We start from the raw sequence: 72089 nt of genomic DNA on the forward strand, positions 1-72089 counted from the left end.
TACATTAAAAAAATTATAATTCGTTTAGGAAAAAAACAATTGACAAATTTTTAGATCTAATGTTTGTGAACACGCTTGCAAAATAAACAATCAATTTCCATGAGCGATAAGTGTGGTATTCATTACGTAAGGCATGTCAACAAAATCCAATATGTCCGCCGTATCCATGGAAACGAAACTTTTTTCTCAAATTTGATTGCAGATTTTAAGACTCCTTATTATGCTTGTTATATGTGTGAAATTTGGTAAAATTCGGTCCAGTAATAGGCGAGATAGCCTTCAGGCGTAACCCCCCCCCCCCCCCCCCCCCCTTAAACAAAACTGTCTAAAGACATAGGCCTAGCGGTGAACAAGCAGGGAGACTGAATGTAGTCAGGCACCTACACTCCGTTTACTTGTGTTTCTAATCATAATCTTTGTTATTATGTACCTGCACAATGTATAACTGATTTTAAATAAAGATCTGTTATCAACAGCAATAATTAGGTTCATCACTTTCGATAGAATTTACCAATTTATTCCACACGTTGACGCTGAACATTTACAAGAACAATTTATAACGGTGTTTATGTACAAAAGGTCTACTATCAACAGCAATTTAAATTCATCGTTTTATCAATTCAGAACGACACCCACCTTTAGAAAGGGAGCACACAAAAGCGACAAATCATTAGCCAACAAGTTACAACGCAGTCAAACCTCGGACAGTTTTGTCGCACATGTACAAGCCAAGGACTACTATACTCAAGCGTATAACCTGTGGGGACGAAGTGAATCTCCAAATCTTCTTAATAAACTTAGACAGTTTGTCTTCATACTTCAGGCGGTAAGCGTCAAAATTTATGAATATTATTATTATTATTATTATTATTATTATTATTATTATTATTATTATTATTATTATTATTATCATCATTATTTTTTAAATTCTTATTATTATTACTATAATAATAATAATTATTATTATTATTATTATTAATATAATTAATGTAATTATTATGTTCATTATTGTCATATTATTTCCTACTTCCAGGGGTTAGTTATAAAGCAACAGGTGTATTATATCTTTTTCACAAGAATGTTTTGTCTGGCAATACATGTACTTTGCTTTATCTTAATTCGACAGGTGCCTATAATTCCCTTAATTTACAAGACAGTTTGGTCTTACTTCGATAGGCTCTACAATCTCCTTACGATCTCGTAACTCGTAAATTCCTACTCAAGACAGTTTAGTCCGCCTCAGCTTTGAACTCTGTAAAACCCACGCAAACAGTTCTGTATTGTCGTGGTAGTATGTAAGAGGGGGGAGGGGGGTAGGGGGGTGAGGAAGGGAGACAGACAGACAGACAGACAGACAGACAGACAGACAGACAGACAGACAGACAGACTTAGTAGCTCAACAGGTATCGTGTTCACCTGCCCGAGTCTGATCCCGGCCAGCGTCATATTTTTCTGCCTCCCCTGATCCCGTAGAATCGAGCACACAGTCTTCTCGGATCGGATAGGAACGAGCAATTATGGAACTTTTTCATACGAGTATGGGAAAGTTTCGCACGATTGAGGTCCAATTGAGGGTTCTAAAATCGAAAAGAGTAGGTAGAATGCGTGATGTCCGAGTTTTTCGTAGCAGGAAGTAGTGTTCCTTCATGAAAACGATGAGGCTGAGAACTTGTAGGAAAAATTCGTGATGTCTGATCTATTACATTCAAGGAATTATGAAGTAGCCGTCCACGAAAAATTCAATATTAGTTTCTAGTCAAAACTGAAGTAGGGCCTATATTCTTTGTAGGCCTACAATGTATTTCAAACACGAACATAACAAACTTTGTATACATAACGAAAAGATTTGTTTCACGCCGATTTCGATGTGCGAGCGAGACTGTGCATGTATATTATGACTACCCACTTCCAGTAACCCACCGAACTTTAGCAGTGGGTGCACAGAAGACGAAGTCATGGTAGTCATGGTAGACCAACTTTTCTTCTTCTTTTTTTTCTCTACGAGTCCAAGGTAGCGTCGACTAACACATAGCATTGCAACAACAAAAAGGTAGCCTACATGTACCTCACTGGGGTGACACAAGTTGGGCTGTATTTTTTTTGTGTGTGTGAAATGGTATAGGTGTAACGCTCCTATAACACTAGTAGAAGTACTAGTTACGCGACAGGGCTTCCGAGTTTAATACTATCCATCCCAAAAAAGATAGAGCCACTAGGATATTCGTGTAACATGCCATTTCCCAAGGACAACAAAGTCGGATCGAGCTGAAGCTGGAACCCCCGACCCCGCAATCGCACGACTGGAAGTCCAGTAACCTAGCCACTACTAGGCTACCGACGCCACAGGCTGCAGGCCTACAATGTATTATAATAGAGATGTCTTGCACACAAACCGAGTCTATTGCTATTTCCCTCGTTTTTCTATCCGCCTTTTAAAACGTCTCCAAAATGAGTCGTGTCAACACAATAGAGTCCAGAATCTGGCCAATGCAATATCGATGGTGACGAGCACAAGAGACTTCTTCAAAAATTTTCTAAAATCTGATTTTAACTTAACTTTGTTCTGGTGCCAAGTCAAAAACATAATCTAAATAAAAATAGAATTTCTGAGGACAGGCATTACCATACATATTGCAAGTTCCTTCCACAAGTAAAGAGTTGAATTTTTATCAAGCCCAGGACATGTTCCCAAATTAATGCTGGTGAGAGTTCAGGCCAGCAAGTAATTAAAAAGATGAATCTATTCCCCGTGAAGCAGTCTTAAACTCACCAAAAATAATTTTAAAAGACTGAAATATTTATTTCATTTTCCAGGAACAAAAACACAAAAATTCTGAACATTGGTGAGCATCCTCTTTATTCATAAACAGCAGTATTGTGAAAAGAAACTAAAGCATCAGACAAACATAGGTGCTCATCATTTTCTTTCTGAAACCAAAAAAAAAATTGGGTAAGTGTTGGTCCTGGTATCCTATCTATATCTATAGCATTAGATGAGCTATTAGAACGTCCATAGTTCTGGTGTGGCCTGCCTTGACACTGGACATAAACAGGACCAGCCCTCGAAAAAACTGACTTCCCAAAGTGGGAATCAAATCCAGGATTTTTTGCATACAAGTTCAAGCTGTGAAAGACTTTTATAGTAAACTGAATATTTGTCAAAATATTTATTCCAGTGCATGTTCATGGTTAAGTGTAAAGTATTGTTCTTAAACCATAATTTTTTGCTATACATTCTAATAGAATTTCTAAATATATAAAATGAAATGCCACCAATGGCGGAATATTTCAAAGGAACAGAACAGCATGCAAAATATCTCAATTATATTTATACATTATGCAATACAACGTTTCAGATTCTGGGAAGCATAGTAAAAATATAATGGCAATGTCTGAAGTATAATATGTACATGTTGATGCTCTCGGCATTACCAACACAATACAAATAAATGTAGTTTTGTTGTTTTTTTCTCGCCTTGGGTAACAATGATATGGTTGGTAGTTTTAGTAGAGGTTTTACGGCGCTCGCACCTGTATATGGTCATATGAGCGCCAGAAGATTAGAGGTGTTACAAGAGAGAAACAAACATAAAATGGGTAAAGAAATGAACACAACAAGCATCTCATAGAACATTCAGTCAAAACAAGTCTCAATGTGTACCAAAGGGTTATGGTGTCAATATCTTAGTGGCCAGCATGGGCTGTTGTATCGAAAATGTTAAACGTGGGTGGTTGACAATGAATTGAAGATGAACAAAGAGAAGACAAAATTATTTCATGTATTGTGTATGTAACACCAACAAGACGTTTGAACTCAGCAGCACTGTTAACATTAGGATAACAGGATAGGATTATTTGTTTTGGTAAGTGTTTTACGACGCTCGCAACTGCATTGGGTCATATGAGCGTGCGGGACACATTAAACATTTTCACTTGGAAAGAAATTTTGACTTTTGCGCGGGTGGCAGCAGAAGCCTACTCTTATCGATTTTAGACCACCAAAGGATCTTTAACAAGCGCAACTTGCACACAGGTCCTCCGAGATTTTTCGCCCTTGTTCGAGAAGGCTAGGTGTAGATCTTTCCTACCAGAAGATCAAGGGTGTGACTGAAAGACAGCAGTAAGAAGGAGCCAAGAAGTAGCAGTAGAAAGGCAACAGGAAAAGTCAGGAGCCCAGAGGAGGGGGTAAAAGATGTGAGGGGGTGGGGACAGAAAGTAGAGACATAAGCAAACGACAGAACTTTGCTAGAGAGCAGGATAGGAGGTGAAAGGAAGACAATTTTAGAGAAGAAAATTTTTCCATTGTTACGCGGATTCGAACCCAGTACCTTTGAATGAGAGGCAAACACCTTAACCTCTCGGCCACGAAAGCCTCCAGGATAGGTTTTGAAAATATTATTACTTTTAGTGAGAAGTCATAGTAGACCACCAAAAAATGGGTATTTACTTTGACCATAAACCGCATTGTGAATTAAGAACAATGGGTTAAATTTCTCATCTTTAGGATCAAAATTCTTTCCAAATTATCATTTCAACATTTCTTTTATCCAGACCTGAATTTGATGGCTGTAACTCATTTAAAGTCTGGAAATGACTGCAGAGTTATCAAAATAGAGCTGCGTTAATGTTCTTCTGAAAAATCAAAAAAAGAACTCATTGCACCGTATTAATAAAAAGCTATACTGGCTACCAGTTAATGTTAAAGCTAGAATTGATGGCAAAATTGCTCCCACAAGTGCATGTTTGTTTTTGTTTTGGTGAGCATTTTATTGCACATGCAACACAATTAGGTCATATAAGTGCCAAAGATTATAGGTGTTACAAGTGAGTAGTTAATGCAAACAAGGAGGAGAGATAAGGACAATCGACGTTTGATAGGAAAAAAGGAGCAAACCACATCAGAGCACCCGCCAACCACTCACCCATACAAGCGTATGAACAACAAAGCACCACACGACTCTTTATTTACAATAACCTTATTGGTACATCATCAAGACTAAGGCACAGTGGACAAGCAAGTTATATACATGAAAATACAAAGTCTTTCATAAAAATTTCATTTTAAAAAGCTGGAATATATGTTTTTCCCCAAGCAGGAAGCAGTTCCTGAAGACTGTCAGTTTGAGAATTAGTATGGCAGAATTCGTGATGTTTGATTTCTTCATAGCAGGAAGTAGTTCCAACCGTTAGTTTGAGAACTGGTAGGCAGAACTCGTGATGTTTGATCTATCAGATTTAGAGAAATATAACTTAATACTCTTTTTGATAACACATTTGAACACAACATGTCCCATAAACTCTATGTCCAGCACGTCTGTTTGGTAAAATGTTCAGTACGCTGGTTTCAGATCACAAAATCCTCCATTCTGTCAGCTGCTGTATTATTTTTTCAAGTGGTCAGTTGGGTGGGTGTGTCTGGGAAAGTTCCAGTGCCTGAGAGCTTTATTAAACAACAACTGCTACACTCAAGCATAAAATGTATTGCTTTGAAAACCCAGTGCCAGTGCAAAATCTGCTCCACAAAGACTAGTAAATGCCAAGTTAATACAACAATATTGGATGAATAACTGCACTGAAAAAATGCCAAGTGGAAAAGAAAGGCCAATCGCCTTTGCTTCGCAGACACTCACAAAGACAGAAACAAATTATGCCCAGATTGAAAAGGAGGCACTAGGAATCATGTTTGGAATCCACAAGTTTCACCAATACATGTTCCTCTACGGAAGATCCTTCACGCTGATCACTGATCATAGGCCTCTTCTAAAGATTTCTGGACCAAAGATAAACCTACCTGTTATGGCTGTTGCCAGGATCCAAATATGGTAATTGGAACTCACCAGTTACCAGTACGAAATCCAGTACAGGAGAAGTCAAGATCACTGCAATGCAGACATGCTGTCAAGACTGCCACAAAAGGGACAGAGTCAGAGAATTAAAAGGACAAATTAGTCTATTTTTCTTACATCATATGACATGCCTATCTCTGCAGCTGACATTGCAGAAGAAACCAGAAAAGATGCAGTATTGTCAAAGGAGCTGCAATATACACTGACTGGGTGGCCAAATTGCATGGAGGATGACAATCTCACGCCATTCTTTCAAAGAAGGGAGGATATTACCACAGAGGCAGGAGTTCTTCAGTGGGGCCTGAGAGTGGTCATACCTCAGAAGTTTCGAAATAGAATCCTATATGAACTACATGAAGGACATATCAGAATGAACAAGACCAAAGCAATGGCTCGTTCATATGTATATTGGCCAAAGATAGATCTGGACATTGAGAAGATGGTCAAGGACTGTCACAGATGTGCAGAAGGGAAGAACATGCCAGCGCCGCTCCGGTATTCACATGGACATTTCCGTCAAAACCATGGGAACGGGTTCTTGTGGATTTTGCGGAGCACGAGGGTCAGAAATATCTCGTGCTAATTGATCTTACTCAAAATGGCATGAAGTAGTACCGACGACAACAACGACAGCACAGAGAACAAATGATGTGCTCAGACAGATCTTTGCAATTCATGGATTGCCTGTCACATTTGTCAGTGATAATGGCCCACCATTTCCGTCAAATGAATTTGAAGAATTTCTTCAGAAAAATGGTCTCCAGCACATAACATCACAGCCTTACATGCCTTCAACAAACGGATCTGCAGAGAGACTTGTTCAATCATTTAAGAGACTCATAAAATCATCGAGTCCAGGACAAAGTGGACCGCAAAGATTGTCCAAAATCCTGTTAAAACTCAAAACAACGCCTCCCATGATGACTGGCAAAAGTCCAGCAGAACTCTTATTCAAGAGAAAGATAAGAATCCGGTTGGACCTGATGAAGCCTGATCTCGTGTCTAACATGCGCCACAAGCAAGAAGCTCAGGCCCAAGGCAAAATCCTCCATGAATTTCAGCCTGTTGACTCTGTCAAGGTCAGAAACCACCGGCCAGGTGTAAATAGATGGGCAAATGGAGTGGTCTTACAGAGACTGGGAACCCATAGTTACTCTGTTCATGTAGGTGGAACGGTGCGACACTGTCGTATCAACCAGCTGCAGTCTGCTCCAGACTCAACTGCAGATATCAACGAATTACAGTCTCCGCTACCTACCGTCCCAATGTTACCAATGGGTCAGGATGAAGAACCAATGACCATCAATTGTTAACCCTGACACAATCCAAGACACCACTCAAGGACAAGCGTCACCACAACGGTCACCACTAAGACGTTACCCAAAACGTGTCAGAAGACCAGCTCAAAGAAAGGACTTATAACTCTCTACACTAAAGTGAATGGACTGTTAAAATCAAAAACATTCTCAGTGAAAGAATGGACTTGTAACTCTCTACATAAAAGTGAATGGGCTGTGTTAAGGATAAACGTTCTCAGTGAATTAATTTCAGATGTGCTATTTAGTATTAGAGTTAGAGACATGAAACAAATTATACCGAGGGACTCAACTCTGAAGGGACTAATTGTGTTACAAGTTATAAGTGATTAATTCCCTTGCATCATAATGTGCACATAATATTACCGTACTATTGTTTTCAGTCAGTGAAACAAAGTTAAGTTTAGTAAAGCCTATCACAGATCTTAAGAAGTCAGTATTAATGGAATTGGAATGAAAAGTTTCCATCAACTAAGGTATTATTGTTACAGAACCAGTAAGGCTAGAATGACCAATTATGAATGTCCATGATAGGTTAAAGTGCATGTAACTGTTTTTGAAATGATTCAAAATTTTAAGAAAGGGAGGAATGTTGTAACGGAAAGTAATCGCGATGTAACATTATAAGTACCCACTTTCAGTGTTGCATAACGAGTTCTGTAATCATTAGTACCGGTATCGTAGAGAGCAAGGAAAAAGGAAAAAAAGGACACACAGAACAAAGAGATGTCAACGGCAACACAAGCCACAATCATGTTACGTTTTAAGTCTTATTAAACCCTGGAACACAAACCGAGAAGTTCCTTATTTATTAATGTTTAATGTTGTTGGTGTGCTTGACTGTTCTCAAGAAGAATATACAACAATGAGCATAAGACAGTATTAAAGATCTCCCACTCCTATATCAACAACTTCTATCTTTCAATATTGTGAGTCTTGTCTTTCATTTTCAAACATGCCAAAATCTCCCATGGCAGCCCAAGACCATACTGTGAAATGCAACAAGGTAAGAAAATCAGGTTAAGCCTTTCCCATAGCCAAACATGCCAAGCATAATCTGAATCAGGAAAAGACAGGATCGAATTACCCAGACTTGTTAACTTGAACTTTAAGCTCAAGTATATTCAGCTTCCTAAAATTATTTCTTTCTGTAATGGCCAGATCCTCAAATCCTAGTCATACCATCTCACACAGCCTTTAAAACACATCTTGAGAGAAAAACTGTATCCAGTTCAAAACAATAATCCTTGTACTTCAGCTGAAAATGGTGCTTTCAAGCTGCTGATCAAAAAAAAAAAAAATTTTAATGGAGAAGCTAGCATGACACAAAGATGAATTATTTCCTCTCATCAATATAATGTCAGCATTGAAATTACTCACTATTACAAAGACAACAAAATCTGTCACAAATTAAGCAGTGACCAATAATTGGGCTGTAGAGCAGACAAATTAGATCTACTCTGACATAAAATCCATCAAGGCAGTCTTCAAAGGAAAAAAAAGACAGAGCCAAGTCAGAGAGGAGGTGGGAAGAATGCAGTGGCAATGGATTGGACATACTATCAGGAAGTTAAGCAGCTGCATAACATGGAAAATGTTGGACTGGAATCCGCATTGTAAAAGATCAAGGGGATGACCACGTGGAACCTGGAGAAGAGTCACAGAAATTGACGGGAAAAAAAGTGGGAAGACATAGAATAACATGAAAAGGTTAGCCCAGGATAGGGAAAAGTGGAAAGAGTTTATTCATGGCCTTGACCCTGACCTAGAGTGAGAAAGGCAATGATGATGATGATTATGATGATGATGATGATGATATGAAACAAAAGTTAAACAGGAAAATATGCTGAGAGAAAGAGAGAAGTATAAGCCAGATAAACAAAATCATGGTGAGTGTAAGGAAAAACCCCACATAAGCCTACTAAAAAAACCCAACAAAGTTGGGAGAACAAAAGAAAAAGAAAAACCAATGAAAACATAAGAAAGGTGAAAGATTTTTCTTTTGACACAGCAAGAAAAATAAACCACCCTCAGAGCAGTTCACTAAAGTCTGATGTCAGCCCAAGAAATCACCAAAAACAAGAGAGAAATAATTCGAAGCCATGATCAATCAAATAATTTGAACAAGCCTAATCAGGCAAAAAATGAATTTAAGGTTGTTTTTTTACTGAACATTTGGGAAGGAAGGTAATACATTTTCTATGGAGACATGAAAAGTTTTTCGCTCCCGCGACAGTCAGCTACATACAGAGTACTCTAAAGGCTGACATGGGCGGACAAGTAACTATGGGTTCTGAACGAAAAACAAAGAAGAATGTTTATCAGAAGTAAAAGTCTCATCACCCTATTCAATAATGTATTTTTTGGTCTTATTTGGTAGCCACAGCATAGGGACATAAATGTCTTCCCTTGAACAGAAAAAAGCGAATTTAAAAAAAACTGCATTGCATTTTAAAATGGTATAGAAGGAAGACTCAACACTCCAATGGCAAAACAAGAAATGCAAACTACACTATAACCCGGATAGGTCGTACACGGATTACTTGAAATCACACATGCGTCGAACTGTGTTCCCTTTTTTTTTCTTCTTTATCTCTGTAAGAAAATTACGCGAAGCTCGAACACAAACACGGAATAGTCTAACTAATTTCGCCGGCGTAGGGGTCTAAAGTCAGTGTCCTTTGAGGTGCACTGATAATAATTTTTAAACAGGGAAAAAGGCAAGGTCGGTAAAATAACCATCTCCCTCCCACCTCCACAAAAGCAGCCAGTTGTGCTATTTTTAATGCGCTTACACGTGTGCCCTCTGCGAGTGCCTAAGTCCTAGGCTAGACGCTCAGAGTAAGAACGTTATGTATAGGTCGTAAGCCTAGCTAGGCTTGTGTGGAGAGGGCGAGAGGAGGGGTTGGGCATCACACAATCCGCTCACACTGACCCGCCCAATTAAACTGTCTTGGTACCAGTAGTAGTAGACTCATTACCGATCAAACACAAAAGCATTGCTTATCGTGTTTCTCATTCTCAATCTCTGTCAATTTCAGATTCTCTCAAATTTCAAATTCAAGTCAATAGGCATAGATAGATCTAACCTATCTGATCTAGGACAATGGCCGAAAAATGAACAATCTCTGCTCTGACCCAATAGTATCTTTGTGGCTTCCCTTGATTCTCTGACATAGCAGATGCCATAACACTGTCCATGTATCCCTTGAACTACTGAGACCAGTCCCGACGAATTCAAGCAATCCGTGTTATACTGTATATCTAAAATAATCACATGAACTATGAAAATAAGAAACAATGGAAGAAACGACAAACAAAATACAGCAAACAGAAAAATAGCTGTCACAATTTCCCACACACACACTCTCCTCCCAGACATAGTGTAGCTATTTTCATGAACTCTTGAATTTGTGCACATGAGTCCAGCTGTTTCCAAACAATTCCAGAAATAGACGGCAGGAACTTTCCTCATTCTGAGACAGTAACAGTCAGGTTGACACAAACCATTTCTTGTCTGTCTTGGTTCTGTACCTTTAAAACTGCGACGTATTCACCCTAATTAAAGAAAACAAAACTAGATATTAGAAATTATGTGCCAGACTGTATACATTACTCCCTTCCTCCCAGTGAAAAAAAATAGTCTTTCACCTTACACAAGTCTACATCATCAACAAATGGTTTCTACAAATAAAAAGTGACTGTTATGCAAACAACTAAAACACAACTTAAGTTCTGTTCTAGAAGCTGTTGAATATTTTAATCCCAGTAATAGTAAAAAAAAAATTCTGGAGGGAGCATACAATATTTGATGTGCTATGCAAATTTTATTCTTACTAAACTACATCATTTGGGGATTAAATTTTTTAGCAAGAGTTTTACAGCACTCGTAACTGCATAAGGTCATAAGACCGAATGAAACATGAGTTATACATTCACAACAGTTCACAGCACGGCTTGATTTTGGCCAATATTTCGATTAAAATGTTAAAAATTCATGGTAAAAAAATTCTTCATTTTAAAATAACATTTGAAATTTTAATAACATTATTCATAATCTATTGTAAAGCTTTACAAAATCTAGAATTCTGTTCGAACCAACGACAGAGAACAGATCTTGCAATTTTTGGCATATAAAACATTTCCTCCGGGTCTTTCCACAGACACAAAGGTCTTACTTTACCAACATACCAACTTTTAAGATGTGTCTAATGGTAAAATCTATGTTGCATCCAACACAGAACAGTTTTTCATCTCCCTGGAGGAGGTATTTAGGTGTCAGAGAGGTGTGTCCGATATGTAATCGAGCAAAAATGACTTCATCTCTTCTGGAGAGTCCCGACGTTTTTTGTGGACCCAGTTTGGGAATGATGGTGTGAAGTTTATTGTTAATTTTTTTCTCCCAATGTGTCTCCCCCAGACCGTGGGAGTAGTTTTTTACCTTATTTTTAAAGTGTCTGGGGAGAGTGTTTATCGTTTATCTAAATAGAAGAGACAAAGATTCCTTCGCCAGGAGACCCACCTGCTCGTTTCTTCGGATGCCCACATGGCTAGGCATCCACGCGAACACAATATTTTTCCTGGTTTCAGTCAAAGCGTGTATTGTATTTTTTGTTGCAAGCTAACTATTTTTGGTTGTATGAGTGTGTAGCTTGTACGTGAGGTGATGTAAGACAGAGAGTCATATAGGATATGAAAAGATGTGTTAGGGGAATTTTTTTCGGAGTCCAGCAGTGAACTCTGCAGAGAAAATGGAGGCTTCAGGATGGAGTCTCCTCTGTTGTGTATTGTTCGAAGATAGGGTGGCGTCTCCACAGTAGAGTCCGATTTAGAGCCATCTGTGAAGATTAGCTCCCTACCCGGGGTATTTTTTAATAAGTGTTTTGTATAATGCTTTAAACATTTTGGTGTTTGTGCTTGCTTTGTTGTGTGTGGTGAGCTCCAAGTCTATTTTTGCCTTGGTGACGTGCCAAGGAGGGAGGTCGGGGAAAGGAAATTGTTCAATGCCTTGTTTGGAGAAGTGTATGTTTTTGAGGTCCTCAAGGACTCTGAGGCCGAAAGGTTTGATGAGTTTGTCGTTGTTGTTCTTGAATCTGCTTATGAAGCCTAGGTGTGTTCCGAAAATGTAGCCATGTGCTGGGTGTAGAGCTCTGTCTGACTGCGTATTTTAGTGAGAGTTGTGTACGTTTGAGTGTTAGTGATGGTATGTTTGCCTCGGCCTGGAGGCTCTCCCACTGGAGAAGTGTGGAAAGCCCCCAGGGCTAGGCAGAGTCCTTGGTTTTGTACTGAGGACATGAGGTTTTGCCGATCCATAGACTTGACAGCCGTAGTCAAGCCTGAATCGGACAAAGGAACAGTAAAGGTGGAAAGTGTTGAGAGTTCCCGTCCCACTCTGGACACGATAAATTAAAAATCCACACGAATGTCTTTTATGTGTGGAATGAATGTAAATTTTTTGTCAAATATAATTCCGAGGAAACTGAAAAGCCTGGTCCTGGACGGGAATTCTTTCCCCGTAAAGTGTGAAATCCGGCTGAAGCACGCGTCTGCCTGATCGGCAGAAGTGTAATGCAACTGTCTTTGACGAGGAAAACATGAAACCTTTTTCATTTGCACACTTTTCAAGTTCATGCAGCTGCGTTTGCAACAGCCTTTCCACAGATCTTAGTAGAGGATTTTTGAAACGGTAGCAAATCAGGAAGTCGTCAACATATAACGAGCTGTCCATGCTATTTTGGAGGGTCTGAACGATGGAATCTATTTTGATTTCAAAGAGGAGAGGAGAAAGAATGCTTCCCTAGGGCACACCTTTCTCCTGTTGGTGGGGGTCTGAAAGGCAGGATCCGACACGAAACTGGAAGGAACGGTTCTTCTGGAAATTGCCAATGAGGGCAAGGAGATGACCGCGTAGGCGGATAGCGTGAAGGTCTCTAAGAACGCTGTACTTTCAGGCTTTCTCTGGGTCAAAAAAGATGGCGACCATGTGGCCTCTTTCGGCAAACGTCTCGAGTATAAAAGTCTCCAGGCGGACCAGGTGATCCAGACTGGATCGAGTTTTCCTGAATCGGCACTGGAGACTGTTCAGTGAGCCCGTCGTCTCTAGAACCCACATGAGTCACCTGTGAATCACTTCTTCTTCTAGTATGCACAGACAACTTGTAAAGGAGATTGGTCTGTAATTGGATGGGAGTGTGTGGTCTTTGTTTGGTTTGGGTATTGGAATAACAGTGGCGAGTCGCCAAGACTTCAGAAAGGTGTGCGACTCCACATGTCGTTGTATATGACTAATAAAAGTAAGAGTGTTTCTGTGAGTAAATGTCTAATGATTTCGTTGTGGATGTCATCCGGACCTGGGGCTGTATTGCCCATGTCCGAGGTGCATGCTGTTAGTTCGTCTAATGTGAAGTCTGCATTGTAGGATTGAGGGTTGTTTGAGTGGAAGTTTAGGTGTTGTTGTTCTCTGTTAGTTTTGATGTATTGGAAGGTGATGCTGTAGTTTGCTTTGGATGAATTTTTGGAGAGAGATGTAGGTATAGTGCTTGCAATGTCTACCTGTGATTCTGATGTGGTTCCATCCGGCCTCTGAACATGCTGAACGGTGTCTTGTGCGTCTACCCATAATTTTTTTTAGCTATTTTGAAAACTTTGTTGGAAGGTCGCTGTAAGATGTACTTGTCCGTGAAGTGTGTCGTTGTCGATGTAGATGGTGGTTCCACCCGAAGCAATCTGATTCTCCATATGAATATGATGATAGGCAGAAAATCCTCTTAAGTCTCTGGCCTGTTACTTGTAAGTGTTGCAATTCTGCAATGGAAGGTCCGCGTCCGCTGGCATTCCATTGCAGAACTGCCATTATGAGGCCTTTTTAGGTTTGGAGCACAAAGGCCTCGGCTTCCAAACACAGAATCTTTCTTGTGGAGGAGGCAGAGGGTTTGCGAGGCCGCCGTTCTGGATTGGGCGGCAGCCTACTGAGGGATTTGGGAGACGAGTGACAGACCGGGGAGGGGGATCGGAGTTGTCATCCTCCATTGGTGGGCTAGTGTCTGCTGAAGGGCTGGGGAGAGGTGGAGCAGACAGAAGGGACTGGGAAGAAGGAGGGGGGGAACACCTCATACTCCATTAGAGGGGTGGGGCGTGAGGAGGAAGAAGAAGAAGAAGGGATAGAAGAGGGGGAGGGGAAGAAGAGGGGGCAGAGGAAGAGTCAAACCCGTCCTCCCTTAGAACCAAAAAACGGTTAGACAGTGGCACCTCGATGGTGAGTGCCACAGGTATAGCAGGAATCTTTTTTTACTTGGGTACAAAGACTTGCCTGGTAACCGCGGGCTTTGGGGGGTTGGCAGTTGAAGTACTGGCCGACCTTGTGACCGGACAGACTGCTTAAAATTTTGCGCATGACCAGCCAGAGAGCGGGGTCCCAACTGGCGGGCAGACAGTCTTTCGAGCCTCCTGAAGGGAGCAGCCATTTTACACTTTGGTTTTCTTGGATTGCGCGTTCTTGGATCCAAGTCGGGCAATCCTTGCTGAAGGCTGTGTGCTGACCGTGGCAATCTAGGCAGCAAGGACTAGCCTTGCATTCCTTTTCAGGATGCCCGGTCTTGCCACAGCAAGGACAAACTGCTGCGTTTCGGCATCGCGACTGGCTATGGCCGAACTTTTGGCACTTGAAGCAGCACAGAGGGTTCGGCTGCGGACAATGCCTTAAAAGCAGTACAATTTCTCTATCCCAAAAATGTGCATAGAATAGAACCGAAGGTCGTAGTATTCACGAGTTTGGTCACTTCTGTTTCCGTTGCACACTTGACAAGGAGTTCACCAGAGGACAGCTTCTGTGCATTTGTAGGGATGTATCCCAGCGTTTGTCTTAGTGCATCTCCTGCCTTGAAGAGATTTAGATCTGAGATTTTCTTCTGTGCGTCTTCTTTACTTGAGACGGCACTGTACAGCTGCAGCAGAAGCTCCCTGGGAAGAGGGAGGGCAGAGGCAGCCGTAAAGGTCCTTTTGGCTGTGGTGGTTGTTGGCTCGGCTCTATGGCCACACCCACTTCCGTAGGCCAAGACTTTTTATGAGCATTGGGAGCTAGAGAAGGGTCATTTCGTTTCTTATTATCCATGAGAATGTAATGGTTGGTTTGACTGCGGGGCTTCCCGCCCGCCACCAAGCCCAACAAGGGGACACATCACTCAGATATCAAGAACTGTGCCAGGGCTACCCCGGAGCTATACTCTTCACGAGAGTGTACGAGACCCTCCTGTCAAGATTGACCCAGGGACTGAAGGGGTTTCAGCTCCCAACCAATTGAGTGGCAAGGGCCGTGAAAAACCTGGGCCAAAGAGGTGTGTTGGAGAGGGACAGTCCAAAGACTGATCTCATCTCAATTGAACCTCCAGGTACCCGGTTTCCCCCGCACGGGTCGCACCTCACGATCGACAAGGCGCCCACTTTGTGGGATGGATGACCTCTAATTTTGCTCCACATGAGGTCAGCGGTGGAAGAAGAGATAGAAGAAGACAGAAAGAAGGAAGGAGAAGAGGAAGATACACCAAAGAAGATGTCGCACATGAATCCCAGAGGGTTGGGGTCCACGGGCGACATTTTGTTATTGGAGAGGTTTCACCTCCTGCAGATATGGGAGTGGGTCTATTTATAATGCCCCGACCAACGGGAAGCCAGATTAAATTGTCCTTTCTATGAATTCTCTTTATCTTCAGTGATGTTTCCATTTACCCATGTATGAGGCCTGTCCCAGAAGGGGGCTCCAGTGACTAAGTACTAAGTGAGTAGTGAGTTTAGACTCTCGAGTAAAGTCAAGTAAGTATCGGTGACACACAGATCAGATGAGTGGTCACTGGGGTGTGTCCTTGAGCAAGACACAACAATCCTAGCTAAAAAAAACCAGGACACAGCACAGTAGCGACCAGAAATGGCATTGTTGTGAAATAGTTCTGTATTGGTATAATAGTGGGTATTTGTGTATTTGTGTATGTATATATGTATATATTTATGTACGTATGTATGTATGTGATTATAATTATGTATTTATTTAAGTTTGTATGTTTGCCATTGTAAACCAAATTGCCCCTCTGGGGGTCAATAAAAGTGAGTTTATTGGGGGGGGGGGGGTTCAAAGCATTTCCCTGTTCTGTAAAATCATCAATTTTTATCTTACAGACGTGACATTTTGTATATACCTAAAGAAACATACTTTATATTTCTATTCAACATAGTAATGGTTGATGGTTGATCTCAATGCACTTTAATTTATCATCTGATGAAGCCAGCAGTCAAATGCAGTGACCATGTCTGCTTTGGCCAGAGTCCTTAGCACAGCAATTATTACTACCTCATCTCCAAATCACGGCCCCTTAGCCTTTCTTGGATTTTAGGAGAGAAATGAAAGTCGCATGGAATAAAGGGACATATTTTTTCAAATAAATCAAAACAGGCGATGAAACATGGGTATTTTTCTGGGATCCAGAACTGGAAAGGCAATCAACAAAATGGAGAAACCCAGGACCATTACGACCCCAGAAAACCTGAGGCAAGCAAGTTGCTTTAAAAGTGATGCACATCATGTTTTTTTTTATCAGAAAGGTGCGGTTTTGAAATGGCCGGTTCCTGTTGGCACAATAGTCAATGCTGACTATTACAAGATGGTTCTTCATAAAGCTGACATCAGCAATAAGAAGAAAGTGACTGGGTATGCTTGAGCAAGGTGTTGTCTTCCATCTCATGGTAATGCACCTGTGGACATTTCTTGAAAGGTCACTGATCTCCTGGACTCCTGGCAGTGGGAAATCCTTGAACATCCTTGCTATTCCCCAGACTTAACACCATGCGACTTTCATTCTTTCCCAAAAATCAAAGAAGTAATTAGGGGCAGTGATTTGAAGACAAGGATGAAATGGTGCTCCAAACAAATGCTTCACTAAGGACTCTGGCCAAAGTGGACATATCACTGCGTATGACCAGTGGCTATATCAGTTGAAAAAGTGCACTGAGATCAAGCATATTATGTTGAGTAGAAAACATGTTTCTGTATGTACAAAATTCCATGTCCCTAAAATAAAATAATTAATTTTACAGTACAAGGAAACTTACTTCTGGGACAAATTACCCAGCAAGAATCTCTATACAGCACATTTATTCGATGAAACATGAGGGTTTAAATATGTACCTGTAGCAACTCAAAATATGTGATTTTTCCTTGAAAGTACAGTGTAACTCGGATGCAACAAAAACTCAATTCAAATCTCAACGATAGGAGAACCATATTCAACAAATACCTAAATTTGCATATTCATACTCAACTAATCAACTCGAAGGATTAGCCCCCCCTGGCTTTGAGCATTTTTTATCTACTCTATACAATACTCTATACCACGAGACCACATTTCGCCGTGCACCCTGAATTATTACATGCTGCTTGGACTATTGCATATCATACATTGTATACAACGACTGACCTTTCAGAAACAGACACCCACTATATGAGACCAATTAGAAGCTTTCTTTCCCACCAATACACGCACTGTTGATGTGCATGAAACATGGGTCTTAATTGTTAGAATGTGCTGGAGTTAGGTGCGGTCAGATGGGCAGCCAGGACATGTGTGGCTGTTTGTCACTGTACTTCAGTAAGCAGCACTCAATAAAGTAGATATATGTGTCCATTTATATCATCAAAGATACAAATAAAGTATAATCTGCCACTTCTACTCAGAAAACAATGTGATTCAACAATAACAGCCATATTATCTACTACTGTGACCATGAGATAGTCCACCTTTTATCTATTTTCTTACCAGGTAACTGGAAATCGCCCGAATATTTGATATTATCTCAGTTTTATTTACACGATCTGGGGGAAAAAAAGGAAAAGTGAGAATACACGCCCATGAATACACAGCAGTGTTATCCCCATTATACTAAGCACACATTTGTTGCATATGTGTAAATAATACAAAAAAGGTTAATTCTCTCTTTTCGCAAATTACTCAATTATTGTCAGCCAATCATTGTCAACAAACAAGCTCTTTATAATTACTCTCCTACACCTGCAAACCATTCCATGACCAGAAAAAGGATTTTCCTCAAAATTCTCCCCAAAAAATGGAGTTTAATTTTTTCTAAATCAGGGTCTCCAGAACCCGAGTAGATGGAAGATCAATAACAAGCTGACCGTGTAAGATCACATGTAGTGCAAATACTGTAGACAGATAAAAGCAAATAAAAATAAGCATTTTCTCGTCATTAATGATCTGTCCCAAAGCAGGACAAATAAATGCAAATAAAAATGTATATTCATGTCACTTATTACAAGTCTCCAAAACAGGGTAAATAAACACAAATAAAATTGAGTATTTTCAAATCAGTTACGACAAGTCACACACGACCAGAAGAAAACAGGATTTTTTTAAAAATCCGATTTCATTCAACTCTAATTTAAGTCCTTTGATGGGAAGGGGGGATTTTGATAAGAAAACTCAGAGATTTTATCATTGTATTTGGCAGCTTTGTTCTCCATCTCCAACAAGATTTGAAAAAGTCCTGCTGCTACTCTGTACACAAAGAACAAATTTCCAGATCCAGAAATCATTGTAACAGATAAGATTCTCCATCCTACATTTTATACTTAAACAGCAACAGAACTGCACGTACTTTACAGTAATCCATTACACATGGCCTATCTTCTCCAAATTATACTTAAAATACAAATAAAATAGGTTTTCGACAGAAAAAATAAAAACAGAAATAGACAAGACCGACTGGGTCCTAGATACGGTGTCAAATCAGAGCAAACGCACCAGAAAGTAATTTCTATTCAGCATCATATTCAACAAAATAGCTTGAAGTAAACTGGCATTCTATTTTTTCAATAAAACATTAAGGACAAAAAGCAACAAAAGTCGAAGGCATCAAACAAGATAAGTAACTATCAAGACAAAATACAAACTCAGATCTGCCAATTTTTCAGTGACTGAAATCTGATAAACTATCAGTTTTCAAAGACAGAAATAGGGAAAATGTGAGCAGAGATCATGTTTGCAAGTCAAACGTCCTGCAAAATCCCACCAAACATCTGAACAGGTTAAAGCTATCAATTTTTCTTGGCTGAATACAGCCAGCAAATTAATGTACGAACAAAAAGAACAAAGAAGCAAATGCCACATCAAGAGAAAAAAAACTTCCATTTTCTTCAAAGGAGTGCTACATCCGGAAAACAACACTTTCCCTGCTCTTAAATATTCATTCACTGGGGACTTGGAAAATTTAGGGAAGAAAATAACTTTTCCTCCTCACTATTTATTATCAGATAAATTACATCAATATTGGGACCTCGGACCGTAAAGGCAATCGGAATTCAGGAATTTCTCGATAAAATTGGGAAGGTTATTAGGTTTGCAAATTCAAAAAATGTATGTCTTCAATCAAACACTGTTTCAATGAAGGCCTATTTTTTTTTTAAATAAGGAAAACGTTTCATTGTCACTTTTTCCACTTTTCTACTTGGAATGAAAAGGGCAAAATTCACCATTCCGGAGCCATTCTGCAAAATGGAGACAGCCTTACGACTTAAATTTTCACCAAAGTTTCAAAGTCATCATGTTTAGCAAAAACACCATGCACACATGATGGGTTTTTTTATAACGGCTTACCTCCTTTTTTCACAGGGCAAGGAAAATACTCTTTCACCTTATCACAGGTGAAACCAGAAGAATACCCCAAAAAGGGTTCAGAGTCACCGTAGAAAAACACGCTGGCATTGACAAAACCAGATGACAGGTCGTGAGCTGAAATAAATGGAAGAAGATTATTATCCATCACAAAAATCTGTACACTACAGTGTGGTTTGAGTCAAATACATAATAATACAGAATTCTCCGCTTAAGATCCTGGTGCCCTGCAGCAAGGAAAATGCAGGATCTTAAGCGAACGGGATCTTAGCCGACCCACCAAGAGAAGAATGTACAATGACCCATGTTTAAGCCCACAACCGGTAAAGTGGTCTCCCTTCACTCTAAAATGAACTGACGTGACCCCTGGGAGGGTTTATGACTTACGGCATGCAAAGAGTGTGCATGAGGCATGCCATTTTCACTTATCATCCTGTCGAGAGTCTCAAGATCTACGCTTATCCGGTTGCCCTTTCACTTTACTTGTTCAAAATTTATAGCTTTCCACCTCTGACTGAGTTCCCCCCTCCTTTGTCATTATGCACCATAGCATTGTGACCACACCAGGCGGGCCTACTGTAGAACACACCAATCAAAATTCAGTCCGTCTTGCAAATTCCGGAGTAGAGACAACTGCTGCAATGGTCAGGGAAAAGTTCACAGTTCAATGCGATCTCGCCAGGAGTGAACTTGTAGGCCCCTACCCATCCAGCGGGTGATTTAAGTTTAGGTGGAGAGCTCAAGATGCAAGTCAGATGTTTAGGGAAAACAAACACGTCGGCGAGTGCACACCTCAGTGTGACCCAGTCTGGGGTAAACATTGTACCTTTTCATCGTGACTTACAACGCACATGTGATCACATATACGAGAGTGGTTGATCAGTAACGCAACAGGTGGGTCAATGATTGCAAAATTTCACTCTTGGTTGATCGGCAGTGCCCGTCTGGGTTTTGTTCCGTAAACTAGGATCTGAAATGCGAGATCTTAGCCGAAAGTAGACCCTCAGGGTGAATCAGAGAGAGATCTTAGGGGTGACTTTTGTATAGTAAAAATTCTGTTTTCTTAACCCTTCCTGCTCCATGCGCGCATATTTTCAGCAGCGCATTTCAGGGGGTACTGAATTTGCGCATTTAAAAAAATTAACGAAAACCTAATTAAATCTTAGTTTTCATAATATTTGTTTATTTACCTTTCAACAATGTTTCATGTTATTATCTAAACCTCATTACAAAGATACTACATCACTTTTTAGAATGCATGCCTCTTTTTCTGAAATACTGCAGGGTCTGCTGTATTGGCTGGAACCGGGGTTAGGGGGTACACAAAAATTGCTGGGGCTGGAAGGGTCAAAACAGCGAGATCTTAAGTGAACCGGGATTGTAAGCGGTGGGATCTTAAGAGGAGACTACTGTATACAATGATGTACATTCTGTAATACTTACAGTAACGATTACAAAATACATCAGAATTTAGACTGTGATATTCTTTCATAAATTAAATAGGTAACTAGGCTACTTTTCCAACAGACAGCACTGGAGGACAAAAACTAAAACCAAACATTCTTATTAAACGTGCATTTCCTCACTTTCTCCAAGACTTATTTCTATCGAAAAATCAAAACAATATTACATCTCAGCAGTATTTGACATCACCAATAGTTTTATTTCTTTGGAACTTAAATCTCACTTTGGTTAGTAAAGCTGTAAGAATACATTTTTTATTTTCTTGTACCATTAGTCAGCAACTAAAAGTTAGGAGCCAAAATCTAAGATCCCATACCTGGCCCCAATTGACACAGTACTATTATGCTTGCAACCTAAATTATACACATACTTTCCTCACCGGCATTAAATATTAGCATTGCAGTGTTTCTGGAGTGAATAGGAAATGATGACTTTATCTTTATGGGGCTTCTTTCCCCTCTCTTTTTTCATGAAAATTAAGTGTTACTCATTTCATCATTAAATGTTTGTTCCTTGTTAATAGTGTAGTTGTTTCAATTTTATTTTTCATTGTTGTCAATATCAAACTTTTAAAGTCAAATATGGTTTCAGTAGCTAAAGAAAGGGTGAGACTATGTCCAATCCATCGCCACTGCCTTCTTCCCACTTCATCTCTGATCGGGCTCTACCCTATTTCCCTTAACACGTCCTCCATGGTAGCCCTATCTGTCCTGATCCTGGGTACATTTCTCAGACACTAAACCTATAGCAAAAAGACCTGGATCCTCTCATGCAAGTCTGAGATGTGTTCTATGTTTCATATCCATACAACAAGACTGACTTCACATTCGAGTTGAAAATCCTCAGCTTTATTCAAAGCAAGATATCCTTAGTCCTCCAAATCCTGTTTATATGAAAGCAGCATGTACTTTCCAATGCAGAACTTAATTTCAACTCTTGTTCCTCCCTCTCTGTCAATTATACTCCCAATTTAGAAGGACTCAATGTTTTCTTGAGTATTTCCTTTTATAGTGACTTGCTCTTTTTGTGATGTATCTATCTTCAGGAGCTTTGACTTTCCACGATGGATCCTCAATGCAATAGACTATGATAGGCTGTTTAAAACTCGAGTTTTTGCCGCATCTGTTTCTGTGTGTGCAACAGAAACATGAAGTTATCTGCAACGTCCAGATTATCCAACTGTGACCATGGAGTCCACTGTAAGCTGTTTTTGTGCCCGCTTCAATATCTATTACATTAGAAAATATCTGCTCAACTCTTTACAAAATTTGACGGTTTTATAGGATTGCTTTTCTTTCTTGCGTGCATGCTGCCACAGGTACAACATAGCTCTTGAATAAATTAGATGCATCTCTCCTGTATGTTTCATGGCAAAGCAGAGACCAATACTGACTACACATTCAAAACTGCACCTTTCTTCTCTTATAATTTAACAAGAATCTATTACAATTCACTCACATTAACTCTATCATGTCGAAGTCAAATATACAATCATTTTTTTACAGATTTATGTAAATAAAAACAAGTAAAATTGGTTACACTACAAAATAGAAGAAAGTGAAAATAATTATTCCAACTACAAATAAATCTTGAAACATTGAGCTTTCTGTCATTTAGTGTAATGGTTTGCTACATGGGATGAGGAGGATGTTACAATGTTTCAAACACTGGCAAAAACGTAAACTTGACAAATGACACCAGCAGACTCGTCTTTGCATTAAGTAATCTCCATGACCCTAAGCCAAGTAGTCTGGTGGTTTCGAGTTACCGGTATGCTTATCAAGAGGCATGGAATCAGGTGAAAAGTGACACTGTTTAAAAGAATAATTTAGACTGATATTTAACTTAGTACGCAAGCACAAAAAAAGCCCAGGAAGCAAAGCATAGTTTAGGAACTAACAATATCAGAAATGACAAACAATACAAAAATCACAACACAAAAGAAACATACTGAGAGTTGGAAAAGAAATATGGAAAAGGTCGAACAGTAGGGAGAAAGTATCACAACACGTAGAAAAGATCCACAAAAATATATATATATAAATAAATAACCTCCGTTCAAGGTGCCCTTCTGTAACTTGGAATATAAAAACTAAAACTAAATATTTTAGCAGTTTTACAATCTTTTCAGTGATGAAAAAAATAAAAAGTCAATAAAAAGTATGTGATACTAATGATAATCAACTTACGAGATGTATACTCTAAATGCACTTTAACTTCTCCAGAAGACTTGAGCACTTTGGGAGTCCAAGTCATGTTGAAAGGAACTTTGCCTGATTGCAAAAAAACGTTTAAACATCAACAACAAAAAAGTGTTTCAAATATAGAGAGCAATAAAAGACCTAAATGTAACAACTACAATCCAAACTTTTGAGCAAAGCAGCGAAGAAATGCATATATATAATTATATAGCTCAAATCTGTCCAAAACAGCCATCTGCATTACCACTTCCCACTTCCCCCCTAGCGTTTTTTAAATATATATATATATAATAACACTGCCCAAATCTGTTCAACGCAGTCACAACTGCTATATTTTGTCAACCAAGAAAACGAAATCTGTCATCGCCCAACACATTGCCACCAGCATGTAGGTGAGCTGACTTGTCCCTCCCACTCTTTACCTAATTAGACCTGTCGGTCACAGATTTTCAGCGGCTGATGCGTGAGAAAATGCAACAGTCATAACCTTCCCCTAACTGAACCATCAGCTGACCACACACGAATCAAAGGTGAGTTTAGAGGCCCTTCAGTTTATCCAGTCAGTAACAACAGACATCATCTTGAACTTGCAAGAGAAGTGTCACTCGTTTGCCAAGTGGTGGCAGCCAATTTGCTTGTTTTTAATTTATCCCCCACCATGCATTTCTTTTCAAACACTCACAGACTTGCATTTTTCTTATTTTAGTTTTAGTTAGAGCTTTACAGCACTTGCAACACAATATGGTCAAGTAAGTACCGAAGATTAGGGGCGTTGTAAGAGAGTAACATTCTCAAAAAAGAAGGAGGAGAGATAAAGACGATAGATGTTTGACCGGAAACAAGGAGCAAATCACACCAGAGCACCCACCAACCACCCACAGCCTTGCATTGACAGACACATATCATATTGAGATGCATACACAGACAGAAAATACATGCTGTTACACTTATAACCATAAAAATATAGTTTAGTTTTATTAAGAAATTTACAGCGCTCGCAACTGCATAAGGAATGCAAATATAGACAAACACACACTTATGGAAACACAAAGACAGGTGGACAGACAGATACAGTAAAACATATTTATAACGTACTCAGCTTAAAACATACTCTAGGCTGTAGCGTTAACCTCCTGAGGTCCCAACTCCAATATTTAGTATTTTTACTCTAAAAACTCAAGCCTAAAAAGTACCTGAGAATAAAACATACTTTTTGCTAGGTCAGTCAACAAAATACATTGTACCGGTACATTGTGAGGATAAAGAAAAATGACAAGCACTAGTTTTACCAAACTCATACTGTAATCTAATCAGCTACCACAAGAGGGCGAGATGGTTTCTTTTCTTCGTTTTCATCTGTCCTACCCAAGATGTCCACCTGCCTAAGGCAAGAGAATGACTTTTGCCCTCCACGATGGGTGGCCCTTTTGGATAATTGCGACTGTAGTTTGTTATATATTTGTTGGTTTATGTTATAATAATAATAAATTCGGAGTGGCTACATGCCCGATATCAGGTGGCTAGCGTCAGGTTACTAGCCCGATGCCGGGTGACTAGCCCCTGGCTACTCGCCCGATCTAGGATTTCTGCGCATGTTCCGGGCGAACGAATTCGGTCGATTAGCTCCGCCAGTTCAGCGGCATCTGGCCGGTGGGGATTTCTGTGCAAGCTCCTTTAAATAGTCAGTCACTCACTCTCTTTCTCGTTCGCACTCTCTCTCTCTCTTTCTTTCTTCCCCCCCCCCCCCCCTCCTCCCCTCTCTCTCTCTTTCTCTCTCTGCCCGAAGACAAAATTTATCGCTTACAACCCAGCACTGGAACGTTTGTTTCTACTCGTATCACGGGCCGTCACGCGTTAAGAAGATGAGGTAGATCTAGCTCCCAATTTAAGTCTCGTTCAGATGCAAGAGAGGGCAATTGAAACATCTTGGTAGAAGTTAGACAATCTTTAATAACATCACGGCGCTGCATTTCTATTGTTAGTAACTTTGTCACCGGCATTCCAATGAATGATAATAATTAAATAATTAATAAAGGATGATAGATCTAGGGGATCTACAACATTGTAGTCAACTCGCGAGGGAAACCTCGGAAGACAACAAAAATAGATGGCGGGAAAACATCATCTGTGATCTCTTTTGGGCCAATCACAGAGGTGTGCTAGGTGCTCTCAATAGCTTCATGTCGCTCGGAAGGCCCTGAGGCCGTGTTTACGTTACCTAATACCGGGTGCCCACTACGGATGGGATCGCCCGACTCGGTCGCCTCAAGAACAAACTTGTTTGTTTTCAGTTTCAGGCGATCGAGTCGGGCGATCGGCCCGATCCAGCCATAGTGGGCACCCCGTAAAAGACTAAGACTAGATCTAGGTGACCGGCTCCGGGTGGGCAGAAAATGCTAGCCACCCGAGGTTGCAGAAATCCTCACGGGCCAGTAGCGTCAGGCGTCTCGACCGAATTCAGTCGACAAGCCTGACGCTAGCCACCCAAGATCGGGTGAGTAGCCTGACGCTAGTTACCCGACATCGGGCAAGTAGCCTGACGCTAGTTACCCGACATCGGGCGAGTAGCCTGACGCTAGCCACCCGACAACGGGCGAGTAGCACCTGCCTAATAAATAATAATAAATAGCATTTGTATAGCGTGTTCCCCCACTCGACAGCAAACTTTTTGCGCTTTACACTGTATTATTATCCCAGCAGACCGTGGAATACTCCGAAACATTCTCCGATTCTCCGTTTTCCGAGAAGCACACAGTGCAAGCACCTGATTAAGCGCTCAAACACTAACAAACTGACAAGATCTTTCGCTGTCTAAAGCTGGGTACCCATTCCCACCTGGGTGAAGTGAGGAAAATATGTGTTAAGGGCCTTTCCCAAGGACAAAGTCAGGCCGCTGACGAGATTCGAACCTACAACCTTACGGTTGCAAGTCCGAGAGCCTAACCACTTTGCCACTGACGCCACAATTATGACAATTACTGATGTGTGGTCTTTTTTTTCTTTTTTTTTATAGTAGAACGTTTTACGGCGCTCGCAACTGCATAAGGTCATATGAGCGCCAAGGGGTGGGTGTCAACAGAGAAGTCTTTACAGGGAATCAGACTTAGACTGCTCACCTCTCTAGCTTCAACAGCACAAGGTCTGCTTCGACTATCAAGGCACCCCGGAAATAACAGGTCAGAAGAGAGTGACAAACATACAAAAGAAGTAGAAGAAAATGACAATAGTAAGGATCAGGAAAGAAAAAGCAGCAGTTACCAAAATAGTCAGGTTACTCCCCCCCCCCCCCCCCCCCCAAATAAAGAGTCAACATCCATGATCCTGATTCTGAACGACACATTGTAAGTCAAAAGCCTGCCTGTACCACATGCCTGCATACCTTATAAATAACTCCTTGGCCTGTCCCTTAAAAAATATATTCTAAATGCCATATTAAATTTTAGGTTGACTTAAAATTTGTGCATAGTATATTGACCATCTATGAACTGTCATTTTTTTCCCTCATCGTTTGGTTTTTATCTTTATTTTGTGTACACCAAGTCTGAGAAAATTGCAACAAACAGGTGACAAAACAGAAATGTTTATACATACTCATGGTTTGATTAAAAAAACTAAAACACTTTGACTTTCTGTCTTGTCAGTCAATACAATTTGAAATTATCTAGCGCGTTTGTTGCCATTTTATTGTCCAAAAGTTGCCACAAAAATGGCAAAAGTTGCCTTAAAAGTTGCCAATAATTTTCAAGCTTTAAACTGTGTGCCAACGTATACGGCAATATGTTGATAGAGGTTAGGTAACTTAATCTAAAGAACCAAAATTTCTTGTGTTCTCTTTCAAGCATCCAGAAGATCATTAAAATTTGTAGCCACACGGAGTGTAAAAACGTGGAAAATAAAGTTTCACAACAGAATGAAATAAAAATTAGAACAGAACATAAACAACCACAGAAATTAACAAATAAGGGCGTGTGTCCTCCTATCCGAAGAGTGGCCGTTTTAACCCTAAACGTGTGTTATTCAAGAAAAAAAACAGGATATTACATGTACATTATCTAATCACACACAAGGGGCCTGCCAGTGTCAGTACATGTACATGATGTATTCGGGTTTGGTGGAGACACGCTCTCACATAACGCTGCTTTTTTTTTTTTAAAGGTAGGAACAACATCAAATTAAATTATATTGACATTACGATAAACACAAAAAATAGAAAACACATCAGAACAATAACAAGAAAAGAAAATAATACACCAGCAAATTAAAACACAACAAAGAGAGAAAAATAAAAGAGAAACAGCAATATATAAATAGTATGTAATGTACAAGCCTTTTTTTTTCACATGAAAACAACACATAAGCATGGGGTCAACAAGTAAGAAGAAGTGAAGTGAAAGTGAAAATAAACTTTCTTTCAAAAGGTAAAGAGGTTCAGTTTCTTTTTCTTTTTTTTTTTTTACTTTTTCGTCTTTTATACGCTGTCTTTTTTGTATCTTTTATTCCCCGGCGGTGTGGTTTTTGGAAAAATGCAAAAAATCGCTGCAACAAACGCAGATGCTAGAATTATCAAATTATTCTAATTAAACCTAGTCAAACTAGTTTTCAACTGCATTTTAATTGAACGTCTTCGTTGACAAATTTCCAACTAATCCACCATCAGAGACAATTATAAGAGCTTTCTAACAGTGAAACTATATTACTGCTTGAAAACTTAACAGACTACATGATGTCTGCAGCTATGACTATGTGTGATAAACAAGGGGCTGTGTCACGGTGGCTGATGTATCAAATAATTCAACTGGCCAGTATTTTGGATTGGTTCAGCATGTTTTTAGCTATTAGATGGGCAGAAAGCTTGGTTTATTTCAAATAAGAGTAAGGAAAGGATGATACAGGATGTGTTTGCTACTAAATTGGAACACCCTACCCTTATAACTTTCTGTTGAATGAAAGAGACGAGCACAAAAAGCTTCAGCTATAATCAGAATCAAACTGTTAATACTAGTCAAAAAACATTGTACACCCACACACAAACATTTTCAAGTCAGGAAGAAGAAATAACAATCATCTGAGTCTGGAAAAGATATGAAATGCCAGCAACACATACCGCCAGCCCCACTTACCAACAGGTCTGCATAAATATAGTACTTGTGCCTTCACAGTGCTATCCACCAACAGTTTGAGTTGTAAAGTTCTTAAAACTAATTCAAATTCACCCCGCTTAAGGAATATCACTGGAGAAAGTTAAAAGACTTCCAACTGTCCAAAATAATGCTGCACGTTTAGTTTCACGGAAAAGAAAGCAAGACTCTGCTAAACCTCTTTCACGAACTTTGCATTGGCTTCCTGTTAAGAAAAGGATTGTGTACAAGTTGGCCACCCTATGTCACAAATGTTTGAAGGATAATGCACCATCATATTTATCAAATCTTTTAAGATTAACCACTAATCACAATTGGTCGCTTTTAAGCACAAGGGGGCTATCCCAAAAAAAACTTTTGAGAAAATCGAAGGTAAAGTTCTTGCCCCTTGTTCAGTTTCTTTAAAAGTCAAGGAGAGTTTTTTCTATAACCAAACAAATATACACACCAATGAAATCAAACTTCTCCTATTGGTAGGGCAATGCCCACTTTTGGCTCAGGTCAAGAGTTCTGGAAACCCCTGAAATCTGGGTTAGCCCATTTGTCCTTGAAAGCGGCCAATTAAGACTAATGTCATATATGTGTCACGAAGCAGTGGAATCAGGCGCTCGTCAATTTAGGCATATATAGATTTACTGGTGTCAGCTTAAAGGTTGCTCATTTGCCTTGCTTTCGGTGAAAAAAATATCCATTTTTCTTGAGTAGAAGTCAAGATATTTGCGATTGAAAGAGGTGGGGTCGCCTGGTTTCAGAAGTAGAATTAATGAGAAATGGCCGCCAAAGTTTGGTGACTTCAATAGCTTAAGAGTCCTAGGAAACTGCAAATTCACATTTTTTGTGCCTTTAATCAATGTCAATGTTTTGCCATAAAATCCACACATAAAAGTTTTTTTCAATGGACATACAAAGTGTTGAGCCAAAAAACAAAAATTTGAAATAAATTTCCAAACTTGCGGAAAAATGCAGATTTCTCACATTTAACTATTTTGATGAGCGCCTGATTTCACCACACTGCCTCACATATGATATATATGAATCTTACCACAATTACTGGCATGCCCTTTATTGTCCATGATGGGAACATTTTTATCCCCAACTTTCATATCCACAATCTTCATTTTCTGAACCCCATTAGGGGAAATTGACAATACTTCAACGGCAGTCAGAAATATCGCTGCCAAAGAAAACAACAAAGTAGCGCTCTTCTTTTCCATTTTCAGAGGTGAAATGCTTCAGTTGGCAGTTTCTGTGAATAAATAAAAGATTAAAACAAATGTTCAGTCTTATTTGGCAAGAACTATTATACAAAATATTTTATTCAGTGCATTTCCTTACAGAGAACTGGTCAATAATCAGGAACAAAGTGCGCAAGAAGATTCAGAAGGCGAAAAAGAGAGAAATCAGAGACATAGTTGATATTGCTCTCAAGGCACAAGGAGAACTGGTTTCCTTACATAATATCTATGGCTGAATTGAAAAAAGCCACAAACAAAAAATCACCTCAGAACTATTTTGTCCAAAGGACACTCTTTACTTAAGTACACTTTGCACAAAAAAGTGCTGAGGCAACGAAATGTGCGAGTGGTAAAAAGTTCACTTTTTTTTTTTTTAATAGGAGAAAGAAACTGGAGATAAAAAATGTGAATACCAACACACTAACAGAGCCAGGCAAAAAATTGATCAGACCACAACAAACCCAGAAAAGGTCAGGAATAAGGAATGACTGTTGTGATTGACAATGATTGTATCCCTTTTATTAACAAACATATAATTATAAAGGATTTGGTCTTAAAACTTACCGTACATGTTTTATTGCCTGGGTAAATAATATCAAGATCAAGAATACGAATCCGGATCTGGATTCGAGAACAAGATAATTTTGACTTTGACCAAGGTGATCCACCATAGGTTTAGCATCGATAATGTCGACGATATACTATAATGCTGTAAATAATTTGTGGCGCAACTTATTGTCAAATATCCTAAACTGTCAAACAGACTCTCCAGTTTTCGCAAAAGGACTTGTATCAATTTATTTTAATAGACAGGGTTGGTGATTTTTAATTTTTTTTTTCAAAAAAATAAAAAAAATCGATTTTTTTAATTTAAATCATGATTTTTTTAATTTAAATCAGATTTTTTTGATTTTTAAAAAAATGTCGACACAGTTTGGGATTTTTGGTTGCTAAAAGTATGTTCTTTTAGTGCAAAATGCATTGTCTTAATTTAACTAATGATTAAATTAAGCAACCTCAAAAGAAAGCCTTAATCTGCTATATAATAGTATATATATATATATATATATATATCAGTGAATTATGGCTACAGACAAAAAATGAAGAAAATGTCAGTCTAAAAGGAAGGGGTGGGGGGGGGGTAATTATGCATAGATAAACTTGCATTTTATTACAGTGTGTGTGTGCGCGCGCTTGTGTTTGTCTAAAAAGAAAAAGAAAATGTTAATTTCAATTATGAAAAAAAAGTACATTGAATGCTGTATTATTTTACAGTGACAGGGGGGAAAGCAGACTTTTAAGCATGATTTTTTTGTCTACTAAACCTTATATACTGTTTTATAAAACCAAGGAAAGGAATTCTGAATATTTAAAGATGTAAAAACAGAATACATTTTTTTAAAGTGATTTAAATCACTGAGTTTTATTTTTTTAATCAAGTTGATTAAAAAAAATTTTTTATCAACCCAACCCTGATTTCAATTATGAAAAAAAAGTCAATTGAATACACTGTATTATTCTACAGTGACAGGGGGGGGAAGCAGACTTTTAAGCATGATTATATTAGTCTACTAAACCTTATATGTTTAATAAAACCAAGGAAAGGAATTCTGAATGTTCAAATATGTAAAAACTGAATACATTTGTTAAAAAGTGATTTAAATCACTGATTTTTATTTTAAAAATCAAGTTGATTGAAATATTTAAAAAATCAACTGATTTAAATCAACCCAGCTCTGATTTCAATTATGGAAAAAAAAGTAAATTGAATACTGTATTATTTTACAGTGAAAGGTGGGAAAGCAGACTTTTAAACATGAATTATATTAGTCTACTTAACCTTATATCTGTTTTATGAAACCAAGGAAGGGAATTCTGAATGTTGAAATATGTAAAAACTGAATAAAAATAAAAAAAATTTTAAGTGATTTAAATCACTGATTTTTATTTTAAAAATCAAGTTGATTTAAATCAAAAAAATCAACTGATTTAAATCAACCTGATTTAAATCAACCCAACCCTGCTAATAGATCAATATTTTTTTAGGTCTAAACACCTGTTAGCAGTATTCTAGAAAATTACAGTCCATGCCGGCTTTAAGCACAGTCATCCAGAGAAAGCATAAGCGTGCTTAATGCCAAAGCGTGCTTGAGCGCGAAGTAGACATTGTCATAACCGAGAGATTTTTATGTTGAAAATTTCCTGAGTTATTTCCCTTTTTTGTAAACAGTGGTCGCCTAAAAGTGTGCGCTGTCATTTTTACCCGCTATAGTAGTTTTTGTTTGTTTGTTTTGTCTTGGGTTCGAAAGGGAAAGGAAAACTTAATTAAGACGGCCATTCACGATACAGCACACTAGGCCTACACACTGAATGTGCGTACCACTGCCCGCTCTGCCACATTCATACCACCGCCATTCGTCCCACCTGGTGCGTCATACATAATCAGGGTTATCGGATAGCGAGGGGCAAAGGTGAGATCGCAGCCAGCTTCCTTTTCTCGTCTTCCCGACTCTCTGTGTATTTTTTGTCTGGGTGTTGCTTTGCCAAAGACTAGATCCTAGTCCACGCATGCGGCTGTGTGCATCTCTCTGCCTTCCTCTCCGCGCGTGTGAGTGTGTGTGTCTCCATCACTTGTAGTCTTCGTGTTTCTCTTACACACTCCACTACTCCGGTGAAGACTATGTTAGTATGTCGATGGGTCATTAGGAAAGTATTGACTGTCTTGTAAATGAAGCGTGCCTGAAGCCGAAGTCGGCGTGCTTTAAGGAGTGTGATTGATATAGCAAAAATTCGGTAAGAGCCGTTTAGTGTGCTTGAATCCGGAACGTGCTTTATAATGGCCTGCTTAAAGCCGGCACGGACTGTAAATGCTTTTTGAAAATCCAAGTGGGCGGTTTTTACAGTAATAAGCCTGTTTCCCACCGGATGCTCGGAGCGTCCGATACTAGTGAGAACTGTTTCATTTTATTTAGTGGTAGTTTTTGCTTGTTTTTCGGAACTATTCCCGAACCAAGTTTGTTTCCACCATTTAGAAGTTGGAGGCAAGCTTTTGGGGTTATAATGAGACATACTGCATCAGGTTTAGGTGACGGAAGAAAAAACTCCGAGAAACAGTGGAAAAAACTCAGGGTTTAAAGAGTTAAGAAAGTTCAACTCAAATGGAGTCGACCGTATTCATGAAAGGCATCACAAGGCTCATAAACTTAAAAGGTTTAAATGTTTTAACAGGCCACTGGCCAAAATTTCAACAAAAATGAAGGAATCTGCAACACGCATGTCCTCAAAGAAAAAAGAAATGGCGATCCACGAACAATAGAACGTATAAACGAACGGGCATGGACAAACATACACAGACAGACAGACAGACAGACAGACAGACAGACAGACAGACAGACACACACGTAGACACAGAATCAAATATACACAAAAATACTCACATTCCTGCGAACATTTACACAAGCACACACCCGTTCATTGTCAGACATGCGTACCACCAGCTTTGGATCAGTTGGAAAACATCTCTCACGCAAATCAAACGCGATAAGTTTTCATAACCCTCATGCACATTATTGCAAGCTTCCTGCATTCACCAAAAAATATCCTCATTTTTGAACAGCACAAAGGGCTGATGTTTCCTCCTACATTGTAATATATCTTGGCAGTTCCTGTTGCAAGAACTCAGGCAGCCTGTACAATTGTGATTAAGACAAACAATGACAATCCTCCGTGATCATTGATGAGAACCCAGTGGCATCATAAACTAATGGATACGTCCAGTATTCGTTTTGACTTAATCTTCAGCTGACTGAAGAACTGGTTATGCATTCTGGGAATCACTTGAAAATTGCAAAATGATTGGAGGTCATAGTATTTGTCTTGGTCAATACCTGGGCCAACGCCATTGTTAAGAACACCAAGTTCAATCTCATAAAAATCAAAGCTCTGTACTTTCCTAATCCTCTGAGGCAAATTCAGATGGTGGTACTTTTGCCACTGTAGTCATAGAGAATTTGAACAACATTTGGGCTGTTTTTGGAGTGTTTCAAGGATTTGATATTCAGTCATTGCACGTTCTGTCGGTCTAAATCAAAGTTTTTCAAATACGAAGCAATCTTCTTGAAGTCAAAACAGCAAGTCTCATCTACTTCCCTGACAATGTATCGTGGCTTGGTTTATTTTGCATGATGCTAGCCCATTGTGCAGTTGTGTACACATCTAATCTACATTTTTGCTCACTCTTTCTATCGTTGCACGGACACTATTGTTTTCCTTTTTGCTTTGCCCCTTCATGAAGAAGTTGTGTTCCATCTCTCCAAATCCAAATTTGTGAAGAGCAAACCATAGCATGGTCAGAAAATACTTATTTCTGTTTCGACCACCACACAAACCCGAGTAACGTGATATGCATGTACTTGACAATTTTTTCATAGGCAGTGAAGAGGCACCTTTCAAAGACTCGTACACACAGGAACAGATTTCGTTTGACCATCTTGCAGCAATGCCTTCGTGCCACACGTTGCATACAGCTTAGCTGTTTCCAAGATCGAAAATTGAGAGATTGAATGTGTTCTGTTTTCTTTTGTAAAAAAGAACAGATGCAGCAGAGTGCCGGGTCATGAGGACTTCTTGTAAATGAAAATGGAAGATCATTTTCTCTTCATTGGCACGACTTTTTTGTTTGTTCTTTGCCTTCTTTTCCTGTACCTTTTGCTTATTCTGATGGTGTTTGTCATATTCACTTTGTATTGAGACCTTTTTCTCTCTGGAGAGAGATTGTCAAGAGACACAGAAATCACACCTGTCCTTGCTGGGATTGTGAAAACTGAGGTTAAACTCAGTTCTGAATATCTCACAATAAACAGCTGTGAAGAGTAAGTGAGTAAGTTTATTCAGTGTTTAAGGCCACTGGCCCACATCACATCGCACAAAATATTCATTTGATAAATAATGTTTCCATAATGAATAGGTAAAGGTTGTGCACATATCTCTTATCATGAGTCAAACATTGCATATTTCTAAACAGCTGTGAGGATACAATTGTGTGAGCTTGATTTTTACTGTCTTTCTTCTCAGTAGAGCCTGTACATGGTTGCCAAGTTCAGGGAAGCCACTTGGTACTGTCGTTCATTGTCCTTGTGGTAGTAGTGGCTCTCAACCTTTGGAAAGGACCTAATGTGGGCTCTCACCATGTCCTTTTCTTCTTTCATTGCTGGGGTCTCCTGGGTGTGTCTACCCCGGAAATCCGAACGACATGCTCACCTACATCCTTCTTTGAAATTGCAGTGAACACAAATAGGTCTGTAATGGCCAATGTGGGTAGGATGAAAGTCTTACACACAGAACTTTTACTCTCTCAGGACTTATGCGATACACTATAAACCAACGTCCTCTTTTCAAATCTGAATGCTTCACTCTGCACATCAGTTTGTCTTTGACTTCTACATTATGACACTCATAGACCCTCCTCATGTCTAAAATTCCTGTGATCCAGAAAAGATGGAAAACTATCTCTCTCTGTTCCTTGCTCATTCTTTGATGACATTGCATTCTACATTTTGGTCCACACCCTGTCTTCATTGTTTTCCTGTCTACTGCTTTTACTTTCCTGCTTGTGTATGCTTCTACATGTTTCAGCGCCTTCTTCCTCTGTACATCTTTCCACTTGATAGTGTCCTGCCTTCTTTTCCTTCCACGGATTTTCATCACAGGATCTGGTGATGTTTCAAAGCTTATGTCATTTGCTAGAATACTACGGTCTTGCACATCGTTAGACTCTAATTATGCTTGCTCACAGGTGAGCGAGACAGTCTGTAATAGTACCTGATGGTTCATTGCTACCATAGTTTGAGCCACATGGCTCTGGATGGAGGTACTCAGGATTGAAATCTGATTCACCACCGATGACACGCATGGCATCCACAGAAACCTGCATGTATTTCAGTGGGGTAGTTACTTCTTGTTCCGTCAGTGCTAGAACTTTTTTGGGCATGGTCTCCTCCTTATAACTCTCCATCCAGTCTTCATCATCTGAAGGATTGTATTCTGGATCTTTTTCCGAATTCCAGTCATCAAGATCTGAGGTGTTGTCATAGGTGTGGACTTTGCACGTTGCAATGCCTTGCCTTTGGATTGGAGCCTTTCGTTGCAACTCTACAAGAGACATGTTGTCAGAGTCTGTATCGTCGTCTTTGCTCCAGCATCCCAGATGAAAATAGGTCAGATTAAAGCCGAGGGCACATCAGAGTCTGACCATTCATTTCGTGCAGAAGACAAGACCTGATGGAGATTGTTTGAGTCTCTGGTTTTTTTAACTGACACTTGCAATATTGTCAGCTCAAAAGGACATGATACACGCCCTTTTATATGATGCAGCCAAAGAGTCACTTTTCCCACTGATGCATGTGAAGTCACCACTGCAGCACCATCTGGACACGATATTCCAGCAAGGTCCCTGCTGCGAGGATCAAAGATGTAGATAAGATCTTCACTTTCGATAATTGCAGTTGAGTACACTGGGGAACTGGAACCATGATGAGAATGGAGAACTTGTAAATTTCTAACTAAGAGTGAAGTTTCCAGGCAGAAATAGGGCGAAGTGTCTTCCGTCACTGTTAAAAGACCAGAATACGAATCCTCTATTTTCAAATCAACTTGACAGTCAAACATTTAACAATGAATGGGAAAGTCAGTAATGAGAGGATACAACTCACAAAAAAAAGCTTCAACCAACAAAGAATAAAGTTTGTCAACAAGGATCAGTACATTATCGATATTTTTGGTATTCCAGAGGAAAACACTTCTTGTCCCACCCTAGGAGCTGGCCGGTTACAAATCAGTATCGAGCGCTCGCTCATCACTCAGGGGCAGGAAAACCAAATTAAGGCAATTTCAGAATTCAACTGACTCGCACTACAATGACGAACACATTGTATTCAGAAGGGCAGTAGAAGAAATCAGAGAAAAAGTCTCGTGTAAACTATTGTAGGTCTAGATCTAAGATCTAGTTACAATCCAGCGCATCATCACCAAAATTGTCTCGAAGACTATTGTAACTTGACTTACAACAGTACGCAGCGCAAAAAAGTGTCTGTTGGAGTACCAATATCTTTAAGGAAGAGGCTAGCCGTACTGAAGTACGGCTAGACTCGCAGTCTAGCCGTACTTATTCTTAATATGATGGCTAGACTGACCATTTACAAAAAATAGGTCTATTGAATTGTAAATATTTTTAGTGTGCAGTACCTAAAGTATTTGTATTTGAGACGAAACCAGGTACCTTAGCCTTAATGACAGGGCATGTATTTTAAACCTCCTGTTTTCTCATGTTAATAGGGCCTAAGATAAGTACGGCTAGACTGGCAGTCTAGCCGTACTTAAGTACGGGTAGACAGCCAGGCTAGCCGTACTTAAGGACGGCTAGACTGTCAGGCTAGCCATACTTAATATTGATGGTTGAATTGTAAATGAAATTTTTAGTTCTCAATGCCTAAAGTATTTGTATTTCAGACAAAACCAAAAGGTGCCTTACTGACTTGCATGTATTTGAACCTGAATAATTACTAGATCTAGATTCTAGTATATATCTAATGAGACCTGTGTACTTAACAGTTGGGCCAAACCTAGACCTAAGTACGGCTAGACTGCCAGGGCCAGTCTAGCCGTACTTAAGTACGGCTAGCCACTTCGTATTTTTAAAACGAAGTGGCTTTAAGTACGGCTAGCCTGAGAGTCTAGCCGAGATAGATCTAGGTTTGGCCCAAACCTGTCGAGTACACAGGTCTCATCAGATCTAGAATCTAGATCTAGCTTTTAAATCATTCAGGTTTAAAATACATGCAAGTCAGTAAGGCACCTTTAGGTTTTGTCTGAAATACAAATACTTTATTAAGCATGGCAAACTAAAAATTTCATTTACAATCCAGCCATCATTATTAAGTACGTAGATCGAAGTGGCTAGCCGTACATAAGTACGGCTAGACTGAGAGTCTAGCCGTACTTAAACTTAAGTACGGCTAGGCTGCCAGTCTAGCCGTACTTAGATCTAGGTTTGGCCCTTTCAACTCAAACCTGTTTAGTTAGTACACAGGTCTCATTAGATCTAGATCTAGTAATTATTCAGGTTCAAATACATGCAAGTCAGTGAGGCATCTTTTGGTTTTGTCTGAAATACAAATACTTTAGGCATTGCAAACTAAAAATTTCATTTATAATTCAGCCATCAATATTAAGTACGGCTAGCCTGACAGTCTAGCCGTCCCTAAGTACGGCTAGCCTGACAGTCTAGCCGTCCCTAAGTACGGCTAGCCTGACAGTCTAGCCGTCCTTAAGTACGGCTAGCTTGGTTGTCTACCCGTACTTAAGTACGGCTAGACTGCCAGTCTAGCCGTACTTATCTTAAGCCCTATTAATATTAGAAAACAGGAGGTTTAAAATACATGCACTGTCATTAAGGCACCTTGTTTCATCTCAAATGCAAATACTTTAGGTACTGCACACTAAAAATGTATATATTTACAATTCAGTAGGCCTATTTTTTGTAAATGGTCAGTCTAGCCATCACATTAAGAATAAGTACGGCTAGACTGCCAGTCTAGCCGTCCTTAAGTACGGCTAGCCTCTAGATGTCCAACCGTACTTTAAGTCAAGTTAAGTACGGCTAGATAAGCAGCCTAGCCGTACTTAGCCAAGTAACATTAGAAAACAGGTCTCATGTCATTAGTATTTATTCAGTTTTAAAATTAAATATATTAAATATATGCACTGTCAGTAAGGCACTGTCAGTAAGGCACCTGGTTTTGCCTCAAATACAAATACTTTAGGAGGGATCTACTGCAAACTAAAAATTTATTTACAATTCAGTAGGCCTATTTTGTGTTTGTTTTTCAGTCTAGCCATCACATAACTAGTCAGTAAATTTTTACTTTCACTCCCGCACAGAGATGCACTGTTTCAGGGGTCAAACTGCTGTATTGTTTGCTGCAGATCACACATTACCACTAAAACTGTCGCAAATCAATTATTTTCAAGACAATTTCAAATCTAACTGTAAAATTATATCAAATTATGGGGGTAAAAACAGCCCCCTGTAACCCCCCAGATTTTCTTTTACTTTTACCCCAGTGGGGCAAGCCCCCCTGGAACCCCCCAATTGGTCCAACGCTTCCGTTGGTCCAAAGCATGTCCATCTCGGTTAAAAACAATCAAATATTTCAAAAACTATTAATTTGCGACGGAAATGAAGTTGATATTCGTTCAGCGCATCAATATTTAATAGAAAATAGGCATCTGGTAGCTAAGTGTGAAACGGGAGGGAAAGTTTAAAAAAATACAAACTAGATAACTAGATTCTAGATCTAGATCTAGATCTAGATCTAGATCTAGATCTAGTCTATAAGTACGGCTAGCCAAGCAGTCTAGTCGTACTTAAATTAAGTACAGCTAGCCTCTTCGTTTTTAAAAAGAATCAGATCTCTAGATCTAGTCTAGAGAACTAAAACTAAATTTTGATCTTCTAGGCCTCGGGCTATCCGACCCTCTATTAAATCTAGAGACTAGATCTAGATCTAGATCTATTACTATTATACTCGTATACATTCGTGCAAACCTTTGCTCTTGTTGAGATGTGTTTCGGGGACAGGTCAGTCGAGGTCTGATGATAGTATCTCGTATTTTCGTCCCCAATTGATCAACAAGGAAGTAAAATAGCTTTGGTAAAAAAAAAAGGCAGCCCCTTGAGGCGGATATAATTCTGTTCCACTCTGGTCACTGGTCGGGCTAGCGAGAGCCGAGACAATTGCGTCTTCCGAGTAGGCCTAGCCTATTAGCCTACTACTATCAGGTGTTATAACAGTATAGTAGTTTTCCCAGTTTAGGCTGAGTTTAGGGTCTTGTGTTTGTAGGCCTAGCACAGAATTCTACACTTAGTCAAAGAGTCTACATAACTATCTTTGACTTAGTGTAGAATTCTGTGGTTTGTAGAAGTTTTTCAAGTAGGCTACTCGATACAAGAAATATTTTGGAGCTGATACCGATACCAAAGAGGCTGTTCAAATATAATTTTACACCTTTTTGGGGACTTTTTGAACCCCCCCCCCCCCATTTCTTACACTTTTCTTACATTTGCCCTTACCCCCCCCCCCCTCTGAGCTAGCAAGATGCGCCTATTTTTGTTTGGAGGGTAATTTTTTTCGCGCAAATCCGTAAAACAATCATTGGCCCATTAAATTTTTGGGGGGGGCAGCGTGGTGGAATCAGGCTCTCGTCAATTTTTGGGCATGTAGAGTTATTGGTATCATCTTAAACTTGTTCACTTGTCTTTATTTGGTTGAAAAAAATATCCATTTATCTTGAATACAAGTCGAGATATATATTTGTGAATGAAGAATGTGGGGGTCACCCGTTTTCAGATGTAAAATTAGTGAGAAAATGGCCGCCAAAGATTAGTTATTTCCTTAGCTTAAAAGTCCTTGGCAACTGAAAATTTACATTTATTGTACCTTTAATCAACGTTTTTTTCAGAAAAATCCACCCAGAAATGAGTTTTTTAATGGGCATGAAAGGTGTTGAACCAAAAACTAAAAATTCACAAACCTGCAGAAAAATGCAAGTTTCTTCATTTTTGATTATTTTGACGAGAGCCTGATTCCACCACGCTGCCTCACATATGCACAAAAAAATAATAGGTGTCACGACATGGTGGGATCAAGCGCTCGTCAGTTTTGATTTTGAGGCATACAGAGTTATTGATATCATCTTAAAGCCTGTCCATTTGCCTTCCTTTTGATTTTGATGAAAACAATTATTCATCTATGCTGAATAGAAGTCGAAATATTTGTGATTGAAAGAGGTGGGGTCTCCTGATTTCAGAGGTAAATTTAGTGAGAAAACGGCCGCCAAAGTTTGATAACTTCAATAGCTTGAAAGCCCTTAAAACTGAAAAATCACAAATTTTGTGCATGTAATGAACGTTTTTTAGTATGGACGTAAAAGGTGTTTAAGGCGGGAAAAAAAAATCAATAAAAATTCCCCAAACCTGCGAAAAAATACCCAGGGTTTTTTTCACTTTCATTGTTTTGACGAGCGCCTGATTTCACCACGCTGCCTCACAATTAGAGTAAATCATTCAAGGAAAATATTGCATACACACTCTTTCTTACTAATAAAAAGGGAAAAATTGACACTCATGTCTATGACAAAAACGCTTTAATTTTTTTTAAAAACAAGTTACAGTAGAATTCTGATAAAGTCAACACCCCGGACAGAAAAAAAGTGTTGACTTTGAGCAAGGTTGACTTTATCCATTGTACTACATGTACTGGCCATTGAAAATTGAAGATGACAGCTACAAAATTACAAAGTTCTTGGTAATAAACAAGATGTAATCTCAATTTCAGGGACTATAATTCTGAAGTTGTCACCAAAAAGATAATGAAAGAACAAAGTACATGTAATTGGAGGTGTGTACACCACTTGCTCAGGCGAAATATCTCTTCTTGAATGGAATTCATCTTAGGATTTAGCCCCGAATTGTTGACTTTACGCAAGGTTAACACTCAAGCGGTTGACTGTATCAGAAACACAATTACTTTAACAAAGAAAGTAAGAAACGGGACTACAGTGAGGTGTTGACTGTAAGCAAGAGTTGACTTTAAACAAGTTGACTTTATCAGGATTCCACTGTATCTCTCACAATCTGTTATTACTGATAGTTTAAGCTGAAAAAAAAATGAAATTAGTTATCATCAACAAATGCAGAGTTCATCATTATGTCAAAAATATTTGTTCACCTCACAAAAGTGTAATATTACATTAGTTCAAGACCCCTCCCCCCTTTCTTACACTTTTCTTACAGGAGCCAAAGACCCCCCCCCCCCCTCCCAGGCGTAAGATTATATTTGAACGGCCCCAAAGTGTTTTGCTAGGCCTAGGCTATACCGGATTTTGAAACGGTTTCCCGGTTTGGCAAGATTTTTTTTATTACACCCAAGAACCGAAATATACAGTGTGTTTGAACAATTGAATGCATATTTTTATAACTAGGCCTGTATTATCATACACTGATTGCTTTACTGTTCCATATTTATCAGTTTTTTGTTCCTCCTGAAAAATTCGATAAAACCTTGTACTTGTTATACATGGAACTGACTGGCTCTTATAGGACGAAATCAAAGATCGTATACATTCAATGCATTGAGCCTTTACTTTGTTGTTGTTGTTGTTGTTGTTTGCTTTTTTGTGTTCGGCTTTACCCGCTCGTATATAATAAGGGAAGATTACATCAGTGACAGACCGTATCAAATTTGATCAATTCATTACCATTAAAAAGTAATTACATTCACATTTACCTGGAAATACAGACAGTGGGAACACAGTTTCAGTGGCGGTGGGTAGTGAAGGGCTTACGGGCTTGAGCCCCTCACCCCCACCCCGTCCCCACTCCAACTCTATCCCTTAGTTAATGAAAGTTTCTAAAATAACGAAATAAGCTGTTGAACCCGTTATGATCGTGCGCAATGAACACACAGTTATCAGCCTGGCGGCTTTCCCGTTTGTTCAATCATTGTTGTCACCGCTTACAACTATAGTAACCTAACAGCCAATCAAATGTCGTTAGGGCTCAGAAAGAATAAGCCGGTTCTCACGCCCGTCTTTAATGAAACTCTTCTTGTAAAAAGGTAGAAGACGTTAAAAAAAATAACACTGCACAGAGGGCTCACGCTCTCCCAGCCCTGACAATGGGATGAAAGTTTACGACAACTTTCCCCCAGTGACACAGATACCTATGCGCCCATAGGGCCTTTGTTAGGCGCGTTCTATTTTCCGCAACAACACGACCCAATCCACCTCATTGACGGTATGTGTTTGGAGTGCTGTGTGTTTGTGCCGCTGAGATTTAACAGTTATTAATTACATCAAACCACTTTTGAGGCAACTTTTTCTTCAGATAAAAACTAATTAGAGAAATTTGGAGGTGAAACGGCTTCGTCCCCACCATCCAGAAGAGCTTAGATTTAACTAAGAACAAAGAGATGGAAGACAAAGGTGACTCTTCTCGTTTGAATGGTTCTCAAAATGCCGTGGCTCGCCGTGAGTATAGAAAAATCATCACTTTTTGTTCTTATTGCTTGCTTTTTGGTGGTAAACAAGTGGAAGAAACCTAAGCCCCACCCAAATCTTGGTCCACCCACCGCCACTGGGAACACTAATACGATATGAGGTTTCAAGAAGTCTTTGGTCTCAATATGATTAGGAATAAAGATAGAGCTTTGTAACTAGGCACACATACGTTCAATTCTCTACATATTCACCAGACCATGCAGCGAGTAACACATTTCTGCCACCTCTCTTTGATATTCAAAAGTCCTTGAGTAAAAAAAATGACCCAGAATATGCCCCTAACCAGTCTTCCACAGCTTCAATGGTGTCCTCGTTGTCATGGAAACGACGTTTTTTCGATGATTTTTATAAAGATCAGGAAACAGGAAAAGGTCTGAAGGGGCTAGGTCTGGTGAATAAGATGGGTGTGGCAGGATTTCAAAGCCTCACTGTTCTGCTGTCTGGACTGTAATTGTTGTGCCCTGTGCCCGGGGGCGTTGTCATGCAGTGGGCCCCATTATGCAGTTTTCCGCGTCTTTTTCTCACCAATTCGGACCGCAATTTTATCAGCAAACCCAAATAGTAGTCCCCTATGACTGTTTTTTCCATTTTCCGGGTAGTCAGTCATGATGATACCTTCACAATCCCAGAAACACGACAGCATGACTTTTTGACGGTGTTACCTTTGCCTTCTTTGGTGGGGGAGAAGAAGGTGCTTTCCATTGTGTGGAAGACATTTTTTGTTTCTGGACCAAAATGATAAAATCCATGTTTGGGAATGCTTCATCCATAGTCACCATATTTTTTAATGAAACTTACGTCATTGCACTCAATTCAAAAGAGAGTTTTGAGAGTTTTTGAGTTAAGTATTGAACACACTGACTAGTGCCTTTGTCTGATTTTCCCGAAAATATGCATGGTGTGTTCCATGGAAATTGAGTAAAGGCTGGCGAAATTTCATTAGATATCTACTCTGCCACGATTCCTTCATACCCAGACCAAAGACTTATTGAACCCCCCTCGTAATAATTGTGTTCTTTAGTTTTGCAAAAAGTTTCAAGAGACATTTTCACATTCTACCAATATCATATTTTAGCTCCTTGGGTTGAAAATATTAGATTTCTAATTAACTGAATCCAATCAGCTGTTGATAAAGAAAGCAATCTGTTACCTCTAATAAAGTTACTATTTGGCCATCGTGATGACAACTTTGAACTTTGAAGTTTATCTCTCTTCATTTGTCTTATATTATTCTTCGAGGTGATTTGTAGAGAAAATCTCTACCTTGAAGATATTAGCCAACAACATTTGTATTGACAATGTCAATAAGAAAAATGCTAAGAAAGTCCCACAAAGTCTGAACCTGTACAATTTTTTCAGAGGTTTATGGGAGCAAAAAAAAAAAAACAGTCTAGACCGTCGCCTTCATGACTCTAACTCTAATTACGTGCAAACTGGTCTAGGTTAGAATAATATTGATTCAGTATTAATGCGCACTGACGTTGGCTTTGCATGTTCTACTAGGCCTTAGTGGGCCGGTACGGATGACAAATGCCCGGGCCGGTTTTAAGACCCAGTCCGCCCCTGGTAAAAGAGGACAGTAAGCTAATAAATAGGACAGGTGTCTGATAGGAAGGGGGGAGCAAATCATACCAGAACGCCCACCAACCACCCGGTTTGGAAATATACAACTTTTTATTTTGCTGTCTCTTATTTTGGTTGGTCACTTTTTTCTCCATGTCTCTCGCATTCACGATGCGTCGCACTGAAACTGAAAATACGTGTGTTTCATCTGAAAACTTTTTAATTGACACGTTCAAGGCCAAGATGAAAAAAAACATAGAATCATGATCAAGACAAAAACACACAATAATATACTCACAAGTGTAATCCTTGGAACTGATAAAAATGTAGAAATGGTAAATTATCCAAACGAAAAAAAACATGTAGCCTACGCCAAAGAACAATGATAGGTCTAACAATGCAGAGACTGGGGGACTGACCACTATAGACTAGACTATTAAAACTATTATAATATAATACAAAAAATACACACTAATCGGTTCTACAAAGTGAGAATGCCCCAGCACCTCTTTCTGCGCATTTGTCCATCGCCGCTTTTCACATTGATCCTTGTTCACCTTACCCAGACTCACCGTACGCCCTCGATGCTGGAGCCACCCGGCTCGGTTATGTGGCCTGTTACCGGCCCATTAAGGGGGGGGGGGGGGGGTACACCCCCAAGTCAAAATTCTGCTCAAAATTATGGAATTTAAGTTGTAGGCATTGTTAGATTCCTCAGCCTCTCCTACAACTATTTCATCGCATAAGAACCCCCCAAAACGGTATTTTTTCCCACACCGGGCATGTTTGTAACCGCCATTTCCTCATAAAGTCAGTATTTTATTTTTCTTTATCGGCCGTTTTCTCAAAACGCGATTTTTCTCTATACTTTTTTAAATAACTCCACTATTTTTCATCCAATCTTCATGAACTTTTCACAGAATGAAGAGAAGAGGTAATACTAAAAATTTGTCTGTTGAATTTTTGATATATATGGAATAGATTTTTATTGGTGGTGTCTGGAGTGTGGATTTTCATGGATTTTTAGCAAATTTGAATGCTATCTCAGGAAAAAATTCATTAGAAATTTTATATTTCGTTTAGGAAAAATGTTTATGAACACGCATGTTTAGATCTAATGTTTGTGAACACGAATGCAAAAAAACCCAATCAATTTCCATGAGCGATAAGTGCGGTATTCATTACGTAAGACATATCAACAAAATCCAATATGGCCGCCGTATCCATGGAAACTAATATTTTTTCTCAAATGTGATTGCGGATTTTAAGACTCCTTACTATGCTTGTTATATGTGTGAAATTTGGTAAACTTCGGTCCAGTAATAAGCGAGATAGCCTTCAGGTGCAGCCCCCCCCCCCCCCCCCCTTTAAGTCTTGAATAGTGAAATATACATAATATTATACTGTAAAATTTCTCTGGTCTAGCCTAGCCCTCTCAGCACCATGCCATGAACTAAAAATTAACAATCAGCTGGGCGGTCATGTGACAAACCTGAGTTAAACTACAGGGGAAGATTCATGCCTTGACTGAATAGGGCATCGTGTTTCAAGGCTACCGAGGATAGTGGAATGTCGATCTTCTGGTGAAGGAATCCTTGGCCCTCCTGTTGGGATCAACGGATAACACCCTCCCACTGACTTTAAAAATAGGGTCAAAACCTACTCTTTCAATCTGTGGGAGGAACACATGAGCGAACAACTTAACAAAAAAACTCCACAATATCTTGCCCAAATCGGACCCACGAAAACCTCCGGGTCTTTCCAGTAAGATAAGTTTGATTTTAAACAGACTGCTTATTGGACAGACTGAAGCATAGATGATATCTCCTGTAGGGAGAAGGAAAACCTTTGTGTGTGTGTGTGTGTGTGTGTGTGTGTGTGTGTGTGTGTGTGTTGTGTGTGTGTGTGTGTGTGTGTTGTGTGTGTGTGTGTGTGTGTGTTGTGTGTGTGTGTGTGTGTGTGTGTGTGTGTGTGTGTGTGTGTGTGTGTGTAGGATGCAATAATGACTTTACGATCGGACGCATTACATCTCAATAAATTTTATGTCCAGGCTTTGGGGTGACCCGAAGGAAATATTTAGATCTAATAATTTAAAGAATTTAATTTGTTCTCTATCGTTGATTTTTTTAAAAATTCGGTTTTTATTTAAAAATCTGATTAGTGCTGTTTTAAAATGTAAATTGCTGTTTTCTAAAAACTGATTTTTTATTATATATTTTGGTTGATTCAACCATTCTCACTCACATTGTAAAAACAAGCCATGCTTTGAATCAAACTTTGATCTAACGTCAATAGGAGATTGAATTTGTTGCACGGTCCTTGGCTAACGTTAAAAAACTAATTTGTGTGATGATGCACGCTCGTATGATCTCACTATATCGGTGCGAGCGCCGAAAAACTCTTGTGAAACTTAACTATAAAACCTTTTCTTTCTGGAGAATGGTTTAAAAGCTAGGCTTTCTCAGAGAAGGCCTCTAGTTTAAAAGTAATAAAAGACTAAATAAAAATCATTCATCCCAAACTTACCAAACAAACAATACACTTATTTTATATGAAATAAAATGAACTAAAGCATAAAATATATATACACAATAATACACACACACACACACACACACACACACACACACACACACACACACACACACACACACACACACACACACACACACACACACACACACACACACACACACACACACACACACACACACACACACCGCGTGTTGTGATGTCTTTGGCCAGGCCACGTTTTCATGAGACTTGAGGCCCGCTAGAAAAAAAAGGTGGAGGGGGGACTGGAGGGGGTGGGGGGAGAGAGAGAGAGAGAGAGAGAGAGAGAGAGAGAGAGAGAGAGAGAGAGAGAGAGAGAGAGAGAGAGAGAGAGAGAGAGAGAGAGAGAGAGAGAGAGAGAGAGAGAATGAATGGGGGGAGCTGGGCGGCCTAGGGGGAGAGCACTGGCATGGAACACACGGGCTTATTTCGAACTCTTTATTTTCATAAATCACTGGAGAACCTCAGATCTTGGTCACTCACTGCTCCTCACACATTGTCAACACAAAATTCAATCTTGTAAAAGTCTGTCCTGAGTCGATCTTATATTATATCACTATTGAGGATTATGGCAGGCATGGAGCTATTGTCCGACCAAGGATTTCGTATGGACGGTCGAAAATCCAATGAGTTGCGACGGATCCGATTTAAAAAAGGAGTTTTTAATCAGGCTGATGGTTCGGCCTATCTTGAACAGGGCAATACAAAAGTATTAGCCGCAGTTTATGGTCCACACGAGGTAAGATGTAAGACTTGTTGTTTAACCTACGTTTCTTAGTAGCATGATATGCTTAAACTTTGCCCTAAACAAGGAAATGAGGCCTATTTGAACATTAGCAGACCACCACTAGAAGAATCTACTCCAGTAGACTGAAGTTAATGTCTTAGTCTTAGCCTAGGGCAGGGCATGCTGGGGCTGGGTGACGATAGTAGGGTGAAGAGTGTTAGAATACTTACAGAAGGGGGGGGGGGTAGATGAGTAGATAAAGGGGGGTGCATGGCGGTTTGCCCCCCGGCTAAAGTCACAAAAATAATAGATCTAGATTCTAGATGTAGGCCTAGAGATCTAGTTTGCGGCATTTTTTAGTTTAAAAAAAAGTAGGCTAGTTCCGGCAGGTGGTCTGCTATTCTTCAATTTTACCGAAATAACAAGTGATGTACGCGTGAAGCTACAGCGAGCACCTAGCGCTCCTCTGTCATTTGCCCAAATTACTTGAATTACTTGAATCTAGATCTAGAACTGGGGTCTTAGGAAGAAGGGATGACGTATTTCAGCCACCTTTTTTTTTGTCGTCTTCCGGGGCTTGCCTCGCCAGTTGACTAGATCTAGATCTCACCGAGGCGGGCCTGCTTTGCCGCTAAGGGCGTGATGGGCTACGTCACTTGGTTTCATGGCCGACTGTTTGGGCTGTGTGTTTGTGCGTGTGCACGCGCACGCATGCGTATATTTGTGTGTGTGTGTGCGCCCTAATTGTGTGTGTGTGTGTTTATTGGGTACAACTTTGAGGAAAAGGTAAATTCATGAAACGAGAATTGCTGAGAACGTAATATATATATTGTAAAAGATAACACAAATTAATACAAAAACAAACACGGTGACATCTAGTTAGTCAACAGGTACTTGCGAGGGAAACCCAAGAGTCTTGGGGGAAACCCCGGAAGACGACAAAAATAGATGGCGGAAAAACGTCATCTATATATTGGCCAATCATGTGTGCTAGGTGCTCGCTGTAGCTTCATGTGTGGTGTACTGACAATGAATGACCGAGTGTACAGTAGCCTATTACAGTCGAACCTGCCTTAGCCTTTTAATGAAAACCCGTGTAAAACGGAGACCTGTCTTAACGAAATCTCTTCCCCCCCCCCTCCCCCCAATGATATATTTCTCTTCAATTACCTGCGTAAAACGGAAACCTGTTCAACGTGGGAACGGAAAGAAAAATCCACTCCCTTCCGAGGGTTTCACCTGTCTAAGACGGAAAATGCTTTTCCCACTCAGCCCTGATTTGAAACAAAACTCGCAAGTTTGGTTTCGCCGGCTCTAAACTTATCGCCGTGGCCATTCTGTTGGGCGAGGAAGGGGAGTAGGGGTGCAATTTCGGGGTAGATGTTACCCCATCATGTGAGCCCTGAGGGATGCAGATGGTCAGGGTGGTGTGGGTATGAAATCTCACGACGGCCCGTGAGAGTGCTCGAGTACCGAGCCTCTACAGAAACTTTCCTGGGTAGCCATATAAGCCAGAGGTGTGAAATTAGATTGGCCAATCCCTAATCGTACGGCCAGCCAAGAAAAGAGTTCTTCGAATCGTTGTTACATGATGGCAGTGAAGGGTGGCATTGGATGACTGTGCTTGTTACACCGGTGGGTCGGGCTAAGGGTGAAAGCAAAGGAGATGTTGAAACGTTTCTGTTTTTAATAGGTCAAACAGTGGTCCTATGAAAGCACATATGTGATAATTGGATGAGTAAGACTGACGCATGTCAGACAGGATAGAAATTGAGAGGTGTGAAGTTTTGACCACTGTTTGCCAATCGGACAAGCGATCCTTGTTCCTACCGGCTTGGCCTTTGAACCCCCCCCTTCCTTCTCCCCCTAAATTCCCCTGTCTAAGACGGAATTTTTTTCTGGCTCCCTTGCGATTCCGTCTCACACAGGTTTGACTGTATTATGATTGTATATAATGGTAGATCTAGTTTTGAACAGCTACCTCTACCCTACTAGGCCTACGCTGTGCTGCAGACAATCAAAGTAGATCTAGATCTCTGCAGTCTGCAGACCGAGAGTCCCCCCACTAATATGTGGTCTCACTGCCAGCAGGGGCAAAATATAATACTATAATCAAATAATCACTGCTCCCCTTCCATGGTTTGTGAATCTCGTCGCAGCCAGTTAAATTTCACTCATGTGTAGGCCATTATACCATATATATAAATTTAACGCTGTGACTACGTTATGTTCACGGCACCGTGAGAACGTAGTTTGCAGGCTATGTTCATGGCACCCTGAATGTAGTTTGCATATCATTAAAGTTTTTTTTCTCTGGGGCTGCACTGCAGTCAATTTACTGTGAATTGCTGTTTTACCTTTTCAGCGCTAATACTATCCATTTCTTTTATTTTTGTTGTAAATTAGATTTGTACCCCACTTTGCCACTTGTACGATGGTGATAAGTAAGATGAAAATCTAGATCTATATTTAGGACTCGTAGACTGACTGGGCGACGAGGTCACAAAGTGTGAAGTCAGGCTACCTAGCCTTGGCATCCGAAGAAACGACCATGTGGATCTCCTGGCGAAGGACCCTTGTCCCTTCTCTTGGTGTCAACGACAAACATTCTCCCTCAGTCTGACTTTAAAAATGAGTAAAGAACTACACCTCTTCCAGTCTGTGGGAGACACATTGGAAGAAACAAATTGACAATAAACTTCACAACATCATACCCAAACTGGGTCCATGAAAGCTTTCGGTCCTCTCCAGAAGAGACGAAGTCATTTTTATTCAATTACGCATCGGACACACCTCCCTGACACATAACTACCTCCTTCTGGGAGATGAGAAACCGTTATGTGTCAGACGCGACACAGATTTTACCATTAGACACATTTTAACAGAATGTCCAGACTTTGGAGAGACCCAAGGGAAATATTTTAAATGCAAAAAATTGCAAGATCTGTTCTCTGTCGTTGATCCCAACAGAATTCTCGATTTTATGAAGGCCATTGTATAATCAATTAAAGATAACATTATTTTAAAATTATTTTTTAAAGTGTTTTTTTAAAAACCAAGATTTTACTACAAATTTCTAACATTTTAATCGAAATACTGACCTAAACCAAGCCATGCTATGAATTACACTTGTTGTGAATGCAACCAACTTGTGTTTCGTGCGCTCATATGACCTTATGCTGTTGCGAGCGCCGTAAAACTCTTACTGGAACAAACAAAGAAAAGTGTGTGAAGGGTTTGATGGGGGTGTTACTTAACAGGTGCATACCATTTTGATCGACCGCTTGAGTAGCATCTTTTTAAAAAATCATTTTTCAAAAGTTGGTAGCAATGTATTTCACGTCACTATTTATTTTTGCTTCAGTAAGATCTGAAAGTCCTGTGTATCAGCCAAACCTTGTTTTAATGGGTAAAATATTGACATTTCTGTGTGAATTTTTTTGTGTTTTTATATCAAGAGTCACTTTAGGTGAAAGTGCTAAAAAATTTGATGAAATTGCTTGCTAATTTCATACTCCTGCTTATTTGTTGTTGTTTTTTCACCTATATTCATATATATATATATACATCCATATACCTCACAAAAATGTAACTTTACAGATCAGAGGAAGCAAGAGCAAAGCTCTTCATGACAGAGTTCTCATCAATTGTCAGTACAGTATGGCAACCTTCAGTACTCAAGACCGAAAGCGTCGTCCTCGAGGAGACCGCAAGTCACAGGAGATGACCTCTCACCTAAAGCAGACATTTGATGCTGTCGTGTTGACCGAGCTATATCCAAAGACACAACTGGATATATATGTGGAGGTACTGTGTTCTCTTTTTATTTATTTTTTGGGGGGTGGAGGGTTAAACTTCATGGTTGTGCCAAATTTTATTATCTTGAAAGTGTGAGGCTTCGTGGTGAATCAGGCCGTTGTCAAAATACAGTAATTGGAAAAGCAGGCATTTTTCTGAAAGTTTTGGAAATTTTTATCAAATTTTTATTTTTGGGCTCAATCTTGTTTATGGCGTTATTAAAACGTTTCCATGTGGATTTTACTGAAAGACATTGATTAAAGGCGCAAAATATGTCATTTTGCTGTTTTTAAGGACTTTTTAGCTATTGGACCTAAACTTTAGTGGCCATTTTCATTTTCTCTCCTAATTTCACCCCTGAAACCAGGTGACCTCACTTCCTTCAATCACAAATATCTTGAGTTCTATTCAAGTTAGTTGGATATCTATTTCATTGAAAGCAAGGCAAATAAATTAGCTTTAGGGTGATATTTATAACTCCACGTGCACAAATATAGACAAGCGCCTGATTCCATTGTGCCGTAACACATATTTTAATTTTATGAATGAACTGAATCAGAAAATGAAAGTGTTCATGAAGGTCGGTTTGATAACTTGATATGAATTTAAAATTTGAAAATGTTCGTACTGTAGTTTTAAGATCTCCAGTTGCTCTACTGTTTTTGCTTTTTAAAATTTTATTTATGCAAGACAAAATTTGAGAAAGAAAAAAGGTTTTTTATTTTCTTCTGAAAGGCAAAAAAAAGGCATTTCTTGCATTTTCAAGTATGAGTGAAATAAGGAAGAATGTGACAGATAGAGAACTTTTTGTTTCAGCAAAGAGAAGCGAAGCATATTGACATTAATAGTGATTTAGTAATGGGAATAAAGGTTAAGACAGTCTACACAGAAATTATAGTGGAAAAGGAAAAAGTGAAACCTATCTGTTGCGTTTTACTATCACTCATACAGAGAGAGAGAGAGAGAGAGAGTATCTTTATGGTTACTAAAAGCAAATTGGTAGGCTATTTCATTTGCTTGATGTTAATTTTCATTCTATTAAATTGTTTTTATTTAGAACTTTTTATGACCTAGGTCTTTTATTGACAAGGGACATGGTTTTCTTGAAATTATAATTATACACCTATGTATTATGAATCTTGTCTTGCCCATTCTAGTAGAAAGAACAGCTATTAGTACTTGCCATGGAGCAATTAAAATGGTTGATTGTTGTTGTTTTACTGTTTGTCGAAAGAACTACGTCCACTCATAAGCCTTGAGATTTTGTTTAAGTTTACTGCTCATTGAATACATTATATAGTTTTATGAAGGGCTGGGATGACTTCAGTTTCTTTTTCTTCCAAGGTTTACTTGAAGGATTTTTTTTCTTTTTCAATACTCTGTATTGTCACACTTATGCTTATTGGGGGCTCAGGAGCTTGACTTTTCAGCTTCATTGCAAACAACTTATTCTCCATTTTTACAGGTTGAGAATTTGAAAAAATTTTTACAAACTGAAAAAAACCTGCAACATGGTACTATTACATGACATGTTAATGCATTCTGATCAACTGTACAGGTTTTACAGTCAGATGGCGGTAATTATTGTGCTAGTGTGAATGCTGCCACGCTGGCCCTTATGGATGCTGGCATTCCCATGAAAGACTATGTGATTGCTTGTGCTGGAAGCTTCACACGAGAGACGCCCATCATAGACATCAACCATTTGGAAGAGTCAAGTGGAGGGGCAGAAGTTATCATGGCTATTTTGCCCAGGTGTGATCAGGTGAGACCATTTATGAAAACTTTTTATTGCCAGTTTGAGTTTTTTTAATGACTCATCACCTTTTTACCGCAAAGATAGATCGCACTTGTTACTGATATTTGTCTCATTCCATATCAAATGTTTATGGCGTTGTCTCCTTTTGGTCCTCAACAACTGTTTTAGTTATTGTCTTGGCTGTGCATATTCATCTTTCATGTACACTTCAGCCTCTTTATTTGATCAAACTGTTTTGTACCTTGAGTAACAGTGTATTTACAATATGTACACTTTTCATCTATTGACGTGTGTGGAGGTTGGTTTTTTTATAGTAAAGCTATTGTGAACAAACACTGTCTGAGGTTGGGTCTGTAGACAGTGAAGTACGAACAGCTCAAACAAAATTGAAGTTTATTGATCTCAATTATCAAAAAAGGATGAATCACCTTGATGGTTTTTGTTTTGTTATGCTGTAGTTTGTATTTAAAGAAAGATATTTCAGAAAGACTGATAATCATGAAGCTTTTGACATTTTTATGTACAAAAAGGATAGCAGGCTAGGATGACAGTGATTCCCTGGGGTTTTTTTTAATATGATGACTCTTTTGTCTCAAATATAAAGAAATTGAAAGAGGTTTTCTTTTTTGTGGTTTTGCAGATTGTGTTCTTAGAAATGAATTCCAGGCTACATGAGGATCATTTGTCAGCTGTCATGGATCATGTGATGGCTGGCTGCAAGGATATTTTCAATGTCCTCAATCAGCAGGTAAGGTTAAATTTTTTGGGGCCCAGAAAGGCTGTGGACTAGTTTTTTGAGGATTTATCATTTGACACCCTGTAGACTGCAAAATAATTATGTTAATGTGCATACAGCACAGTTAAAGTTTTACATATTTACAGGCACCCTTGAAATGTAGCAAACAGTAGTTGACATTTGGTGAAAACAAAACACTATTCAACGCACTGTGAAATATGCCTCTGCACGGCATCATGTTTTGTAAAGCAGCAAGCATTGCATCGTAGAGAATGAGTTAATATAGGTACATGACAAGCCTTTTGTTTAAATCGAAAGTAGCCATTCACTCACTCCTTGGTGATTACTAACATTTCATGTACTCGACAAATTAACAACTTTTTCCTGAGATATCTTCCTCCACAAACAACATTAGGTCTTACTTATAGCAATCTCAGTTTTGACGGAATATTGGGTATAGCGGGTTAATAATAAATCCCTGAGTCCAATCTCTTATAATGTTTAGTTTTAAGTTCTTTTATAGCAAGTATTTGGATAGACATTCTTGGCTATAACATTGGTCCGACCATCTACAAAGTCCTAAAACAAACGGACACGAAAACAGAAAAAAGCAAATGAAGCAAAATGAAATCCAACATGGTGAATTGCACCTATGTGACCCATGTTTTGTGTCATACCATGTGGCATGGGAAGGAGGGGGGAAAACTGGATACACTTTAGTGTTTATACAAATTTTCCTATCAGTGACTAAGCGTGACCTTGGTCTGGCTCCACATGGTCACATTGTCTCTCAGTGTGGTCGCGAGACTTGTCACAGGAATAAATGATTAAATGAAAAATAGACTGGCATTAGATTCATGTGTTTGTAACTTTTTGATTATGAAGTGTTGAAAAGTGCACGGAGCATGGATATAAGCAATATGAATATCATTGTTATTTTTTAAAATGTTCAGTCCCATTTATTCGAAGTTTGCCTTCCTACAAGTAGAGTATTGTCCATTTTGGTGCATTTGGTTTAGAACTTTCTCATCAAAGTGAAATTTCTTTGTTCAAATTAGAGTGAGATCAGAATTTTGCTTACCTTTTCATGAATACTTTTTCCCCTTCCTGAAATACTGTCCTCTACATGGTTTCATAATCAGGGGCTAAGTGCTTCACCTTCAAAATGACTTGCATTATTTGTGTAGTAGGCTGTTTTACTGTAATGAAAGCAAAAGCAGGCACATGAAGATTGTCTTTGAAATAAAAAAGTTTATCAATGAATTACTAATGACACAGGAGAAATCACAAGTGATTGGGGTATGTTAGTGAAAAGACAGAGTCACGGAGTTGCTTTATTTCTTTCTTTATGCCACTAAATGTGTGTGAGACACGATGGGTTCTCTGTAACCATTTGCTGCCATGTTCCATGTTTGTGGAGAAATCAATCAAGTATACAACTAGCCTGCATACCCGTTCTATGAATGGAAAATAATTTTTTCTAGACAAAAATTTATTTTGCGATGTAAATAAAAATGTCAGTACTGCAGTAATTTAAACAGTTATTTGATTAAAACAGGATGGTTCTATTTTATACATGAAAAAAAAAAAAGATTTTTCGAAAGTGATACTCACCTAAGACTGATGTATATTGTCCAAAACTTCTGGATATACAACATTCCTGGTTTGACTGTTGGGTGCCAAGATGTGAACAGCATCTTTATCTCCAGTTCGGAACATGGCTACATACAACATTCCATGTGAAAATACTGTGCATGGGAGATCTAGGCCTACTGAACGAAGAGAGTGTCCCTGAGCTTTATTAATTGTAATGGAAAAGCATGGTCCAAGGGGAAATTGTTTTCATTGGAATATAAATGCTAGTCCACTGTCTGTTGGTTGAAGTATAATTCGAGGATTCCAGTGTTTTTCATTCTTGTATGTTCCAGAAAAAATGTCAACCTCAACGACGTTCGGCATGGTTTGTGTTACAACACATCTCGTACCATTCTTTAATTTACGTATGTCATGGCATCCTGTTGTCTTTCAAACATATAACGTGGTCCACCTGTGAACGTTGCTGGTAACACAACTTTCTGTCCCATATTTCTGAGATCACCGTCTGTTGAAAAATCACGTAGACAAGCAAGTATTGTCAAGACTTAGATCAGCATCATTGTATGTAAAGGCTGGTGGATTTCTACTGAGCGTATCAGTATCAGGTTGATGTTCTTTTTCCTCTTCGTTTACTTCATGTTCTTCTTCTCCCTCTGTATTTTCAGTGTTCACACCTGATCTAGATCTAGATCTACTCTGCCTTTGTCTCTTAGCCACAGGTGTCGTTCGTCCAGTGGCTCACCATTTGGGTTTCATAGTGATTTTATTCTCTTCTAGATCTAGATAGATCTAACTACCAACACACACACACACACACACATCTGATATACTGTTTTCGTCTCTTAGCCACAGGGCCACAGCACACCCTCTAAATTAAAATCAAAAAGCCACAGCACAGGTGCCAATCATAATCAGACTTGCCGTTTGGTGGCTTAGTATCTCTAGATCTACCACAGAAAAGTAACTCTCTGTAAGCGATCTGCAACATCTCAACCAAAGATTTGTTTATTTCCGGCGGAAGAGCAATTTTTATATCATGAAAAACGAAATATGTCTTGAACACTACATTGAAATGGCGAGCGGGAAAATCGTATATGGCTGATTGAGTTTTCTATTTCTATACATTTTTTAGGCGAATGCAAGCACTTACTGAATTGATAGAAACTTTGCTTGGTCTTTGAACTACCTTTAGTAATTTTTTCATGGTTCTACGTTACATAGTTTTTTTTAGCTATAGAAAACAACCATCCACATATACACAATTATATAAATGGAGTCTGCTTAAACCAAACGTGTTATATCCGAAAATAGCAATTAACAGAAAGAAAAGAATATTTCTTCTGTTTCAGCAACCTCTCCAAACGCTGCTAAACCAAAGAAAATCCGGTGGTCCCATAGATTACTGTTTAAGCCAACTCCATTGTACGTCTTTTTTCATTATGTTGTTCCTGTCTTTATTTGATTAGATCTCATTTGTGAACTGTGGGTAAACTCTTCAATGTAGCCAATTCTCAGTTCGCTGTAGGCAAAAGCAGTTTGAAAGCACTTTAGCCGTTGTCTGTACATGTCACTCTTTGTTTTCAGGTCAGAGAAGAGCTTGTGAGAAGAACAGTTCAAGACAGCCTGGTGGATTCAGGGTGATATGAATTTTTGACATGCTTTGGGGAATTGGGAAAATCAACAGTGTAATATGTATACTGCTGGGATGAATGTTTCTGTACAATCTATTTGACTAAAGTACCATTATCAAGTGAGGTCGGACTTGTAAATAGAACCGACAATACATGGACTGTCAATGGAGGTCATGAATAGATTTGGGCAAGTGCTTATCCAGCAGCAGTTCTCGTATTCTCTTCCAATACTTGATGTTACATGTAAAAGTAGAAGAATACAACATAATTAATCTATCTGAATCCTGTTTAGCAGGGATATTCAACATTTTCTTGCTATTGGCAGCATGAACATAGTCAAAGAGAAGTCTGATCAGTCATGCTCATGTCCAGTATGTGCTTCTGTTTGCATGAATATTGAGGTAGTGTTTTTATTAGGCGTACCGGATACAATTTAGAGAGAGTGTGGGACAGAGCGAGAGAGAAAAAGAGTGCCCATTTAGGTGTTTTTGAAAAGCAGAACAAGTGTGTGCATATTTTATGTTCATGTCTAATTGACAATTGAAAAAGGAATGGGGAGGAAGTGGGGGTGGGGATTGAAGAAACTTAATGTTTAACAGTAGTGAATTCATGAGTTACCTGTGTTATACAGGATCACAAAACACTGCCAGTTTTCTCAATTACAGACCTGTATCTGTTACATTCATTGTATAAGATGAGATGATTGTGTTTCAATATTTGTGTTACGAAAAAATAAACTTCCTGTAACAAAAACAAGCTTGTGTATGAGAATCTTTCTTTTTTGTTTTCTTATGTCCTACTCTGTACACTCCGTATTTATTATTAATGCATGCGGGCCTGCTCTGTACATTCCTTAATTTGTAACGACGGTATCAGCATCGTATAGAACACCCATATGATTCATTGGTCTCCCCCTATAATATTTGCCTGAATAAACCTTGTACTGATTTTGCTCAACTTATTTTACTTGCCTTAGACAGAACATAGTTGGAATGTGAAGGTGTCTATTGTGGGAAACTTTTCTAGGTGGCCTTTTTTTATCCCTTTTGATAAATTCAAATGGTGAATTGGTATAGGTTTAAAGCCCCTATCAACACTATTAGGTTATTTAAGAGGCGGGACCTCCAAGTTTATTGTCCATCTCGGAAAGGACCGAGCCAAGTGGGAAATTCGTGTAAACTGCCTTTCCCAAGAACACAGCATCGGACCGAGCTGATGATCTCACCCCCGAACCCGCAATCTCACGATTACGAGTCTGGTAGCCTAACCACTAGGCCACCGACGTCACTTTTGATAAATTGTTATGCATTGAAACCTGTATAAGGCGGTGACTGTTCCTGCTGGACACTGTATAAATACTGGTTCTCTTTTTCAATTTGAACAACCGGTTTCTAGTCTAGGACATTATTTTTTTTAAAGAAATTTTTAATTAAGACAAAGGAACAGACCTCTGATTCCCAGCACTTAGATCAAAACCTTATTCATCGCTCATTGAAGACATATTGTTTTAACCCATTGAGGTGGTAGCACTAGTGCACCGGTGGCACGCTTCGGTCAATACTCCATAGCACCGGTTCACCAGTGTGAAGAAAGAGTGCTAAATTATCGTTCAGAAAAAGGCAGCAATACTGTGGAAACATTTATAACGGGACAGGTAAAAACAGGGATCTGGTAATAACAGGATTTTTTAAAATCCCTGTTTTTTCTTTCTCTTTACCTCTATTAAATTTTATTGGCTATAACAGGGATTCATCAGAGCCTAATCGGTTATTACAGGGATACAGAGACTTCTTCAAATGCGGTACCGTTTTTTTAAAATTATGCAGTCATGATTTCTTTATCTTCTACAGCCAATATATGGCCTAGATTATGGGTCTGTTTCGCAAATGGGATAAACGGTGAAGAGAAGGGGAGTGGGAGCATACAGATGAAGTTTTGGGGGCATAACTTCATTACACAAGCAAATGTTTTGATTTTGTTTTCTTCATGTAGAGCTATCTGAGACTTTAAAAAAGCGTGTAAAGGTATGCGTGCTATTGAATATTCAAAACTATTTTTCTGATTTTGTTTGCTGGTTTGAAATATGTCAGTGTTGCCTTTGCTGTGCTGCTTATCGGACATATGTATCTGCTACGTCCTCAAAGAGTTACCTGAAAAAGCCTAACAATAGAACTAGCCCCGCGCTCAGAGCATAGTCTGTCCCGACCCGTGGATAGCAACGAGCCCACGAATAAAAATGCTGGATTTGTCCATGCCCCTTGCATATTTCTGAGATTCTGATTTAATAGGGCTCTGTTATAACAGGGATTTTTCTCTGGTCTCACTATGCATGCTATATCAGGTTACTACTGTATTTGATAAAGCAAAACGCTAGTTTCTGTCCACATGGGATACCGACATATCTCTGCCCTTTCACATATTGTTGATCACATTCTGTGCTGATGTAGTGAGTTGTTGTTGTTGGGGGTTTGTTTTTTTTTTGGGGGGGGGGGTTCACAATGAAGCACTTTGTCCCTGAACCTATGAGATCAGGAGGCCAGGACTTGGGTAAAATTAGGATCAAGACCCCCGGGGCTCAAAGCCTTAAAAAAAAAGAAGTATAACGTCTCTATTCATACAGATGTTTGTTTTTCAACCGATAAAGGCAGGCAACGACATGCGTGAAACATGCAAATTTGTGTTTCTGATTCGTTATAATATGGTGGTTCAAAAGGTGCTGCAATATTGCCTTTGGTCTGCAGATCAGACATTTAAATGTGTCCGCTACATCCTTAAAGAGTTAAAATCTGCCATTGGAGAATGAAAACGTTTTTGCTACGGACTGGTTAGAAAGGACATAACATAAAGTGTAGCTCCTCCAACTGGAGGAAAGTCATAAATTGCAAATTGAAAAACTAGAAGCTGGGGACTGGTAAAATAAAGGCGATTGATTTACTGGAAAGGTTAAAATACTTTGCATTAATCTTTCAAACTCAGAATTTTAACATAAGATGTATCAAATGTGCTACGGCACATGTACCTAACGGGATCAAAAAGTGATTTTGTTTTATGAAAATGTTGTCGGTCAGGCGGTTGAATCACGTGGCTAACGGCATGCTCCTTCCACATGTATCAGATCTAAATTTCCTGGCTTATAGAGGGCCCTCACATTCCATGTTCCGATTTTTAAACATCTCCTTTAATTCTCTGGGTGGCCACCGTCAGACTTCAGTGGCGTCTATAGCCTCGTGGTTGGGCTACCGGACTTGTTATCGTGAGATTGCGGGTTCGGGGGTTCGAGCCTCAGCTCGGTCCGACGTTGTGTCCTTGGGAAAGGCACTTTACACGAACTTCCCACTTGGCTCGGTCCTATCGGAGACGGACGTTAAATTAGGAGGTCCCGCCTCTTAAATAACCTAATAGTGTTGATAGGGGCGTTAAGTTAAACTCATACCATTTCATCGTTTCACCGGACTTGTAATCGTGAGATTGCGGGTTTGGGGAATCAAGCTTCAGCTCGATCCAACGTTGTGTCCCTGGGAAAGGTACTTTACACGAATTTCCCACTTGGTTCCGTCCTTTCGGAGATATACGTTAAACTCAGAGGTCCAACCTCTTAAATAACCTAACAGTGTTTATAGGAGCGGTAAACCTACACCTTTTCACCATTTTCACCGTCAGACCCAAGACTGACCACCTCCCCCATAGGAATTCAGCTGCTACAAGGAGGTTATAAATAGTTCTTCTAGGATCCTTAGGTTGACGTCATCATCACTAGTCCTCGTTAGTGATGTAGTCCTTGTTTCTTCCCTGTTTGCTTTTAAATTATAACAGGCATCGTCCTTGCAGAGGGACCCGAGGTGTTTGTATGATAATTCTTTTCCTTACTTCTGCGGTCATTACATACTTTCTTTTGGGATCATACGAGGTAAGTTTACTATCTTCTCCGCCGTGGCCGCCACAATCGTGTTCTGGGTCTTGACATGCCCCAGTGTACCACACAACGTGATATCGTGCCTCGAGACTAGAGCATCCATACTTCTGACCTAGATTTTTTTTTAAACCAAGGCTTATTTGGGAGAATCTATTCACGTTGTGCTCAAATGGAAGCTTTTACTTCTCCATGAAGGAACATCTTTGCTTACTTCGAATTTGTCAAAGTCTAATGTGCGATATAAAGTTGGGAAAGGCTAAAGGGGAAGCCAGCATGACACAAAGAGGGATTATTTTCCCCTATCAAATATAAATCAGCAAAGAAATGACTCACTGTCCCAAAGACGACAAAATATGTCACAAACCGTGCTGTGATCAGTAAGCGGGTGGTACAGCAGATAAAGTAGACCTACTCTTACCTAAAACAAGATGTAGAAAAAAGTATTCTGAGAGAAAGAAAAAAGTACACGTACAAGTATGTGTACCAGATAAACACAATCACAGCAACAACATCCGAGATTGAATGCAACGTGAGTGTTAAGGAAGTAAACATACTTTCGGTTCTTATTGGGCAGTCCTAGCATAAAGTAAGGCTTTGGTAGCCCAGTGGTTAGACTCGTGAGATTGCGGTTTCGGGGGTTCGAGCCTCAGCCCGGCCCGACATTGTGTCCTTGGGCAAAGCACTAAACACGAATTCCTTCTTGACTCAATCCTTTCGGAGATAGATGAACGTTAAACTCGGAGGTCCCGCCTCTTAAATAACTTAACAGTGTTTGTAGGGGCTTTAAACATTGGGAAAACTGCACTAGGTGCTACCACCAGACCTAGGCGCAAACACTTTAATTCAATATCTTCTAAATAAAGAAGAAGAGTGTAAAAAATTAACCAGGCATCTTCCCTTGGGTTGTGTGTTAGCTTACAATCCAGTTCCTTTTTCATTTCACCGTTTATTAAAGCTGGTAGGAACTTTATTTTTTTTTTAAGTTTTTGTTGAGAAACTTGGTTTGTGAGATTTTTTAAAGGTAGGTTGTTCAAGGCAAGGGGAGATTTTAAAAAAAGAGAAAGATAGTTTCGGTTTTCAATGCTGTTCTTTTCTTCAAGATGAGTCATTGATTATTTAAATTTGCTACTGATTGTTATAAAGCATTCGCACTACAAAAGACAGAGGAATCTCGGTGGCTGCACCAAGGGCATGGCGAAATCACCTCGGAAAAGCCATACCATTGTTAATTTTGCGGAGCGATACCGTTAGCATCTTACTTGCAATAAACATAGTTTAAATAAACCAAAGATCAGTCTAGCAAGTACAAAGTAAAAAAAACAACCAACATGCCGAAGAGATCCCGGATGTTTTAATATAACATTCTTTGTATTCAAAATACACGTATATAGTGGTCATAGGGAAGAATTCGTATAGCAAAAACAAAAAATGGCATCAGCTAGGGAAGATGTAATTAATAAATTGCTTTTCTGTGCAACTTCATCAAGACTAGTTGAAGAGGAAGTGCGTGGACACGCGTGCTCAATGCACGTGCCTTCGCACGACTGCAGATTTTCGACATGCAAATATAACTGTTTGTTTTCAGCCCCAGTTTTAGTTCAGTTGTTGTGAGGGGTTTTCAAACTAAACCCTACATGCTCTTGTAATTCATTCAAAAACAAATTACGTGTATATAATTTCCTTCTCGATATTCCATTTCTTCAGTATCTTTGAACATCTGGATACATTTAATTCACGTAATGGTGGCAGATAGGGGGATTAGACTTATTAGTTACACCAAGGGCTATCACTGGTTGCACCAAGGCCATGTGGTTGCACGCTGGGCGAAAAAGGCAAATAGTATTTCCCTCTGAAATCTTTCTTTGCCATTTTTGATACAAGCTCTATCAGGCTCACATTTTAACCATATGAACTGACTTCTACTTAAGAAAATACCCTTTTGGCAACTGTAAGAGGTTTATGAGCAACCACCTCAACAAGTGGTTGCACTAGGGCATTCTCTGCACTATACCATTTCACCATATTTTTTTCGTAGCATAAAGACATAATATGAAATTTAAAAAACAATAAAGCATATCAATCTTTCCCATCGCATAAAAAAAAATCATAGCCTCCATAGACCAGAGAGTCAACACTCCAAAAGGCAAACAAAAATGCATCCCAAAACTAGCTGTTCGCGTGTCTTCAGCACGCTATTCTGGAGCATAGGGCTGAGACCATGCTTTATTGCTGCTTTCGACCACCACTACAGCTGAGATTTATTGACGATAGTTTTACACTCACTATGTCTTTAGATTTATAATCTACATGTAGCCTACCAACACTACTATTACTATTACTGCTAATTATTACTAAATTAAACAGAAATAAAGATCATCATATTATATATATATACAATTTTATTCATCCCATTGGGAAATTTGATTTACAATGGTGTGGTGTACTTGAAACACACAGATACAGTAATACATATATGAATGAATGACACACAACAATATCACAAACATTGACAATCCATGCACCATTGCTGATACTCTACTGTTATATCGCCGTTTTTGAACAAGGGTTGTTCTGTCTTACCCAAGAACACACAAGTGGCCATCCACCTAAATGCCGTGTCGCCGACAAACACTTGATATTGTCAGTGTCAGCCTGAGCTCACGAACCATGCTTTGTCACATTTTTGAAAAATGGAATTGAAAAGCGATAGCTCAAGTTTGGAGTATTTTTTTAACGATACAGAGCGATCAAGACCTACAACTTTTTAAGTTCTTAAGCTCAAAATTACTAAAAATCTGGCTCCATCATGTTCTTAAGGATCGAATGTTACCTTCTTTGGAATTTTGAAGTCTTAAGAAAGTCTGTTTACTTCTTTTTTTTAAAGTGACTCAAAGGACAGCGCCACCTGAATTATATATTACATGTAATCGATAGGCTGCCTTCTCATCCCCCAAAACAAAACAAACAATAATCACAGCTATACCCCCCCTAAAAAAAAAAACTAAAAAAAAACAACAACAACAATCACAGAAACTCTGGAACTGGAAACCAGTGGCTCAATTCTGGAGTAGATTCTATTTTTTTATACCTGTAACAATACATAGCGATCAACTTCTATAATTTCATAAATTCTTAAATTTAAAATCATGAAAATCTCGTTCCGGCACGCTCTTTTGAGAACACCGAAATTCTACCTTCGTTAAAATTTTGAGACATGAAAAGTGTGCGGTTTCTCCTAAAAAGATTGGACTACCAGAATGATAACACACGGTGAAGTATGAATAGGAAGCAACACTGAAAAAAACCGGCTGTTCGTTAGGCTCTTTTTGTTGATGTCGCACACAGTCACAGGAGACCCGAGTTTGACTCATGAGCAGGGAGAAATTGTTATCGAATGTCTCGGTCTACCCGCGGGATTATTGTACCCTCCTCATCCCGGGTTGGTCCTGACAGGCAGGGTCGGAAGCCCACTTCCTAAATTATCTAAATTGAGTCGATGGGGTCGTAAAACACATTTTTTTTTAAAACACACTAAATAGAACAACAACTCAAATACTATACTACACATAAAGATAACGGTCACAATTTTCCACTCACAATATCCTCTCAGAGAAAGTGCTGCTACACATGTATTTTCATGAACTCTTGAAATCTTGTGCACATGAATCAAGCTGCTTCGAACCAGTTTCGAAATAGGCGGCCAGAACTGTGCTCATTCTCTGACAGAAATAGTCACGTTGATACAGAGCATTTCTTGTCTTTTTTCGTTCTGTATGGTCACGACGGCCAAGTAATCACCCTAATTGAAAGAAACAAACCCATACATTGTATTAGATCTAATAGAAACAACGTGTGTTTCCGAAACTGTATATATTTCTCCCTTCCTCCAAGGAGACAAGCTTCTAAACAGCACCTTGATGTGCTCTTTTCCCGAGTGACAAATTCAAATAAATATTCAACTGGAATCTGTATGCATCACTTTGATTTGATGTAACCCTTCCTTCATGAAAGTGCTGTGCTGCCTGCTTCAGTAAGCAACACTCTATGAAGTCGATACGTGCACATTCGTGGCATTCAAGACAAGGAAAAAGCACAATCTTCGACTTTATTTGTTTCCTTTTTAAAAATTTTCCTTTGTTTTGTTTTGGTAAGTGTTTTACGGCACTCGCAACTACATAAGGTCATATGAGCACACAGATAGTAGATACATGTAGGAATTTTTAAATTTTATTTGCCCAGGTGGCGTCCGAAGCCAACTTTAATCCATTTAGGACCACCAAAGGATCTTTAACGTGAGCCAATTGCTCAGGGGACCTCCGAGATTTTTCGCCCTTATTCGAAAAGGCTAGGTGTTAAGTCTTACCTACCATAAGATCAAGAGTGTGGCTGAAAGACAGCAGTAAGAAGGAGTTATAGAAAAAGCTGCAGACAGAACATGGTTAGAGAGCAGGAAAGGAGATGAAAGGAGAACATTTTCCGTCGCTGTCAGGTTTCAAACCCGGGACCTATTGAATGAGAGGCGAACGACATAACACCTATACATGTATCTAGACTATGAGAGCCAGCATCTATAACTTTTACTGAGCAAAATAAAATCTGATCCAATTCAACAAAACAAGTAAAAGTCATGTTGTCTATATTACCCTGACTATGACTATAGTGAGTCTACATGTTTTTCTCAGTATTCTTACCACGTAGCAGGATAACCATCGTAGATTTGATACTGTCTTAGACGTGTGATAAGGCTCTGAGGGGGGAAAAAGTGTAACTCCATTTAACAACTATAAATAATACATACGCACTCAAAAACTAAGAAAAGAAGAGACCTTGACTCGTGGTAATTTTGGGACAACTAGTAAAAGTACCCGTTCTACAAACGGAATAATAATGAAGAAGTGTTAGGAAATTTAAGAAGAGGAAAAAGACCGAAAACAGGAAAGAAACAAAACAGAAATACTTTACCTTGAATGTATCCATGTAGCAACCCCTCTTGACTACCTCTAGGGGTACGACTTCTTTTCCCTCTTCGAAGGCGTGGCATTTTCTCCTAAAGGTTCAGCTCAATCACTTTTTTTAAAAAAGAGTTAGGCCTACATGATTTTTATCTTGATCTGGATTAGATATTAGATCTAGATCTAGACATAGATCTACACACGAACACACTGAACACAAAATATCTTTCGGCGCAGTTCGGCGTGCGCGCTAAATCCACTGCAGGAGAAATCTACGTTCAATATTTTCATGATTTTGTATCTAGATCTAGATATTACATCTAGACGTACACACACATGCGACTACACGTAGGGCGTAAACTGGGATACGATTGGCTGAACCTTTGACTTTGACCAATTAATACATTAAGTAGGCCTACGGTAGGCTACTCTTGGCGCTTTCGACGACACCCTCCCTGCCTGTCACTCTCACCACCCTCCCTCTGTAGTGCTTTCTGGCCTCCTCCTCCACTCTCTCTCTCTCTCTCTCTCTCTCTCTCTCTCTCTCTCTCTCTCTCTCTCTCTCTCTCTCTCTCTCTCTCTCTCTCTCTCTCTCTCTCTCTCTCTCTCTCTCTCTCTCTCTCTCCCCCCCAAGGTAGGGTAACAAACGAAAAAGGTCCCACATTGTAACATGTATTACTACTTGATTCTTCTTCTCCTTTTTTTTCTTGTTCCTCCCCCCCCCCCCTCCTCCTTCTCTAATTCCTCCGGCTCCTTCTCCTCCTCCTCCTCCTCCTCCTCCTCCTCCTCCTCCTCCTCCTCCTCCTTCTTCTTCTTCTTCTTCTTCTTCTTCTTCTTCTTCTTCTTCTTCTTCTTCTTCTTCTTCTTCTTCTTCTTCTTCTCCCTCCCTCCATCCCTCCTCCACTTCCTCCTTCTCTTCCTCCTCCTCTTCCTCCTCCTCCTCCTCCTCCTCCTTCTTCTTCTTCTTCTTCTTCTTCTTCTTCTTCTTCTTCTTCTTCTTCTTCTTCTTCTTCTTCTTCTTCTTCTTCTTCTTCTTCTACACCTACACCTACACCTCCTCCTCCCCCTCCTTCTTCTTCTTCTATGAGTGCTCCAAACCCGCTGTGAGAAGACGGCCGAAAGCATGAGACCGAAACCGGGAATTCCCGTAAACCTACTAAATGTTTTACTGAACACAAAATATCATTCGGCGCAGTCAGCACTCCGCAGTGAATATACAATATCGAAGTAAATGATGGCGGTCGCTACAAAAGGACTGAATTTAACTTAAAATGGGCTTTCTTCTTACACATTTGATCTTAATGAAAATACAATAGTGCAACACTACGGTTCAAGTTACGGTTACTGGCAAAGTTTCATATTTTTTCATTCAGCAGTTTCTGAGAATATACTGTTCGCAAAATTTGGCCTTAGCTCCATTAGTATATAATATTTATAATATTTATGTACATTAAACTGAGAACAAAGAAGAAGAAGGAAAAGGAGAAGGAGGAGGAATAGGAGAAGGAGAAGGAGAAAAGGAAAGGGGGGGGGGGGGGGTAGAGAAGAAGGACAATGACAAGGACAGCAAAAAACGATACTACATTGTACCAAAGATAGTAAATAACAAGATGGGCCACTCAGCCAAAAAAGTGTCCGCAGGAAGTATGCTCTTTGCTTCAGATGGCGCTGCAGTCTGTTTTGAAGCTCTCTTTCGTTTTTCCAGAAGAAGAATAGGAATAGCACCTCCTTGCGTGCGCAGATCGACTGCTGTTCATCAGCGGTTCGGGTTCGTTCAGTGTGGAGTTTTAGGGGGTTTTTTTTTATTTTAATGACCTCTCGCCTTTCATTCTGCAGTCAAATTAAACGAAAAAAACAATCACCCTTTCCTCCGGAAGAGGTTTTTTGTCAGGGTAACCATTTTTTTAAAAAGCGTGTTTCCTAAATTTATTCAAAAACTTGCTAGTTTCACTTTGATTTTTTAAACTCAAGTAGGGTAACTGTTCGCAAAAAGGTGCGCTTTTGTGAAGAGGGCGCCACCGAATTTTGAGGACACTTTTTTAATTGGCTCAAAGAGAGAAGTGGCCCCTCTTGTTATGTAGACTCTTTGATTGTACTGATAATAATAGTCATCATCGCCATCATGATGATCAAACTTGTCATCATTATCGTCATCGTCATCATCATCATCATCATCCTCATCATCATCATCATCATCATCATCATCATCATCATCATCATCATCATCATCATCATCATCATCATCATGAAGTGCCATGTCTGCTGCAGACATCGGCGATCACATAATAATAAAAATAATTACGGAGTGGCCAGTCGCCCGATCTCGGGTGGCTAGCGTTTTGCTACTCTAACGAATACGATCGAGTAGCCTGACGCTGCTGACCCGTGGGGATTTCTGCGCATGTTGCAGGCGAACGAATTCGGTCGATTAGCCTGCCGCTTCTGCGCATGTTCCGTGTTCAGGCCCGTGGGGATTTCTGCGCATGCTCCTTTAGAAATCGCGTGATCAATCGTGCAAGATTCAGTCACTCAGTCGCTCCTTGATCCTTGTCCTCCAACTCCAAGTCAAGAGTCGGATCGGGCAACATGGCACATGAAGATGGGACTGCCCATAATGTGTACAATAGTGACTGTATTGCACCGGGTCAGCTTGTGACCCGACGCACAGAGAAAACGACAGGAATCAGTAGTTCTAATAACACCCCCCCCCCTCTCTCTCTCTCTCTCTCTCTCTCTCTCTCTCTCTCTCTCTCTCTCTCTCTCTATCTATCTATCTATCTATCTATCTATCTATCTATCTATCTATCTATCTATCTATCTATCTATCTATCTATCTCTCTCTCTATCTCTCCCCCCTCTCCCTTTCTCTCTCTGCCCGCAGACAAAATTTCTCGCTTCAACTCAGCGCTGGAACAGTTTTTTACACTCGTATCATGCTAAGACGAGGCAGATCTAGCGCCCAAGTCTCATTCGGACGCGAATTAGGGCAATTGAAACATCTTGGTAGTAGTTAGACTGACCAAAGATTCTCCACTAGTGTGGTGTAGTGGAGAATCTTTAGTTAGAATATCTTTGATAACATCACGACGCTGCATTCCTATTTGTCCCCGGCATTCCGATGAAAGATAATAATAATTAAATAATAAAGGGGGATAGATCTAGGGAATCTACAACATTGTAGTCAACTCGCGAGGGAAACATCGGAAGACGACAAAAATAGATGGCGGAAAAACATCATCTATGTCATCTATGATCTATTTTGGGCCAATCACAGAGGTCGACCCGAGGTAGCAGAAATCCCCATGGGCCAGTAGCGTCAGGCTACTCAATGCTAGCCACCCGAGATCGGGCGACTAGCACCGGCCTTATAATAATATTATTATTATTATTATTATTATTATTATTATTATTATTATTATTATTATTATTATTATTATTATTATTATTATTATTATTATTATTACGTTGTAAAATTATTGTGTGCTCTCTCATGGTTACAGTTTCAAATCAGTGCAAACGCACCAGGGTGGAGTAATATTCTATTCTACACCACAATGCGTCAAAATTGCAATCAACAGAAAGTATAGAGTAACAAAAAATTATAATTTTACAACAATGCAAGTTGTTGAGGGCAAGGGAAATCAAAAGTTGAAAGCACGAATTGAAATGAGTGCCGATACCATACCAAGACAAAACTACAAAATCATTAATTGTCTGTCTCCATTCAATCGCGGTTTCAATTAAAGGTATGTAGCTTTAAAATAAGAAAATGCTTCCTTGTCACGTTTCCACAGCTGGTGTTTTCATCCTACATAATATTTACATCTCTTGAAAAGGGCTATATCTATCTTTTCTGAACCATATGTCATTCTACAAAATGGAGAAAGCCTTTTGTCTAAGGTAGATACATTTTCTGCTAAAAGTTAAAGCCTTCACATTCAGAGGAAACACCATGCACATGTGATTTTTTAAAACAAAGCTTACGTCCTTTTTTCACAGGGCATGGGGCATCATATGCTCTGGCATCTTCACAGCTGAAACCAACAGAATACGTCAGAAACGGTGCAGTGTCGCCTAAAAAGAACACGCTGGCATTAAGATAGCCATGCGACATGTCGTGAGCTGAAATGAAAATGAAAGGAAGACGACTATTTTCATTGTTAAAAATATGTACACTACTATGCCCTTTGAGTCAAATACAATATTATTATATAGTAAATAATAAAGTACCGTCTTTCTAATACAGTGTAAGACTTCCACTTGCAGCAACAGTTACGAAACACATAAAAATTTAGACAGTGTCATTCTTTCAATAAGTAACCTCTTTTGAGATTTTAAAAAAAGTATTGGAGGCCCAAAAATAAATAAATAGGTAATCCAAAGAACCTTATTAAACATGCATTCCCTCACTTTCTCCCAAAACTATTATTATGCACAAAACAAACAATAAAATATCGTTGCATCGTTTGACAACAGGAATAATTGTATTTCTATATACAAATCACAATTTTTGAAACTCGGTAGATCTAACCCCAATGTCCAATTGTTATATATCCTAATTTAATTGTGGAAGGCAATGACTGTTTACAAATCCCAGAAAGGCTTGGCTAAGTGAAAGTTACTGTAAAAGCCACAGACAAATTCGTTTGTGGAGAACATGTCAAAATGCTTCTATGTAAGATATAACCATTTCAAAAAGAAAAGGGAAAAGAAGAGAATCAAAATGACTCTTCCCTTGACCTTCTGCATGTGACAGCTGAGACTTTTATCATTGGCGTATACTCTGAAGAGGTTAAACTGATTCTTGGATCATGATGATCCATAGCTGTAGGCATAAAAATGACAAATTGTGCTTCTCATTTCAGGCAATTTGCGGCATAATCTTTCACGAATTCTCGCCATGGCAACCTCCTAATTTCATTCAGACTTTGCTGTCTTGTAGGTTACCTTCATACCATTACCATTTCGACATATCATTTTTATTCTCCACCTTTACCTTCACATATCCCGCAGTCTAGCTGACCGTTGGGACTGTACTGTAGATTTTGCGACCAGCTTCTTCTATTCCTCTCGGGTTTCAGCTTTTCGTACAAAGCCAAATATTCTAGTCACCGCTAGATCTAGTTCACTCTTTGATGTCTTCCTAACGTTTCCTCTGTCTGCCTCTTGGTCTCCCTCCTCATGCTGTTCCCTGTGAAATAGTCTTGGCCAGTCCAGGTGATCGCGTGATGTTCTCAAAACACTTCAGTTTGCGTCTTTTCGCTGAAGTCAGTAGGTCTTCGTACGGCTCGATGGTGTTTCCTAAATCTGGTTCTCAATACCTCATTGCTCATTGGTCTATACGAGATGCCGAGGAGTTTGCGGAAACATCTCATTCCCAATGAATGTATCCTTCTTTCGATGCCTGCTGTATGAATGGCCCACGCTTCACATACATGTGAAAATATGGCGATGTTTTGTTGTTTCAAATGACTTTAAGTTTGATCAATAGGCCTACAAATGTGGTATTGGCTATCGGGAAGAGTACTTCAAGCTTGAATCCTTCATCCGTTACCGTAGCCACCAGATATTCAAAGTTACGGACGGGCTCCTGTTTCTTTAGGTCTACTCTAATATCAGACATGTTTGGGGTTGTTTTTTTATTACGCATGTTTAAAGAAAATTAAAAAACCTGTCAAAATGCACAACTATCTAGACAGATGAAATACTTCGGTTTTACTTGATCGGAACCTGATAGTATCTGTTTAGAAAAAATGCCAGCATCGTCTCTCAAGAGATTCGCGCCTTCTTTTGATGTTTTCTTTTGGGATCTGCCAACTGAGCCCAAGTGCTACCTTCATGGACAGTGTCTGAAGTTGTATCTGTACTATT

The 72089-nt window shown here is 39.4% G+C and overlaps 3 protein-coding genes across 3 annotated transcripts; 2 read left to right on the forward strand and 1 right to left on the reverse strand.

Annotated features, from left to right (window-relative positions):
* Window positions 1–4947: 4947 nt before the first annotated feature.
* On the reverse strand, window positions 4948–39845 carry LOC101856886. The gene is made up of 6 exons (XM_005096722.3): window positions 39479–39845; window positions 29682–29885; window positions 23490–23573; window positions 19819–19953; window positions 17965–18020; window positions 4948–10720 (listed from the first exon to the last, which is right to left on the reverse strand). The coding sequence occupies exons 2-6, from the start codon at window positions 29851–29853 to the stop codon at window positions 10634–10636; spliced, it is 534 nt and encodes a 177-aa protein (XP_005096779.1). The 5' UTR covers window positions 29854–29885; window positions 39479–39845; the 3' UTR covers window positions 4948–10633.
* Window positions 6767–7159, forward strand: LOC106011524. The gene has a single exon (XM_013081545.1). It carries the CDS (start codon window positions 6767–6769, stop codon window positions 7157–7159), a length of 393 nt encoding a protein of 130 aa, XP_012936999.1.
* Window positions 39846–47547: 7702 nt separating the features above from the next.
* On the forward strand, window positions 47548–58109 carry LOC101857105 (exosome complex component RRP41). The gene is made up of 5 exons (XM_005096723.3): window positions 47548–47845; window positions 51434–51640; window positions 53190–53396; window positions 54031–54138; window positions 57307–58109. The coding sequence occupies exons 1-5, from the start codon at window positions 47675–47677 to the stop codon at window positions 57361–57363; spliced, it is 750 nt and encodes a 249-aa protein (XP_005096780.1). The 5' UTR covers window positions 47548–47674; the 3' UTR covers window positions 57364–58109.
* Window positions 58110–72089: the final 13980 nt, after the last annotated feature.

This window comes from Aplysia californica, unplaced genomic scaffold, assembly GCF_000002075.1.
Source record: "Aplysia californica isolate F4 #8 unplaced genomic scaffold, AplCal3.0 scaffold00136, whole genome shotgun sequence".
In the NCBI taxonomy this organism is placed as follows: domain Eukaryota; kingdom Metazoa; phylum Mollusca; class Gastropoda; order Aplysiida; family Aplysiidae; genus Aplysia; species Aplysia californica.

Excerpts from the sequence above, each read along its gene's own strand:
- LOC101857105 (XM_005096723.3), top strand. The coding sequence starts at position 47,675 with ATGGCAGGCATGGAGCTATTGTCCGACCAAGGATTTCGTATGGACGGT. Across the intron at positions 51,641-53,189 it reads AACTGGATATATATGTGGAG|GTTTTACAGTCAGATGGCGG; the intron begins GTACTGTGTTCT and ends TCAACTGTACAG. Across the intron at positions 53,397-54,030 it reads TTTTGCCCAGGTGTGATCAG|ATTGTGTTCTTAGAAATGAA; the intron begins GTGAGACCATTT and ends GTGGTTTTGCAG.
- LOC106011524 (XM_013081545.1), top strand. The coding sequence starts at position 6,767 with ATGACTGGCAAAAGTCCAGCAGAACTCTTATTCAAGAGAAAGATAAGA.
- LOC101856886 (XM_005096722.3), bottom strand. The coding sequence starts at position 29,853 with ATGGAAAAGAAGAGCGCTACTTTGTTGTTTTCTTTGGCAGCGATATTT. Across the intron at positions 23,574-29,681 it reads AGGGCATGCCAGTAATTGTG|GCAAAGTTCCTTTCAACATG; the intron begins GTAAGATTCATA and ends TTTTGCAATCAG. Across the intron at positions 10,721-17,964 it reads GGGCGATTTCCAGTTACCTG|GGTGAATACGTCGCAGTTTT; the intron begins GTAAGAAAATAG and ends TTCTTTAATTAG.